We start from the raw sequence: 68,491 nt of genomic DNA on the forward strand, positions 1-68,491 counted from the left end.
TGTCATTTTGGAGTCACTTTTATTGTAAACAAGAGAGGAATATGCTTCTAAGCACTTCTACATTCATGTGGATTCTACCATCATTTCTGATAATCCTGAATGAATCTTTGAATAATAAGTGATAAAGTTACAGAAGCACAAATATTATACCACCAGGACATGCTAAACTCTCACCATTACAACTTTACCTTAAATGATAAAGTTGTCTGTGATGAGATACGAACTCGCTGTCTTTCGGTTGCTAGACGTTCGCGTTATATGCCTACCCAGACGCACAAATAGATTGTTTTTTTGCGTAGTTTGTAATTTATTTATTTATTAATTTTATTAGTAAGGTTGCTGCTACCGTCTCTTACGACTGAAAATGTCTTCTGGACATCAGAACAGCGATTACTCACCACGAACTGGAAGAAGCTTTTTCCTTTATCGAGTCTGACGATAAAGACATACTGATTTCCCAGGAACGGCCCAAATCCCCATTAATTTGCGTGAAGAAAAGATGGAGAAAAAGGGGGCACAGGTCGGGCTGCCTTCTGATAATCCGTAGACGAGCGAGTAAACTCCCACTGTCATCCATTCTACTGGTTAACATGCAATCATTGTAAAATAAAATTGATGACCTATTATATGATTATCCTACCAATGGGACATTAAAAACTGTAATATCTTATGTTTCACCGAGTCGTGGCTGAACGACAACACGGATAATATAGAATTTGGCGGGATTATCCATGCACCGACAGAACAGAGAAGAAGCTATGTCTGGTAAGACGAGTGGTGGGAGTGTGTGTCTTTTTGTCAATAACAGCTGGTGCGCGATGTCTAATATTAAAGAAGTCTCGAGGTACTGCTCGCCTGAGGTAGAGTACCTCATGATAAGCTGTAGACTACACTATGTACCAAGAGACTTCTCATCTATTTAATTCGTAGCTGTCTATTTACCACCACAGACCGATGCTGGCACTAAGACGCCACTCAACCAACTCTATAAGGTCATAAGCATACAAGAAAATGCTCATCCAGAAGCGGTGCTCCTAGTGTCTGGGGACTTTAATGCAGGGAAACATAAATCAGTTTGACCAAATTTTTCCCAGCATGTCACATGTGCAACCAGAGGAAAAAAGCTCTAGACCACCTTTACTCCACACACAGAGATGCATACAAAGCTCTCCCATGCCTTCCATTTCACAAATCTGACCATAATTCTATCCTCCTGATTCCTGCTTACAAACAAAAACTACAGCAGGTTGTACCAGTGACTCGCTTAATACGGAAGTGGTCAGATGACATGGATGCTACGCTGCAGCACTGTTTTTCTAGCACAGACTGGAATATGTTCCAGGATTCATCCAATGGCATTGAGGAGTATACCACCTCAGTCATCGGCTTCATCAATAAGTGCGTCGACGACGTCGTCCCCACAGTGACCGTACCTACATATCCCAACCAGAAACCATGGATTACAGGCAACATCAGCATCGAGCTAAAGCCTAGAGCTGCCTCTTTCAAGGAGCGGGACACTAATCCGGACGATTATAATACAGTGGGGGGAAAAAGTATTTGATCCCCTGCTGATTTTGTACGTTTGCCCACTGATAAAGAAAGGATCAGTCTATAATTTTAATGGTAGGTTTATTTGAACAGTGAGAGACAGGTGGTAAGGGTAGGCAACAAAACGTCTGTCACGCTGATCCTCAACACTGGGGCCCCTCAGGGGTGTGTACTTAGTCCCCTCCTGTACTCCCTGTTCACCCAAAAACTGCGTGGCCAAACACGACTCCAAATCCATTATTAAGTTTGCCGATGACACAAAGTGGTTGGCCTGATCACCGACAACGATGAGACAGCCAATAGGGAGGAGGTCAGAGTACTGGCAGTGTGGTGCCAAGACAACAACCTCTCCCTCAATGTGAGCAAGACAAAGGGCTGATCATGGACTAATAATAATAGGCAGTGTCAGAGGAAAGCCCATAAAATTGCCCGAGACTCCAGTCACTCAAGTCATCGACTGTTTTCTCTGCTACAGGAGGGCAAGTGGAACCAGAGCGCCAAGTCTAGGACCAAAAGGCTCCTTAACAGCTTCTACCCCCAAGCCATAAGAACAATTAATCAAATGGCCACCGTGCTATTTACATTGACACCCCCTCCTCCATTTGTTTTGTACACTGCTGCTACTCGCTGTTTAAAATCTATGCATAGTCACTTCAGCCCTACCTACATGTACAAATTACTTCAACTAACCTGTACCCCTGGTACCGGTACCCCCCTTATTGTTATTTTATTGTGTAGCTTTTAATTATGTTTATTTGGTAAATATCTTCTTAACTCTTCTTGAACTGCACTGTTGGTTAAGGACTTGTAAGTAAGCATTTCACGGTAAGGTCTACGCTTGTTGTATTCGGTGCATGTGACAAATAAAGTTTGATTTGATTTGAAATATCATACCACATCTCCAAAAATGCAAACCTCGGCAGTTACTGTAATGCTGAGAGGCTAGCATGTCTTGGGGATATGATATTTGTGCGTCTTTAACTTTCTCACTAATCATTATTCACGATTCATTCAGGATTGCTGTAATCCTGTCAGATCCGGTCTGTTTGTTTGCCATGGTGCTGAAAGGTCTTCTTCTCTTGCCTCCACTGCGGACGCATTTTAAAGGTTTCCCAGCCGTTTTACACAGGTTGTGTGATATCATCAGTGAGTCTTCAAGTTAAGACACAACAACACCGTGTGACATTATCAGGACTATCTAAGGACATATTTATTAGGCCTATAGGTAAATATGTTAGATTAAAATAGATTTCAGCTGTTAGAGGTCACATTTATTTAATTAAAATGTATTTAATCCTTCCAATAACAAAATCATGTTGCAATAATAAATACAGTACGCAATGGCCGTCATAAATACAAAAATCAATGCATGAAAACATTGTTACATTTTCTACAGCCTAAAAATACCTAGCACATAATTCATTATTCAGTATAAAATGTGTTTTACTTCGCAGAGTTGTGAATACACATAATAAATAAATAAAACATACATAAAAAATAACCGTGTAAATAAATAGTTGAAAAAATAGACGTATAAATAAATAATCTGTAGACACACACATGAGACTCATTGGTTAGTCAATTGGTATCGTGACTAGTCTTAACATGTGTGACAGCACCACGTTCCTTATGTCTTCCCAGCCGCTTGCGCTGTATTCCTGCATGAACGAAACACACGTCATATTTTAGAATAGACACATGTTGTGTAAACACATATGAATATATCCCTATTTGGTCAATGCACTCTCTTGGTAAGACAAATTGACCTACCTCGCGTTTCAAGTAATTCTTCAGGAATTTGAAGTGAAGGCTCATATCTTTGTTCACTCTTTTGACAGATGTTGATAGTCCAGGTTTTATAGTCTTTACCTGTTGGAACAAAATATAAAGTAATCATGTTATATTATGATTCGTTTAAATCACATTATATGGCAATCTAAAATGATAGGATAATGTTTGCCTTTTGCATTAATGTTCAGAGAAAATCACAAATCACATAGACTTACGCATTGGTCCAGCTCCGATGTCTGGCGATGCAGACCAATCATAAACTCGTCAACTCCTTTCTGGTCCCAGGCGGTGGAATCATATTTACCACTGCTGTACAATTTCTCTATAGCGTTCAGAGTTTGCGAAATGAAGACAATCCGGCAGTTATCCTAGAAGAGTGATTTGTATTAGTACATGCCTTATGAATATCAGAAAAGTATAGCAAATTGCGTATTCGTTAAAAACTAATTATATGGCCTACACACTTAGAAAAAACGTTGAACCAAAATCTTTTTTTTAAAATAGTGTAGGCTATGCATATGTCTTACCGTGAAATTATCGACTTGTCTGTATTGCTCGTTCGGGAAAGTGATCTGAGATTTCCGAGAGACCACATGACCCTGAGATGCCAAAAATAGAAACAAATGATTGCAATATTATTATTGTATACATATAAGAGTAACTGAATCAAATGAAACACAGCAGCACATTAAATGTTGAACAGATGACAACTGCTCAATGACCAGGAACAAGTAAATAAACATTACAGTATCCTACCATTTTCTGAAGCATCGTTATGGTGTTGTTGCTGAGCACTTGGAACATGCTCGGAGACCGAGGCAGTGTCCTCATCCACGTGCATCCGATGGTTTTATTCCAGGTGCAAATCGTCAGGATCAAGCACATCCATAAGCTTATTGAACCCATATTATCGTAGGTCTACTGTAGTTCTCTGTCTGTTCACTATCAACCGAGGTGCAAAATTAGGCACACTTCAGAAAGACAGCCTATACTTTGTAGAATTCCGAAAAAGAAGACGTATTCCTCAAAGGATAAAGAGATAAAGTGTTCTTCCTGATCGATCCACTTCTCGAAATCCAGAGTTCTGTCATGCTCCAATCTGTGTCGATATTTTATACAAAGATGTTGAAAGGTGTTCCGAAAGTGAAAGGTGGAAGTCCCGGTAGACAGGCGCTTTCATACCTGACAGTATATCTTTCGGCCTGGAGCCAACGCACGGAAAGGACAGGTGCATCTCTCGAAGACTTGTTAAAACCTTAACTAATTTCTTATTTTATTCTGAAATATTGGATTACCAACCAGGAACATGTTTGAGATGAAAAACATTTACTTGTGAATCCACTTTAGTCAGACGACAGCTTAAATTGATATGCATTTATTTGCAAACATTTCGTTGTCCTTTCACTTCGGAAACAATAGCGTTTCAATCTCGTCTTCGCAATCGCAACACCTTTTTCATTTACACCCGGAAACTATGGTATCCAACTACGTTGAAACCATTTCTGGACCTCAACTTCCTATTTAAAGATACATTTCAACGTTGTATGGGTTGAATGAATTACACACTCAACAAGACTGTATTTCGTTTTAGAAACGGGTTTAAGTGGTCTGATTTATTTTGGTAGACCCGCTCCTTTATGCTCCCGGTTTTCAGAATAAGACACTCGTTGCCTATGGAGCGCACAGGCAGTATAGACCTTGGCAATAATGCTTACCTTGACATTAATGCTTAAATTGGAGCCTATATTTCGGGTGCTTTTGAATCTGGGCCTACAGGCACTTGTGAGTAAAATATAGGTCTATGACATAGATCATTTGTCAAAGTATTCCATATTGGTGTGTTTTTATTGGACTTTTATTGGACTTCTATCCAGATATGTGAGTTGATGGGACCTCTTCATCTGTTGTCTTTCCACTATAGAGACTGAAGAGTAACAGCATGGTTAGCATTGCTATACTCCATTGAACTAACATTCACAATGTGGAGTTATAATTATGCTGCATGGTATCCAGTAAATGTGTACTTGATAGAATTAATAACTATCCGAATCAACAATGTTTTACAGTGATATGATGATGTCTTAAAGGGCGGGAAAGTATGGCTGGAATTCAGAGTATTGTAAAGGAGTTTATTGTTTTTCATTGAAGATGATGTTGATATGTAATTGTTAGTAGGAATAACATCTCATTTAGGAAAACATTTAAACGAAAAAGTCGTAGTATTTCAAGGTTGCATCACACCACAGAATTTTACAAAATTGCTATCACAATTTCAACCAATGTAAGGCGTGTTTGTATCTTCATTTAAATATTATAGCCTACATGGAAATTCATTGCAACACGGAAAAATAACATGTTTTAGGTGAAAAGAATACATTATACTCCATAGGTATAGGCTAGGCCCACTCCACCCCTCTCAACAAAATGCAACCTATGAGATGCTTTACCTCACGTGAAAGAAAGTCGTCCAGCTGTTTGAAGTAGTTCTTAACCATATCACCAATCAGAAGGTTTTGACGCAGACGCATGTCTCTGACCTGAAATTGTAAACAACAAACAACATTAATATCAATATCCACGTGATTACATGAATACAAATAGTATAAATAATCACAATTGTTTACCAAGTTACAGTTAACAAATTAAACATAACCAAGAACGTACACATTCCGAATAGGTCATATTTTGTCGAGCAAGAAGGTCTTGGAGATCCCTGAGTTTGATGGAATTCCATTTCACAAGTGTTAGGTTTTGTTGGAAGAGCTCGCTGGCTAGTTGAAACGCAAGTCTCAGTGTCCAAAGCTTTCCCCCTCCTGTAATCACAATAACACCCCGTTTAACCATGCGATTGAACTAGACAAACACAGAAATTGTATCCACTCATGATCTCCTGAGCATCACCTCTAATGAAAGCGTTGGACGTTGGACCCTTAACCTTTCCGCCTCTGGGATACAGCCTCTTGGTCTCCTCTCCTATACCACACACAAAATACACCATATCTCAATAAAACGACTGAATATATGAATATATTTATTCTAATTTTCAACTAGAATAAATAACTTGTGATATCACAGTACGCATGCTACAGCCTAGATTCAGAGCCATATTTCTAAATATGTCTCTGCCTATATGATCAATTTGTAACAGGTTAAAGAAATTGACCTACCATGGAAAGATCATTGAGGGTCTGGCGAGTTTGAGAAAGATAATACATTTGCTCCTTTTGGTCACTGCATTTAGCATAGACAACCGGGTAAAGAACAATTACACACAGAAGATGTACCACAAAGGACACGTTAAGAGTTCCCATGTGTCCGGTGAGTTGATAAATCCCTGAACACTACTTCTAAACGATGGTCCTACGTGCCCCACCTGTATAGTCTCCCTCATTGATATGCCATGGATGAGGTAATATGTAAAACAAGGAAAGTTCAAGTGGGGAAAGCGAAAGAGCGTTAAACTCATTCCTTCACCTTGCATAGCTGTTGACGACATTTTGCGTTCTTGTCTTCTGTGTGCAGATACACAATGCCCTTCACGCAGTGTATTTTCAATACAGTAGCCTATCTATTTTTGTAGTTCAATGTTATATTTATTGAGTAGGCTTGATAGCCTACAGTACAAGAGTTTAAAGGCATACTTTTTATATCCTCTCCCAAGGGATGGAACGTGTAACTAATTGCATAGCTACTCTGTTACAGAAAGAAGAACACGATGATAATAGTTGGACTCCACACAGCTGCTCCACTGCAGTTATCTTAATGTACTACATGTAGCATCCATGGCATTTCATTATTTGTTGTAAAACAAAGTTACATTGGAATATAAAAGGTAATTCAAACCATTTGTTGTGGACCTGATTTATTATTAAGAGCTAGATACAATGTCATGAAGGTGTTTTATTACAGTTTCTATAGGCCAAATAAAATAACGTGAACAATGACTGCTCAGTGCTCACTGTCAGCGAGCTGCTATACAGATTAAAGTCCTTTGTTATTTTGTATAACTGCACGTGGGACAGGGTCATGACTAGAAGGGACCCAGCTCTTGCCAAAATAACGTCCGTTTTGACTTTTCGTAGCAGATTAACCGAAATTACGCAGCAGGTTAGGATAATTAACGTAGCAGTTTAGGATAATTAGGTTACGTTTAGGAAAAGAGTTAGGGATAGGTAAAATGCCCCCCAAAACGTTGTACATTCATTTGACAATTAGGAACCCTTATAGCCGTGACTGTGGGTCAGCCTCTGTCTCGGCAGATGATGACGTCTGTAATTACACACCATAAATCCCTTTCACTTTCGAAAACCAACGTTTTTACACATTACTGCATTTCGTCATCTATCCCATCTACCACAGCAGGTCATTGCTGCGTGCTAGGCAGCTCCTTTATTATTAACTTATTAATAAGCAGCTTAGTAGCAGCCAATGTGTTCAATGTAGGACAACATTCCATGAGACTTTTGAAAAAAGCATGCAAGGCTTGACGTTAACATCAATCCACATGTCCATCAGACAAGGAGGTGACTGAAAATGTTGTGTTGTTACACAAAAATAAAATGCATTATTATTCCCATACCATTATTAGAGAGAAACAGACAAATTATGCTACCCTCCGCCTATTGGCTACTTAGCTTATTCAAGACAGTCTCAAAATACAACACCGCCCAAGGCATACAAACAAGCTCCCCTCACGACGCCAGGACAGCGGGTCAATCACCCACCTTCCGGAGACACCTGAAACCCCACCTCTTTAAGGAATACCTGGGATAGGATAAAGTAATCCTTCTAACCCCCCCCCCAAAAAAAAAGATCTAGATGTATATGTACTAAGATATAGATGTACTATTGTAAAGTGGTTGTTCCACTGGATATCATAAGGTGAATGCACCAATTTGTAAGTCGCTCTGGATAAGAGCGTCTGCTAAATGACGCATAAATGTAAATGTAATGTACAAATATCTCTGTGCCTGACTGGATTTTCAAAGATGGCTAGAAATGCAAACATTTTGTGCTCCTGTAGGAAGCAACCAATCCGCCTTTGTTGACCAGACATTGTCTATAACTGGGATAATAACTCAATAACTAAAAAATAATATGAACACAATGTACAGAGGTGGCTACTTGCATCTCTCACGTTGATATCAAAGCAAGAGCATTTACCCCAGTTCAAAGTGAACGGCTCAGATCTATGTATGGCAATAGCTATTTGCATATAGGTCTACTGCAGCTCTGATTGGTTATGGCGCACTGGTCTGCGTAGTGTATGGTCCTGAGTCGTGCCTGTCTTTACAATAGATTCCTACTCCAATGCGCTCTGCCTACAAGAACATCTCTTGCACAGTTGGTTTTGCATACTAAGTCTTGCATAGTTAGTTGTGTTTCGGTATGTTACATTGAAGTGGATAATACTCAGTTGATTCGAGAATTCCCACAGTAGAGTGAAACGCTGATAGCGGTAACTAAAATGGAAAATTCTAGAAAGTTTAGGACGTTCAATCTGGTGCTTCTCTGCTCAGGCTGATATTTCTTCTGCTCGGCAGCCCGAGGGGAGCTGTGCTCAGCTTTGAGGAACATAGCTTGTACCATCCAAGCCTTTCAGATCTATATGTGTGTAGTGGGTAGGGGTTGTTTCTGGACAGGACCGCCATTTCCACCTGCCGTCTTTTCCCTAATGGAATTCAGCCCACTGCTGTGCCTTGTCTGACTTACAAATCTATTGATGGAATCTACTGTACTGTACTATTCCCTATATTCTGCATCTCCTCACTGCTAAAACATTGGTTTGTAGTCAAGTGCTTCACAATCGTTGTCACAGGGGTTAAAAGATGGGTGTGTGACTCATTTATTACAATGTCCTTCATCTGTGTAATAGAAACCATTCAAACAACTTGTTATTCATGAGTGTGATAAAAAAAACATCATCCCTTTCTTCTCCAACAACATTATTTATATATATACAGTCTTCACCTCGTGGATTTGGGTCGACGGGATGAAAGGTGGGTCCTCCAGAGGTGCCTATACTTTATATTATTAATAACTATGCAATAAACAATATTTTACAGTGATATGATGCCACAGTCATATGATTTACTGTCTAAAAGTGTATTCTAACGGCGTTTATTGTTTTTAATTGAAGATGATGTTTGTATGGAATTATGCGGAGGAGTAAGATTACATTTAGGATAACATTTCATTGAGAAATTCGTCTATATTCAACGGTTGATTCACACCACACAATTTTACAAAATTGCTAGCACAATTCTAACAAATATAAGCTCTCTGTGTGTGTGTGTGTGTGTGTGTGTGTGTGTGTGTGTGTGTGTGTGTGTGTGTGTGTGTGTGTGTGTGTGTGTGTGTGTGTGTGTGTGTGTGTGTGTGTGTGTGTGTGTGTGTGTGTGTGTGTGTGTGTGTTAATTCAAATATTATACACACTCTTAGAAAGGGGTTCTATATAGAACCTTCAGGGGTGCCATATATGAAACAATCAATAGAACCCTTTTTGGTTCTATCTTGAACCTTTTTTCCTAAGAGTGCGTGGTAATTTTATGGAACATGGAGGAATAACATAAACACATAGGAGTGTCATAATTAATATACCTAACAAAATGACTTATAAAACATGTTTTAATAAACTTTTATGCAAATGTACTTACAATATGCTACCTATTTATTTCTTTTGAAAAAATCTCAGGATGCTCCCTATTTCATCTCTCAAGACCTCCCGTGCGCACGAACTGGAATTCTGAAAGAAAAAACGAGAAACTAATATTATTTTAAAGAAAACATAGTATAAGTAGGCCTACATCATATTTATAGGCACCCCTCTCAATAGACTACATTTAAAACCCCAAAAAGTAAACCTAGGGGATATTTACCTTACCTGAAAGAAAGTCGTCCAGCTGTTTGAAGTAGTTCTTCACCTTGTCTCCCATTGGAGGGTCAAGAAGCAGACTCATGTTTTTGACCTGAAAAAAATTGTAAACATAACAAACAACTTGAATATAAATTCTCTTGTGAATAATATTAATAACATGAATTACACGGATACTATGGTTAATAAAGTAATAGCCTACTGTGTAATGCAATGAACAAATACAACAGCATTACCAAGAACGTACACATTCCGAATAGGTCATATTTTGTCGAGCAAGAAGGTCTTGGAGATCCCTGAGTTTGATGGAATTCCATTTCACAAGTGTTAGGTTTTGTTGGAAGAGCTCGCTGGCTAGTTGAAACATGAAGCTCAGTGTGCAAAGCTTTTTTACCATCTGTAATGAAAATCACACCCCGTAAAACCAATTCATTTGAAGACTAACACTTAAGTTATTATAGCCACGCATGATCTTCATATTGGCTGTTAAGCATCACCTATAATGAACGCGTTGATTGTATATCCATTATCCATGCCGCCTCTTGGATACAGCTGGGTCTCCCCCCGACCACACACAAAAAGTCATAACCCACTTCTATAATTTCTCTAATTAAAATAGGATTTTAAACTAAACCCAAACCTTTACCATACTTCTAACCTTATGCCTTACCCTATCCTTAAATTAAGACCGAAAAATGCATTTTTGTTTTCATGATTTTTTACGATATAGCCAATTTTGACTTTGTGGCTGTGGTAACTAGTAGAACCCCCCATAAACTCTTCCACGTTCGAAAACGAAACTTTGTACATGCCACTGCATTTCGTCATCTATTCAATAGGTAGAAAGTTACACGTCACCTTTTTACATGCTGACAAAACCGGCTCTGCTCGTGCATCCGCGTGCGCATGTTGATTTTGTCCATCCCCACCAGATGCATGTTAAAATACCAAAATCTATTTATAGCCAACTATATTGAACAAAATATAAATATTCAGCTCATTTAGTCTCAGAAAATGCTAATTAGCATCAAAGTAGACATGATGCAAAACTACAAATCCCTGCAACCTCTTGCATGTCATCTCTAGGTGACATCTTTGCTAACAGGTATTGTGTCAATTTAAGAACAAGACAGTTCACAGAATTGTGCATTTAAAGACATTTTGTCAGTTCATTCATTACTATATTTTAGCTAACATTAGATAGTTAATCCAGAGATTCTTACCTTTGCCTCTATACAGCCGTCTCATCCAGATCATGATGGCATTTGTAATTCTTTATGATAGCGACATTAGCAGCTAATTACCTTTGGCTTTTTTTTTGTGTGTGTGTGTGTGTGTGTGGGGGGGGGTTAAATACAGGCGAATATATTGATAAAAGTCACCTTGTGATAGAGATTTATATGCTTATCAAAACATGACGCCACGGTAAGCCTACACGAAATACACCCCTTATTTTAACCTATACAGGATAGGTGTCCCTAGACCAGGAAGATATTTGCTAACATGCGCCAATGTGACTAGAATGACTAGTAATCAACAGGAAACTTTCCAGGACATAGACATTTTATATGGGCAGAATGCTTAAATTCTTGTTTATCTAACTACAGCGTCCAATTTACAGTAGCTATTACAGTGAAAAAATACCATGCTACTGTTTGAGTAGAGTGCAAAACAACAAAACACTTTTCACGCCAACTGGTTTGATACATTCACCTCTGAAGGTAAATAATGTACTTACATTCAGTAATCTTGCTCTGATTTGTCATCCTGAATTGTCCCAGAGATAAAATGTAGCATCATTTTGTTTGCTAATATACATTTTTATATTCAGATGTAGCAACTGGGTTCTACAGTTTGGACCCCTGCTGTCTCTGTATATATGAGTGCAAGAATCAAGTACAAGAGAAACATTGAAAATTATTTGTCTGTGTGCTATAATTCAGTCAATATCTGATGGATAAAATAAATACAAATAGTTTGGAGTATCTTCATCCATTGTAAAGCTTTTACATGTATTAGAATCGTTTTTTCAACCTTCAAACAATTTGGATGACCGGCCTGAGACGGCGCACACCTTTTAAAACCCGCACCGCCAGGGGATAAGCCCACCGAGTGGCACCATCAATTCACACATGACACGCTGAAATAGCTGCTCTATATACCTTCAGGGTGGAGAATTGACGACCCTGCTCGAATAGACCCTGTATGAACATTAAAATGTCCACAAGAGAGCTCTGATAAGAACGAATTCCTTTCTTTTGGCACCAAAGCTCAAAGCCCGCCACTGAAATCCATACAACCCTCTCGTGGAGCGTGCAGTTGCGGACTGTACAGTAGCAATAACGTTCAGCGGTAAACCCCTTGCCATCAAATTGGACCTTCCAGGGGCCAAGCCCAGAGATTCCAAATCTCTGGCTGCAGTTGCCAGACCTGCCCCGTGCGCCCAGGGGCGAAAATCTGATATCAACTTTGGAGGGGACAATTACATTACATTTTCTCAAGAGCAATTCCTGAGGGGGACACCAAAAGTAGTGCTGTAACACAGCCTACGTTGTAATATGTTAAATGTATATTGAGGAACCATAATTACTACTACTGAATAATTGATAGATACAATAGTTAACTGAAGGGTTGTCCCAACTTGTTAAAATGTTTAAATCATTATAATACTACTACTAATAATAGTTATAGCAGTGTTCATTATCAATCCAGTATGTATGCAGGTATTTGTATTTGCAACCAGCAATACCAAGAAAAGCCAGTAGGTGGCAATGGTACTGTACACTGTTTATGGGTGCAGTTTTCATCAATACAATGAACATGGTGTGATCTCATCTAAAAGACTCTCCATTGAGAACCATCACAAAGTTGGTCTCCGTATTGAATTGACCTTTTTATTGAACTTTTTCTGATACATTTATATAGTCATGAAATATGTGCCACTGGCCTGAGTCTACTACAATAGCTTTACAAGAACAAAAAGCTCAAAATAAGTACAGTTCTAAAAGCGAAAAGAACTACTTCAATGAATAACCCAAATAAATCATCCAAAATATCCTTCAAAAATACTTATTTATTGTTCAGTCAGTGTCTCAACTCTTCAAACAGCAGGCATGGACAAGTATGTCACACTAAGTATGCAGTTTTAAATAAAATAACATCAAATAAATAATTTGTAAGTGTACTGTCATGTACTACAAACTGAAAACTACTAAACAAAAGAACAAATATCATACTATACACCGAGGGTTCTCAAACAGGGGTCCGTGGACCCCTAGGGGTCCCTGGTGTAATTGCAAGGGGTCCGTATAATAAAAAAGTGTAATGAACGTATTCAGCACAAGGATTCCAGTAACTTTACATAAAATAGAGGGGGTGGAGGTCCCTGAGAACCACTCAAAACCTTGCCTGCCTTGCCTCAAAATATGCAGGGGTTCCAGTACCCCAAAAAGGTTGAGAACCACTGCTATACACACTACTGAACAAAAGAACCGAACATATGCTTGTGGGTTTCAATGGATCCAACAAATTGCTGGCAGATATTTTCCCTCAAGACCATCCAGCCTGCCTTTATGTACATTACAGACAACTACGTCGTTCACTTTCTCTTGGCCCATGCTAGACCGTAGCCAAGTCTTTAACCGGCGGAGTGCACTCAGCCTCACATGAAGACACTGGCACCACAAACAAAATTCTGATCAGCACCTCAACTTGGTAAATCAACCCCTGCACCTCCACTGGAAGCCTCCTGAGGACCTCTGCTGCCTCCACTGCTGCTACAGGGGCATTTGTTGCAAAAGAGAGGCAACTGCACTGAAAGAGAATCTATGTTCAGCTCAGGGCACTGATCTAGAAACTCATCCAACTCCCCCGTGAGAAGCGGTCTTTCTAACTTGTGCAGGACTTTTAGACTGTCCTGGTCAAAACAGACACCAAACTGAACCTCCATACCATCCAACACTTAAAATAATTCTGCCGTATAGTGATCCACTGCTTTGCCAGCAAATCGTATCGAGTGTGTCTCAATGGATTCAACGGAGTCAATCAATGTTGTTGCTTTCTCATACAGTGCAAGGTAGCTTTCGTCATTTCTGCTGTTTACTCCACGCGCTGGATAACTGGGCACTGATTAGATTTAGCTGGTGTGCTGTTACAGTCACAACGTTGCAGTTGGTTTGACAGTTTTGATGTGATGTGAATTTTTCAAGTTCCTAAATCCTGCACTAATGAAGTCAGCATTCGCTCTTTGGCCAAAAGATGGCTGGCTTGAAAACCCTTGGCTACAGTGAAAACACAACACTCCTTTTATTGATGGATTATAATGTAGCCAGGGGAAATCGCGAAACCATCTCTCTTGAAACGTCAACAATCTGTTGGCAAGAGTTTGCGGTTCTATAAATTGTGGGTGTGGCTGATATGGCTTTGTGCCATCACTGAGCTAACTGGACAATGCTGTGCCACTGTCCCCTATACTGGTGCTGCTGGCAACAAGGTTGACACCTGGTCCTGCCGTGGCTGTGACACTGTCATCTGAAGTCTCTCTCCCTGGCTCTTTTCCTTTCACCACCCTCACTGACTCACAGTCTGTCTCCTAGAAAATAAATAAGGTGTTTGTCATACTCCTAACTACCGGTACCCAAAACTGCACAATTAATCACAACAGCAATACCATTGCCTTAAAGAAATCTTAGTTCAGTCACCAGTTTAAGTTCAGAGTGTGGGTATCCATGGCATTTTCCAATTATGTCCCTATTTTACAAGTCTAAAAAATGGAGAACCTTTCATAATGTTGCCAAACAAAGACTCAACAAACTTACCTGAGACTCCCTGTCTCTGCCAGTCTGTCCCTGCATATCTGTCTCCAACTCTGCTGTCTGTGTGCCATCTGTTGCCTGCTCTGCCTAATGACATCATTGTGAAACATTCCCATTAGCATTTCACTTCTTTCTTATGAACATGTTATCAACTTGTCTTAGAGATATTAGGCTACTAGGGTTCTTACTCTGCGTTTTGGGGTACTGAAAATTACTCTGATGTCTGTATTTTCTTCGGCCATTTTTCTACCTGGCTGGCTACACACACACACACACACACACACACACACACACACACACACACACACACACACACACACACACACACACACACACACACACACACACACACACACACACACACACACACACACACACACACACACAGTGTGCAGGTTATTTACAGTAGGAGATGGGCTTCTACCATCTATCATTCTAGATGGGCTTCGATCTAAAAGGTGACATGGATTGCAGTGACAAGGGTTGACTACTGTATGAGTTCACAATTTACACATATGCTGCAACCTTCTGTAATTTTAATATAGTTTGTTTTATATTGGCTGGCTTCCAACAATAGCTGAATTTGCAGAGCTTGCACCAATTCCGTTTCTTTGGCATTTGCTATAATCTTTGCTATCGTCAGTTTACCAAAACAGCGCCTATGGGGGAAGAGTGCCCCCTGCTGGCCTGTTGACATCACTTCAAGCAGATCAGAACACAGCCTAGCACGCAAGCATTTATTTCACAGCACCTTTTAAACATGCTGTAAACTGTGTACAGCCAGTGGGGACCCCATCTGTTTTGAGACCCACATTTTTTGCAAATATCTATCTATATGAGTAAGGCAGCTCCAACATGCAGGTGTTAGTCTAGCTCAGTGCATTCTGTGGTAGTGGGGCGGGCCAGCAGAAAATAGGAGCATTGCACTGTGACTGGCTCAGTATTCTGTCACTCATGGGGGCCCTTGCGCAATCGCCTAGCTTCAGTCCTTTAGTACTAGTAGACATCCAAAATTTCAGCCCTCTGGGTTCCATAGGGTTATATTACAAGGGCCCTTCCAAGAAGGCTCAAGGTCATTGGCCACAGAAATGAGGTCAAATCACGTTATATGTACAGTACCTTTGATTGGACAATTCATGTCAACATCTTACTTTCACAATCTTAGCTAGCAGTCATCATCGTGAATCAAGTCTACTGGCAAATCCTTTTTAATCCTTGTCATATGAAAATAAATAATGAAGAGCAAATGTAGATAAAACGTATTGGTGCTCATTGGCCATTGGACATAAACATTACACAACAAGTTGGAAATCTCAAGTTCAACAATGAGTTGTTTGGAAGGAATCGGTGACAGTGGCTAACCACAAGCATTGCAACTGGGAAGTCAGACTGGGAAAATATGTTTTGAGCGGTCATCCAACTCGGGATTGTAAATCTTTTTCTTTGATGACAGAATTTGCCAACGAAGGACCGCCGCGCACAACAACGTGAGTCCTAAAATGTCTTATATGCTGCTGCATAAATGATGTAATATGCCAGGGCAATATGGTCAGCCGTATCAGCTATGTTTTTTTTAAAAGGCAGTAAATGAGGCTGAATGAATGTCATTTGAAGTCAAAATCAAAAGTAACAGTCAGTATCTGGTGTGGCCACCAGCTGCATTAAGTACTGCAGTGCATCTCCTCCGAATGGACTGCACCAGATTTGCCAGTTCTTGCTGTGAGATGAAGATCGGCACACAGGTGCTTCAAAGTCCCCTTGCGACAATTTAGCTTTTGCAACGAGACCATTAACCTGTTAGGGCTAGGGGGCAGTATTGACACGGCCGGATAAAAAACGTACCCAATTTAATCTGGTTACTACTCCTGCCCAGTAACTAGAATATGCATATAATTATTGACTTTGGATAGAAAACACCCTAAAGTTTCTAAAACTGTTTGAATGGTGTCTGTGAGTATAACAGAACTCAAATGGCAGGCCAAAACCTGAGAAGATTCCATGCAGGAAGTGGCCTGTCTGAGAAGTTGTGTTTCATCTTGGCTCTTTTTATTGAAGACTGAGGATCTTTGCTCTAACGTGACACTTCCTACGGCTCCCATTGGCTCTCAGAGCCCGGGAAAAAGCTGAACGATATCGAGGCAGCCTCTGGCTGAAACACATTATCGCTTTTGGCAAGTGGCCGATCAGAGTACTATGGGCTTAGACGCGTGCCCGAGTCGACCGAATGCTTTATTTTCTTTCGTCTGTTTACCTAAACGCAGATTCCCGGTCGGAATATTATCGCTTTTTTATGAGAAAAATGGCATAAAAATTGATTTTAAACAGCGGTTGACATGCTTCGAAGTACGGTAATGGAATATTTCGAATTTTTTTGTCATGAATTGCGCCATGCTCGTCACCCTTATTTACCCTTTCGGATAGTGTCTTGAACGCACAAACAAAATGCCGCTGTTTGGATATAACTATGGATTATTTTGAACCAAACCAACATTTGTTATTGAAGTAGAAGTCCTGGGAGTGCATTCTGACGAAGACAGCAAAGGTAATAACATTTTTCTTATAGTAAATCTGACTTTGGTGAGTGCTACATTTGCTGGGTGTCTAAATAGCTAGCCCTGTGATGCCGGGCAATCTACTGAGAATATTGCAAAATGTGCTTTCACCGAAAAGCTATTTTAAAATCGGACATATCGAGTGCATAGAGGAGTTCTGTATCTATAATTCTTAAAATAATTGTTATGCTTTTTGTGAACGTTTATAGTGAGTAATTTAGTAAATTCACCGGCAGTGTTCGGTGGGAATGCTAGTCACATGCTAGTCACATGCTAATGTAAAAAGCTGGTTTTTGATATAAATATGAACTTGATTGAACAAAACATGCATGTATTGTATAACATAATGTCCTAGGGTTGTCATCTGATGAAGATCATCAAAGGTTAGTGCTGCATTTAGCTGTGGTTTGGGTTTATGTGACATTATATGCTAGCTTGAAAAATGGGTGTCTGATTATTTCTGGCTGGGTACTCTGCTGACATAATCTAATGTTTTGCTTTCGTTGTAAAGCCTTTTTGAAATCGGACAGTGTGGTTAGATTAACGAGAGTCTTGTCTTTATAATGGTGTAAAATAGTCATATTTTTGAAAAATTGAAGTTTTTGCATTTTTTAGGTTTTTGAATAACGCGCCACGGGATTACACTGGCTGTTACGTAGGTGGGACGATTTGGTGCCACCTACCCTAGAGAGGTTAAAGATATTTAGAAGAGAGTGTAGTTCTGTTCAGTTTGGAGTTCAGTTTATCGCTAACCTTATCACAGGGACTTCGAAGCACTGCAGCTGCATGCTGATCTTGGAATAAACTGACGATAGTAAATATTCCATCTGTGACGACGCCACATAAATGGAATATGTACTAACTAGCTTGCTAGCTAATGTTTGCTTTAGTTTGCTCGCAAGCTCTGCAAATTCATCTATTGTGTGTGAACCCTGCCAACATAAAACAACATCGCTATGGTGCAATTGACTGGGTTAATCTCACGTTAGTTATGTGCATTGAGTGCCTTTCAGACGGTAGACACGAACCCTCTGTTACCTTGCCATCTAAGGAACACTACATTGCATTGCTAGCTTCTCTCATTGACTCAAATTCAAATAGCTGCAAACACTGGTTGATGTTACTGTAATGTTAGCTAGCTAGCAAACATCAGCTAATATAGAAAGCGACCTGTGATTTATTGCAGCGAAAATGAAGACTGGTGACGGTTATAAATGTGTCTTCTTGTATTGAGTGGTAGAAGTTAAGAAATGTCTAACATATCCTTTGTTTGAACTACTTACTGGAGGTCATGCACCAGTGTGGGCTGAATCCGAGGCCGGTTCTCTTACAGTGACTAGTGAAAGTCTACACAACTATGCAAACTTTTCACATTTTACTGCCTTAAATTGCAATCTAAAAAGGGATTCATATTGGAATTTTTAAAAACTAATCTAAGTGAAATAAAAATCATACAAGTTTTCTGAAATCAATAAAAAATAATAAACAATGTATTCTTGTTTGCATATGTCACTCAACTAGGTGTTATACATCTAGGAGCAAATATTTTCATAATAAATCACACATTTTCTTGAATGCTGTCCATCTGTTTGCAAAAGTAGTGGTTCTCATGATTTGAGAGAAACTTTCCCTGTCTCTGTAATGTCAGAGGATATTGTAGAGTGAATTTCAAACAATGATTAAACCTCTGAGCCACCAATGAACTTTACATGTCTGCAATATTTGTTTAGACAGGAAAAATTCAGGTGAGGTTACGAAATAAGAAAGCTTTGTTTTAGAGTGTTTAACACAAAATCCTCAGAGTGGCCAACTGAGTATAAGACTGTATCATCTGCATATAAATGTATGAGAGAGCTTCCTACTACCTGAGCTATGTTGTTGATGTAAATTGAAAAGAGCGTGGGGCCTATGATCGAGCCTTTGCGTACTCCCTTGGTGACAGGCAATGGCTGAGACAGCAGATGTTCTGACTTTATACATGAAGTCTTTGAGAGTGGTAGTTAGCAAACCAGGTCAAAGACCCCTCAGAGACACCAATACCCACAAGAATTGAATGGTCTACCGTATCAAAAGCTTTGGCCAAGTCCATAAAAATAGCAGCACAACATTGCTTAGAATCAAGGGTAATGGTGACATGACTTTGTACCTTTAAGGATGCAGTGACACATCCATAACCTGCGCAGAAACTAGATTGCATACCAAAGAGAATACTAATGACCAGTCAGTACATTTACATTTTAGTCATTTAGCAGATGCTCTTATCCAGAGCAACTTACAGTAGTGAATGCATACATCTCATTTCATACATTTGTTTTCTGTGCTGGCCCCCGTGGGAATCGAACCCACAACCCTGGCGTTGCAAACACCATGCTCTACCAACTGAGCTACAGGGAAGGCCGATTTTCCAGTAGACAAGTTTTTCCAACACTTTTGATAAACAGGGCAAAATAGAAATTGGCCAATAGGAGTTAGGATCAGCTTGATCTCCCCTTTAAATAAAATACTTACCGTGGCTGTTTTTAATTCTGATTTGGTTTGTGGAGGTGCGTTTGTTAACCTGGGCAGTCCCACCCTAGTCAACAGCCAGTGGAATCGCGTGGCGCGAAATACAAATACCTCAAAAATGCTATAACTTCAATTTCTCAAACATATGACTATTTTACACCATTATAAAGGCAAGACTCTCGTTAATCTAACCACATTGTCCGATTTCAAAAAGGCTTTACAGCGAAAGAAAAACATTAGATTATGTTAGGAGAGTACATAGACACAAATAATCACACAGCCATTTTCAAAGCAGGGAAATATGTCACAGAAACCGGAAACACAGCTAAATGCAGCACTAACCTTTGACGATCTTCATCAGATGACACTCCTAGGACATTATGTTATACAATACATGTATGTTTTGTTCAATCAAGTTCATCTTCATATCCAAAAACAGCATTTTACATTGGCACGTGATGTTCAGAAAATGTATTTTCCACCACAAACTTCCGGTGAATTTACAAAAATACTCTTCATAAACGTTGACAAAATACATAATTATTTTAAGAATTGTAGATACAGAACTCCTTTATGCAATCGCTATGTCAGATTTTAAAATAGCTTTTCGGCGAAAGCACATTTTGCAATATTCTGAGTACATAGCTCAGCCATCACGGCTAGCCATTTTGACACCCGCCAAATTCGGGGAACACTAAACTCAGAATTAGTATTAGAAAAATTGTATTACCTTTGCTGATCTTCGTCAGAATGCACTCCCAGGACTGCTACTTCCACAACAAATGTTGTTTTTGTTCCAAATAATCCATAGTTATGTTCAAATACCTCCGTTTTGTTTGTGCGTTCAGGTCACTATTCAAAGGGTAACGCGCGGGTGCATTTCGAGACCAAAAAAATCCAAATGTTCCATTACCGTACTGAGAAGCATGTCAAACGCTGTTAAAAATCAATTATTATGCTATTTTTCTCGTAAAGTAGCGATAATATTTCAACCGGACAATCGTGTATTCATTCAAAGAGGAAAAGAAAAAACACTGTGCTCGCGGGAACGCGCATTTCCAATCTCTTAGTCACCAGGCAGTCCACTGACAAACTGAGCTCCTATTATCTGCCCAGAGACAGGACACGGCTCAATCCACGTTCTGAAGGCTTTAGAGAGCCAATGGAAGCCTTAGGAAGTGCAACATAACTCATAAGTATTTGTAGTTTCTCTAGAGATTCAAAAGTAGAACTGCAGTTCTCAGATAGGCCACTTCCTGCTTGGAATTTTCTCAGGTTTTTGCCTGCCATATGAGTTCTGTTATACTCACAGACATTATTCAAACAGTTTTAGAAACTTCAGAGAGTTTTCTATCCAAATCTACTAATAATATGCATATTCTCGTTTCTGGGCAAGAGTAATAACCAGTTTAAATCGGGTACGTTTTTTCATCCGGCCGTGAAAATACTGCCCCCTATCCCAAACAGGTTTTAAACACATGGGGTTTCTACTGACAATTGAGATGTACAAACAATGGCATAAGGGTACAATGAGCGGAGAAGAGGCAATCCGTAATTTTGATTGAGACATTAATGAGCGAACTAGGTTGGACGTAGTCAATATAACTATTTGTTCAGCACTTTTGAAATGTACAGTGACAGAATTCAGAACATGGGCCGTACTTACACTATTCTTCCTGTACACCAAGTCAGAACCGTAGGATAAATAAATGGGGCATATAAGCAGACAATGAAAGTTATTATAATATTCAATGATTACATTTCTCTAAAACAGGCAATAGGCTACATGTGCACCACCAAGTCAGATCAGAAGGTGAAATTAAGAAGGGGAAAAGGCACCAAATTATTAGGGTGTGGCACATGAGCTACTAACAGCTTACTACACAACATACACTTAGTATTACTTTCTTAGCTACAGTATACATATCTCCCTGGCATATTACATCATTTATGAAGCAGCATACAATACATTTTTGGACGCACCTTGTTGTGCTGTGCTCACTTGAACAGGAAGGTGGCGCTGTGGTCCTTCGTGGGCAAATTTTGTCATCAAAGTCTGGCATTCTCTGGATTTATGGTGGGAACTGGGAACTCTGAACAAAAACAAGGTTGAATCATGATGACATCAGTGATCTTCAGGTCGGAGCTGAAGAAAGAGCCCCAAGTTCCCAACTTGCAATTCGGAGTTGGATGAACATTCAAAACCTATTGGCATACAGTTGGCCCAGCGTCGTCCGGGTTTGGCTGGTATAGGCCGTCATTGTAAATAAGAATTTGTTCTTAACTGACTTTCCTGGTTAAATAAACGTTACATAAAACAAATAATTAAATACTGTAGATATAACGTGATTTGATGTAATTTTAACTGTGGCCAATGACACTCAGCCTTCTTGGATGGGCACTTCTAATGTAACTCTATGGCAGCACCCAAGGGGCTTGAATTTTCAGCCTCTACCTTTAGATTTTGCAGTGATATAGTGTCCCCATGAGTGACAGAACACTGAGCCAATCACAGCAGAACTAGAGAATATTACCTCATCATGGCGCAACGAGAAAACATTGCCAACCCCTGTGCTCCGTAAAATCTGCTGGCTGCCCCACCACCACAGAAAGCACTGAGCTATAGGCTGAAAGGCTGATTAAATTATTCTGTCTGTTCGTAATCAACAGGGGTGATAAATTTGGTACACTTCCGAAAGATCGACTACTTTGTATAATTCCGACAAAAAAAATAAGATTTCCCCCAAAAGATAAAGCTATAGAGTTCTTCCTGATCGATCCCGTACCGAATTATTTTCCTTGCTTAAATCTGTGTCGGTCATTTCTAAAAATATTATTCATGGTGTTCAATAAGTGAAAGGTGGAAGTCCCGGTAGACAGGCGCTTTCATACCGGAGTATATTTTTCGTTCTGGAGACAACGCACGGAAAGGACAGGTGCATCTCTCGAAGAATTGTTGAATTCTTGACTTATTTGTTATTTTATTATTAACTATTGGCTTATCAACCAGGAACATGTTTTACATTAAAAACATTTACATGTGAATCAATTTTAGCCAGATGATAGCCTACGTAAATATGCATTTATTTGCAAACATTGCGTTCTCCTATATCACTATATAGAACAAAATTGTTTGAGTTTGTACATTCACTTCGAAAACAATAGCGTTTAATCTTGTCTTTGCAAACGCAACACATTTTCATTTACACACAGAAACTATCCTATCCAACTGCGTTGGAACCGCTTGCTTAAAGAGTAATTGTGGTTTGTGGACCTCAACTGCCTGTTTAAAGATAAAGTTCAACCTTGTATGGGTTCTATCAACTACACACTCAACATTACATTATTTCGTATTAGAAACATGTTTGGGTGGTCTGAAATATTTTGGTAGACCCCCTTCTATATGCTCCCGGATTTCAGAATAAGACACTGGTAGCCTATGAAATGCACAGGCAGTATAGACCTTGGCAATACTGCTTAAATGGGAGTCTATATTGCGGGTGATTTTGAATCTGGGCCTAAACTGTAGGTATGTGTGCGTAAAATATAGGTCTATCACATAGATCATCTGTCACAGTATTCAATATTATTGTGTTTCTATTGGAATTCTAAAGAAATATTGCATTTATTTATTTATCCAGATAGTGTACGTGAGTTGATGTTACCTCTTCATCTGTTGTCTTTCCACTATAGAGACTGAAGAGTAACAGCATGGTTAGCATTGCTATACTCCATTGAACTAACATTCAGAATGTGGAGTTATAATTATGCTGCATGGTATCTAGTAAATGTGTACTTGATAGAATTAATAACTATCCGAATCAGCAATGTTTTACAGTGATATGATGATGTCTTAAAGTGCAGGAAAAAATGGCTGGAATAGGAATTCAGAAAGTTTATTGTTTTTCATTGAATATTATATTATGTTTTTCATTAAATATCAGGAGGAATAAAAATCACGTTTAAGATAACATTTCAAGGAAAAGATAGTTTAATTTCAAAGTTGCATCACACATGCACAATTTTAACCAGTTAATGTCGTGTTTGTCTCTTTATTGCAATATTATAGCCTACGTGGCAATTATTTGCAACACGGAGAAATAATATAAACATTTACAGCTTACAGTGGCATAATTCATATATTCAACAACAACAAATTGGGGTTCCAGAATATAACTAAAAGTAACGCAACTCTCACACTTGTTTTATTGGCATTTTTGATTCTTGTAAAATAACCTCAGGATGCTCCCCAAAACGTGAAATATGTTTTATGTGAATATAATATACAATACACCATGGGTATAGGCTAGGCCTACTCAACCCCTCTCAAAAGTTTATATTTGAAACACAGTTGACAATAAAATGCAACCTATGAGATGCTTTACCTCACGTGAAAGAAAGTCGTCCAGCTGTTTGAAGTAGTTCTTAACCATATCACCAATCACAAGGTTTTGACGCAGACGCAAGTCTCTGACCTGAAATAGTAAACAAATAACATTAAGTTAAATATCCATGTGATTACATGAAAAACAATAATACTAATAATAATAATACTTGTGTAGTAAGCTAAAGTTAACAAATTAAACGACACCAAGAACGTACACATTCCGAATAGGTCATATTTTGTCGAGCAAGAAGGTCTTGGAGATCCCTGAGTTTGATGGAATTCCATTTCACAAGTGTTAGGTTTTGTTGGAAGAGCTCGCTGGCTAGTTGAAACGCAAGTCTCAGTGTCCAAAGCTTTTCCCCCTCCTGTAATCACAATAACACCCCGTGTGAGCATGAGATTGAACTAGACTAACACAGAAATTGTAGACACTCATGATCTCCTGAGCATCACCTCTAATGAAAGCGTTGGACGTTGGACCCTTAACCTTTCCGCCTCTGGGATACAGCCTCTTGGTCTCCTCTCCTACACCATACACAAAATACACCATATCTCAATAAAACTACTGAATATATGAATGAATCAAACTCCAATAATCAGTTTTCAACTAGATTAAATAACTTGTGATATCACAGTATATATACTACAGCCTAGATTCAGAGCCATATTTCTAAATATGTCTCTGCCTATATGGTCAATTTGTTACAGGTTAAAGAAATTAACCTACCATGGAAAGATAATTGAGGGTCTGGCGAGTTTGAGAAAGATAATACATTTGCTCCTTTTGGTCACTGCATTTAGCATACACAACCCGGTAAAGAACAATTACACACAGAAGATGTACCACAAAGGACACGTTAAGAGTTCCCATGTGTCCGGTGAGTTGATAAATCCCTGAACACTACTTCTAAACGTTGGTCCTACGTGCCCCACCTGTATAGTCTCCCTCATTGATATGCCATGGATGAGGTAATATGTAAAACAAGGAAAGTTCAAGTGGGGAAAGTGAAAGAGCATTGAAAATTCCATTCCTTCACCTTGCATAGCTGTTGACGACATTTTGCGTCCTTGTCTTCTGTATGCAGGTGTGGCCAAGAATGTTGCTCAAAGGATGGGCTATGCAAATACTTATTGAACCAATACATCATCAAAACAGAGAATAATATAATGGCAGGTACACAGCGCTCTTCACGCAATGTATTTTAAATATAGTAGCCTATGTGTTTTTGTAGTTAAATTTGACCTTTATTAAGTCAATCCATATGGTGAGGACTGTATATACAGTGGGGAGAACAAGTATTTGATACACTGCCGATTTTGCAGGTTTTCCTACTTACAAAGCATGTAGAGGTCTGTAATTTTTATCATAGGTACACTTCAACTGTGAGACACGGAATCTAAAACAAAAATCCAGAAAATCACATTGTGTGATTTTTAAGTAAATAATTTGCATTTTATTGCATGACATAAGTATTTGATAGATCAGAAAAGCAGAACTTAATATTTGGTACACAAACCTTTGTTTGCAATTACAGAGATCATACGTTTCCTGTAGTTCTTGACCAGGTTTGCACACACTGCAGCAGGGATTTTGGCCCACTCCTCCATACAGACCTTCTCCAGATCCTTCAGGTTTCGGGGCTGTCGCTGGGCAATACGGACTTTCAGCTCCCTCCAAACATTTTCTATTGGGTTCACTGCACTTTTTTATACATCCTGTAAACTGTGTATGTGACAAATTATGTTTAATTAGATTTTATTTGCTTTGATTTAATCTCCCAATGTATTCAACTTATATTTTAAAGCACACAGTTGAGAATGGCATTCAAGTGATTAATACAGCAATTTAAGAATTCTAAGCATCTATATCTTGTCTTGTCTAGCACTAACTGCTACAGTATATGTCTTAATACATGGATTTTAAGCAACCGTCCTCTCTAAAAATGTTGTCCTCACAACAGGACCTGAGGGGGAAGAATGTCCCCTGCTGGCCTGTTGACATCACTTCAAGCAGATCAGAAAATGTCAACTGTGATTTATATGGGGTGGTCTCAATCAGATTACACACTTACTTAAATATGACAAGCACATTTCTTAGGAGATAGTGAGTATTGTAGATTACAATGCCGTTTTAGACAGTTTTTAATTTTGGAGCCTATAGCCAATAAAATATCCAGTAGGTATGACTCGTATTTATAGTAAGGTTTAGTTTATTGTCATGATGTACATGCTTGGCAGCTAAGCGCTGAATTGCAGTGTACAGTTCATTTAAATAAATAACCAAATAATTACATAAACAAATCAATCATGTGAAATCATGTGATATATTCATAAAAACATATAAAGGTTATGTTCAAAACCATATGGGAAAATGGCTACAAATAGAATTCAGGACAATTGAGCTAACCATCTTAAAAGGTGACGTGTAACGTTCTACCTACTGGGATAGATGACGAAATACATGGGGTATGTAAAAACTGCTGTTTTCGAAAGTGAAAGCGATTTATGGTTTGTATTCACCGATGTCATCATCCCCCGCGACAAAGGTTGTTATTATTTATTTATTTGCATTTTTGCAACCCTAAACCCTTTCCCTAAACTTAACCTACTTCTCCCAACCTGCTTCGTTACCAATTGCTTTGTATCTAGCGGTAAATAAGAAATTAGGTCCACAAGAAATCGTTTGAACTACCTCTTATATTCCAATGTAACTTTGTTTTACAACAAATAATGAAATGCCATGGATGCTACATGTAGTACATTAAGATAACTGCAGTGGAGCAGCTGTGTGGAGTCCAACTATTATCATCGTGTTCTTCTTTCTGTAACAGAGTTGCTATGCAATTAGTTACACGTTCCATCCCTTGGGAGAGGATATAAAAAGTATGCCTTTAAACGCTTATACTGTAGGCTATGATGCCTACTTAATAAAGGTAAAATTGATGTTCAAAAAATACATAGGCTACTATATTTAAAATACAATGCGTGAAGAGCACTGTGTACCTGCCATTATATTATTCTCTGTTTTGATTATGTATTGGTTCAATAAGTATTTGCATAGCCCATGCTTTGAGCAACATTCTTGCGCTTGCAGAAGCCAAGAACGAAACATTTCGTCAACAGCTTTGCAAGGTGAAGAGATGGAATTTTCAATGCTCTTTCAGTTTCCCTGCTTGAAATTTACTTTTTTTACAGCCTTGGGAAATTACATATTACCTCATCCATGGCATTTCAACGAGGGAGACTATATAGGTAGAGCAGGTAGAGCCCAACGTTTAGAAGTCGTGTTCAGGGATTTATCAACTCACCGGACACATGGGAACTCTTAACTTGTCCTTTGTGGTACATCTTCTGTGTGTAATTGTTCTTTACCCGGTTGTCTATGCTAAATGCAGTGACCGAAATGCGCAAATATATTATCTTTCTCAAACTCGCCAGACCCTCAATGATCTTTCCATGGTAGGTTAATTTCTTTAACCTGTAACAAATTGACCATATAGGCAGAGACATATTTAGAAATATGGCTCTGAATCTAGGCTGTAGCATATATACTGTGATATCACAAGTTATTTATTCTAGTTGAAAATTGATTATTGAAGTTTGATTCATTCATATATTCAGTAGTTTTATTAAGATATGGTGTATTTTGTGTGTGGTGTAGGAGAGGAGACCAAGAGGCTGTATCCCAGAGGCGGAAAGGTTAAGGGTCCAACGTCCAACGCTTTCATTACAGGTGATGCTCAGGAGATCATGAGTGGATAACATTTCTGTGTTTGTCTATCTTCAATCGCATGGTTAAACGGGATGTTATTGTGATTACAGGAGGGGGAAAAGCTTTGGACACTGAGACTTGCGTTTCAACTAGCCAGCGAGCTCTTCCAACAAAACCTAACACTTGTGAAATGGAATTCCATCAAACTCAGGGATCTCCAAGACCTTCTTGCTCGACAAAATATGACCTATTCGGAATGTGTACGTTCTTGGTGATGTTTAGCTTGTTTACTGTAGCTTTTGACACAATTATTATCATTATTATTGTTATTATTATTCATGTAATCGCATGGATATTTATACTAATGTTGTTTGTTGTTTACTATTTCAGGTGAGAGACATGAGTGTGCATCTAAACCTTCCAATTAAGAACTACTTCAAAAGGCTGGACGACTTTCTTTTACATGAGGTAAAACATCTCTTAGGTTGCATTTTTTTGTCAGCTGTGTTTCAGATCTAAACTATTGCGCGGGGTGGAGTGGGCCTAGCCTATACCTATGGTGTATTATGTATTATTTTCACCTAAAATATATATTTTTCACTTTTTTTCTTTCAGCGTTTCAGCGCGTGCTCATGGGAGGTCGTGAGAGCTGAAATGGGGAGCATCATTTCACAAGTAATCAAAAATGCCAAGAAACACGTGTGAGAGTAGCATTACTTTTAGTTCAATTCTGCATTAAAATGTAATTTTGTTTAATATATTAAGTATGCCACTGTAACCTTTATATATTTATGTTATTTATCCGTGTTGCAAATAATTGCCTTGTACTCGATAATATTTAAATAAAAAGACAAACACGCTTTATATTGGGTTAAATTGTGTTGGCAATTTTGTAAAAATGTGTGGTGTGATGCAACCAACGACTTTTTCCTTGAAATGTTATCCTAAATAATATCTAAACATATGTTATTCCTCCTGACAATTACATATCATCTTCAATGAAAAACAATATACTCCTTTACAATACTTTCCTGCCCTTTAAGACATCATCATATCACTGTAAAACATTGTTGATTCGTATAGTTATTCATAATATAATAATATTATGAATACTGTGACAGATAATCTTTGTGATAGACCTATATTTTACGCACGCATACCTTCAGTTTAGGCCCAGATTCAAAACCACCCGCAATATAGAGTCCCATTTAAGCAGTGTTGTCAAGGTCTATACTGCCTGTGCACTTCATAGGATACCAGTGTCTTATTCTGAAAACCGGGAGCATATAGAAGGGTGTCTACCAAAATATTTCAGACCACCCAAACCTGTTTCTAAAACGTTATAAAGTCATGTTGAGTGTGTAATTCATACAACCCATACAAGGTTAATCTGTATCTTTAAATAGGAAGTTGTGGTCCACAAACCACAATTATCATCCATATCCGTTAAATCGTTTAGAAATTACGGCACTTTCATACATAGCCTCCCCATTTTAGGGAAACAAAAGTATTACGATAAATTCACTTGGTTATTAAAGTAGTACAAATTATTTGGTCCCATATTCATAGCACATAATGACTACATCAAGCTTGTGACTACAACTTTGTTGGATGAATTTGCTGTTTGTTTTGGTTGTGTTTCAGATTATTTTGTGCCCAATAGATATGAATAGTAAATAATGTATTTAATGTGTGTCATTTTGGAGTCACATTTTTTACATTTAAGGCAGCAGAATGTGAAAACTTTGCATAGCTGTGTACTGTAAGAGCGAGCACCGGGGTCATCGGACCCTCCTTTACGCGTTTCCCCCTTATGGTCGTGATTCAGCCCACACTGAAGATAGTGCTTCTGGAGGACTGGTCATTGATCATTGTGGCTCCCCATTGGCCCAAACTACCATTCTTATTTACAATAAAAGTGGTTCGCATAGATCATTTTCCGCAGCCAGAAATGTGGAATCTGGCGGCTTGGCCCCTGAAAGGTATAAACTGACAACACAATCATGTGAGGCTACAACCCAATCACACATTCAATTCGTGCATATATGTACATAATGCATTTCAGCAAATTTCATGCGTTTGCTGAAACTGATGGCAAGGGTTTATTGTTACAGTACCGTATCAATGGCACGCTCCACGAGAGGATAGATTTACGTGGCGGGCTTTGAGCTTTAATGCCAAAAGAAAATAATTGTTCCTCTGGTGGACATTTTAACGTTCATACCGGTTTTTTTTCGAGCAGGGCCGTTCATTCTCCACCCCGAAGATGTATATGGCAGCTATTTCAGCGTCTCATATGGGAATTGATGGTGCCACTCCAGGAGCTCATCCCCTGGCGCTATGGTTTTTAAAAGGTGTGCGCCGTCTCAGACCGGTCATCGAAATTGTTATACGTTTGTAAAAACTATTCTAATAAAAGTTACAGCTGTACAATGGATAAAGATACTCCAAACTATTAGTTTTTTTATTTCCCATCAGATATTGACTGAATTATAGCACACAGACCCAACAATTCAAATGTTTCTATTGTACTTGATTATTGCACTCATATATACATTTTCTTAGTATATCATTTTTTAAAAATGCTTTGTGATAAAATAAAGACAATAAGTACTTAATTTGAAATATACACTAGGGGTATTTGCATAAATGAATAAATTCATATAAAGATGTGGAACAGGGCTGCAAACCAAAAACTGAAACCACCAAAAAGTCCCCATGTCTGAGAAAGATTTACATGGTTATCAAATCCTCATGCCAGGGTAAGCCTACACGAAACACAGCCCTTATTTGAAGTGTTTCTAAAATCCCCTATGGGAAAAATGAATGGTAGAAAAACGATTGGAACCATTTCCCTGTTTGACCGCTAGGTTTTATGGGTATTATGACACCTCCACTCTGCGGCTCTATCTCCCAGGACAAATTAGCTAGCAACAGCACTCCAGCTAAATGTCCATGGATGTTTCCACCTGTCCCCAAATGAATATATACTGAATGAAAATATAAACATTATGTAAAGTGTTGGTCCCATGTTTCATAAGCTGAAATAAAAGATCCCATAAATGTTCCATACGCACCATAAATTCATTTTCTTCTCAATGTTTGTGCACAATTTGTTTACATCCCTGTTAGTGAGCGTTTCTCCTTTGCCAAGATAATCCATCCACCTGACAGGTGTGGAATATCAAGAAGCGGATTAAACAGCATGATCATTACACAGGTGCACCTTGTGCTGGGGACAATAAAAGGCCACTCCAAAATGTACAGTTTTGTCAAACAACACAATGCTACAGACGTCTCAAGTTGAGGGAGTGTGCAATTGGCATGATGACTGCAGGAATGTACACCAGAGCTGTTGCCAGAGAATTTAATGTCCATTTCTCCACAAATGTCGTTTTAGAGAATTTGACTGTCTCACAACCACAGACCACGTGTAACCATGCCAGCCGAGGACCTCCACAGTGGCCTCCATCATTCTTAAATGGAAGAATTTTGTAACCACCAAGACTCTTCCTAGAGCTGGTCGCCCGGCCAAACTGAGCAATCGGGGGAGAAGGGTCTTGGTCAGGGAGGTGACCAAGAACTCGATGGTCACTCTGACAGGACCCTAGAGTTCCTCTGTGGAAATGGGAGAACCTTCCAGAGGACAACCAACTCTGCAGCACTCCACCAATCAGCCCATTATTGTAGAGTGGCCAGACGGAAGACACTCCTCAGCAAAAGGCTCATGACAGCCCGCTTGGAGTTTGCCAAAAGGCACCTACAGACTCTCAGACCATGAGAAACAAGACTCAGGTCTGATGAAACCAATATTGAACTCTTTGGCCTGAATGCCAAGTGTCACGTCTGGAGGAAACCTGGCACCATCCCTACGGTGAAGCATTGTGGTGGTAGCATCATGCTGTGGGGATATTTTTCTGTGCCAGGGACTGGGAGAAGAGTCAAGATCGAGGGATAGCTGAACAGCGCAGAGAGATCCTTGATGAAAACCTGCTCCAGAGCGCTTAGAGCCTCAAACTATGGTGAGATTTCACCTTCCCACAGGACAACAACCCTAAGCACACAGCCAAGACAATACAGGAGTGGCTTCGGGACAAGTCTCTGAATGTCCTTGAGTGGCCCAGCCAGAGCCCTGATTTGAACCTGATCGAACATCTCTAGAGAAACCTGAAAATATCTGTGCAGCGACGATCCCCATCCAACTTGACAGAGCTTGAGAGGTTCTGCAGAGAAGAATGGGAGAAACAAGCTTGTCACATTATACCCAAGAAGACTCGAGGCTGTAATTGCTTCTAAAGGTGCATCAACAAAGTACTCAGTAAAGGGTGTGAATACTTATGTAAATGTGCTATCTTTTTTTTTTTTATACATTTCAAAACATTTCTAAAAACTTGTTTTTGCTTTGTCGTTATGGTTTATAGTGTGTAGATTGATGAGGGGAAAAAAACAAACAATTGAATCCATTTTAGAATAAGGCTGTAATGTAACAAAATGTGGGAAAAGTCAAGGGATCTGAATACTTTCCGAATACAATGTAAGTTGTGATTTCACTGTATATATGCTACAGCCTGTATTCAGAGCCATATTTCTAATATGTCTCTGCCTATATTGTCCATTTTTAAAAGGTTAACCTGTTTAGGATAGGGGGCAGTATCTTCACGGCCGGATAAACAACGTACCCGATTTAATCTGGTTATTACTCCTGCCCAGAAGCTAGAATATGCATATAATTATTTGATTTGGATAGAAAACACCCTAAAGTTTCTAAAACTGTTTGAATGGTGTCTGTGAGTATAACAGAACTCATATGGCAGGCCAAAACCTGAGAAGATTCTATATGGGAAGTGCCCTGTCTGACCATTTCTTGGCCATCTGTAGCCTCTTTATCAAAAAATACAGGATCTCTGCTGTAACGTGACATTTTCTAAGGCTCCCATAGGCTCTCAGAAGGCGCCAGAACGTGGAATGATAACTCTGCAGTCCCTGGGCGAAAAACAGTAGAGGTTTTGGAAAGTGGTCGTTCTGAGAACAATGACACTGGCGCACATGTGAAGACTCCATTTTCTATTTTCAGTGTTTGAACGGATACAACGTCTCCCGGTTGGAATATTATCGCTATTTTACGAGAAAAATCACATAAAAATAGATTTTAAACAGCGTTTGACATGCTTCGAAGTACGGTAATGGAATATTGAAAAAAATGTCACGATATGCGCCGGCGCTTCACCCTTCGGATAGTGTCTTGAACGCAAGAACAAAACGCAGCTATTTGGATATAACTATGGATTATTTGGAACCAAAACAACATTGGGTGTTGAAGTAGATGTCCTGGGAGTGCATTCTGACGAAGAACAGCGAAGGTAATCCAATGTTTCTTATAGTAAATCTGAGTTTGGTGAGTGTCAAAATAGCTAGCCATGATGGCGGGGCTATCTACTCAGAATATTGCAAAATGTGCTTTCACCGAAAAGCTATTTTAAAATCAGACACACTGCGATTGCATAAAGGAGTTCTGTATCTATAATTCTTATAATAATTGTTATGTTTTTTGTTAACATTTATCGTGAGTAATTTAGTAAATTCACCGGAAGCCCCATATACTACCTACCACAGCGACCTGTATGCTCTCGCTGGCTGGCCCTCGCTTCATATTCGTCTTTGCTAGGTAAAGCCCCACCTTATCTCAGCTCACTGGTCACCATAGCAGCACCCACCCGTAGCACATGCTCCAGCAGGTATATTTCACTGGTCACCCCCAAAGCCAATTCCTGCTTTGGCCGCCTTTCCTTCCAGTTCTCTACTGCCAATGACTGGAACGAACTGCAAAAAACACTGAAGCTGGAGACTCATATCTCCCTCGCTAACTTTAAACACCAGCTGTCAGAGCAGCTCACAGATCACAGCACCTGTACATAGCCCATCTGTAAATAGCCCATCCAACTACCTCATCCCCATACTGTTATTTATTTGATTTATTTTGCTCCTTTGCACCCCAGTATCTCTACTTGCAAACTAATCTTCTGCACATCTATCACTCCAGTGTTTAATTGCTATATTGTAATTGTTTCGTCACTATGGTCTATTTATTGCCTTACCTCCCTTATCCTACCTCATTTGTACAAAGTGTATATATACTTTTTCTATTGTATTATTGACTGTATGTTTGTTTATTCCATGTGTAACTCTGTGTTGTTGTTTGTGTCGCACTGCTTTGCTTTATCTTGGCCAGTTCGCAGTTGTAAATGAGAACTTGTTCTCAACTAGCCTACCTGGTTAAATAAAGGTGAAATAAAAAAGCAAGCTAGGATAATTAGGTTAAGTTTAGGAAAAGGTTTAGGGTTAGCTAAAATGCAAAACATTTTAGAATAGTTTGACAATTAGGAACCCTTCTAGCCATGAAAGTGAGACAGCCTCTGTCGCGGGGGGTGATGACATCGTGAATAAAAATCATAAATCCATTTCACTTTCGAAATTAACTGTTTTTATGTATGACTGAATTTCGTCATCTATAGGTAGAACAAAACGTCACCTTTTAACATGGTTAGCTCAATTGTCGTGATTTCTCATATGGTTTTGAACAATTTATTTATTTTTATGAATATATCACGATTTCACACTATGGATTTGTTTATGTAATTATTTGTTTATTTATTTAAATGAACTGAACAATGTAATTCAGCGCTCAGCTGCCAATGTTGTACACCATGACAATAAACTAAACCTTACTTTATTGGCTTTAGGCCCAAAAATAAAAACTGTCTAACGCTGCATTATAATCTACAATACTCGCTATTCTCTAAGAATTTCGCCTGTCACGTTTCAGTAAGAGTGTAATCTGATTGAGACAACCCCATGAACAAAGAAATGTTCTGTTCTACTTGAAGTGATGTCGACAGGCCACGTAGGGGGGCAATCTTCCCCCTCAGGTGCTGTTGTGAGTACAACAGTTAGAGAGGATGGAAGCCTAAAATTCATGTATGTGGACATACGCTATAGCAGTTAGAGCTAGACAAGAGAAGATATGGATGCTTAGAATTCCTACATTTCTGTGTTAATCACTTGAATGCCATTCTCAACTACGTGCTTTAAAATACAAGTTGAATACATTGGGAGATTATATCAAAACAAATTGTATTTGTCACACACAGTTCGAACAGCATGTATAAATGTTGCAGTGAAATTCTTGCTTGCTAGGCTAGCTCACTCAACATTATTATTACATGCCTATTGCCTGTATAAGCAATATGTAATGATGAATTCATCTGTTGGCTACGTCATCTCCTCGTTCACCTGGTTAAAAGTACAATACTGTATGCTTTTGGTCAAATGTGGCAGATACACACCTGGTTTCAGTTCTATTTGCTTTCAGGGCAGTACACGTAACCCAATACAATGTGATTGTGCAGGCTATTCTGGGACCTCTTCTCCCATCCACTTGTCTGTGGACCCATTGTAATGAAGGATTTAGCCTTTTGCCCTGACATTGGCAGGATGTTTACATAATGAAGTGCATCCTCCATATTGACTTTTAAAATGGAACCTGTTCTGATAAGTGTGACTCATGTCACAATGTCCTACATCTGTCTATTATGAAGCATTCCAATAACTTTTTATTCATGAGTGTGATTAATAAAGCTTATCCTATCTCCTTCAATTATTAAAAAAAATATATACACAGTCCTCACCATATGGATTTGGACGTCTTGGGTCGATAAATGAGACCCCCAGAGGTGCCTGTCCTCCATTGCAGATGCAATCTCCTCCTCCTCCTCCAGTCTGGTGTTGCTCCTTAGCTAGTCCAAGTATGTGTTCTCTGACCTTCCCCTTCTGCTGACACCGTGCTGTGGTTGCCAGATGATTAGTTCACTAAAGCTGTTGTTTTTAGTTAGTCTATGGAATACATTTCATTTCCCAGTATTTCATGTACCCTAACCGTCCACCAGAAGGAAGCACTATTTAACGTTTTAGTGTGAATCCCACTAAAGTGTAAAGCTCTAAATCAAAACATCACTTTGGACCTTGGTTAAATAAGAAGTAGTGACACAACACAAACATAATGGAAAGTAGTAAAATATTTATTTCAAGAAAATAACATAATACTATTGTGTTACATTTTTTACATATTTATTTATTTATTTATTTATTTATTCGTTTCCTCCTTACAGTAATCAACATGCAAAATAGATAGGCTACAGAATACAGAATGAAATAAAGATAGAAAATGAAAAAACATGTTCTTATAAGTTAAAACGAACAATGGTGACCCTGGCCCGTGACCCCACTCTCAGGAGTTGGGATATGCAAGAAACACATTTCCATTACACATTTGTAGAAGAAACACCCACAGGTGACAAATATAAGCACCCCCCAAATTATTATTATTATTATGCCTTTCCCTAACCTTAACCCAAACATTAACCCCAGTCAAATTATACCTACATTTAAACTTAACCCTCGTTCCTAAACCTAAACTCAATTAATTTTACCGCTATGAATAAATTAAGTTTTTCTTCTGCCGGTCTAATAGCCACTACCTATTTTTATACATTGGGACGAACTTCAGCATAGTTTTTAATGACCCCTGAAAAGCGAATGACTTTGACCTCTTTGGTTTTTGCCTTCAAGTCCTGCCACAGGTATTCTGGAGACAACACCTTGCTGGGCTTGTTGTCGAGCAGGTACCTGTTGAGGTGGCTCTCCTCCTGCCAGGCAGCCTCGATGGAATTCCCCGCATCCTCCTCAAACCGTTTCCGACATACCTTTGTTAGTGTGTACACATCCTCCACGAACCCTCCGAACATAGCCCCGCCATAGTAGTAGTCTCCCTCATCCATCCGGATGTAGGCAGTCGAGGCTGGACGCCGTTCGTACGGGAAGCTGTCACGCGTCTCCTCATAATAGCCTGGGTGTATAACAGCAACCAGCCTTCCAAGAGACTCGGACCCCCAGCGAGCGTGGAACTTGCTGTCCACGTCCAGACAGAAGATGTAGTCGGCCTCCCGTCTGATCTGACGTTCGATGGTGGTCTGGATGATCTCCATCCTCCGGGCTGATATCTCCTGCCAGCGGTTTGAACCCGGGACCTGGATCACACTCAAATGTCTCCCCTGAGCCAGGTTCACTGAAGGAACATCGTGGGGACGATCAGTGAAAACGTAGTAGTGCACGTTGAAGCCGACCATGAAGTGCTTCTCTGCTGTCTCCAGAAAATCTTGGAGAAACCTGACGTATCTGTCAGTATTTAAAGGCATACATATCATAAGGATTAATAAGTGCCTTGCTTAAGGACACAACAGCAGTAGGTCGCAACTGAGATTTTGATGTCAGCACACCTCTAACTGATGGGGTGGCAGGTAGCCTAGAGGTTAAGATTGTTGGGCCAGTAACCGAAAGGTCACTGGTTCAAATCCCTGAACCAAGCCAAGGTGGAAACATCTGCTGTTCTGTCCTTGAGCAGAGGGGTTGGGTTAAATGTGTAAGACATTTCGGTTGAATGCATTCAGTTGTGCAATTGACTAGGTATCCCCTTAACTGCATCATCATTCTCATAGGATAATATACCACTTTCTGACCAGTATACAGTCTAGATAATACATAAATTAGAACAATTATTTACGTGTTCCAAGGCATGAATGATGACAGCGTCATTACATTTTATTACCTGCCATGTTACATCAGGTACTTATGTCCTTATAGTTGCATTGTTGAAAAAGTATATATAGTTCAAATTCCCTTTTGTATATTTGTCAAAAGTTGTACTCACTTTCCAACGGCAAACACAGTGGTTGCTATGGTGAGGTTCATGGGCTTGTAGATGTTGTCGATTAGCACAGGGTCAAAGGTGCCTTCCCAGACAATGGGTGCCAACCATGGGGTCACTGACACCACATCAGTACGTCTACAGAAACAGAACAAGGTCCTGCCTGACTGTGTAGTACTGACCAGAGCCATGTTATGATCTCAATACTTCACTATGGTACTGGCCATTAAAGAACCTTAAAACAAGGTGTGGTGTATTAGGCTACACCTCCCCACACTGATGTATCAGACACTTACACTACGTCAGCTAATATGACTTTAACATTAGAATAAAATGGCTACTTACCCATCCAAGATACTGGGCTGCTTGTACAATAGCCTGGGAGAACAAAATGTACTTGTTTAAATGTGTTTATTGTAATGAAGAGATGGGCTGAGGTTGGTGGTATTAGATAGACCCAGTTGCGAACTGTGATTCAGGGCAAAGCCCCACCTGTTCTGAGCCCCACATTTTTAGCAACAAAAAAAAACTTTGTGGGGTTTGCCTGTTTTGCATGTTATTTTGGCATTAATACGTGTAACACATATCAGTTTGCAAACAGTGTAAAAAAAGAAATAATTCATTGAGTTAATAAAGTCTCCATACAAACATGGTCTCTTTTTTGTTTTCTTGAATAAGGCAGTTCCAAAATGCAGGTGTTTCAGCCTAGCTCAGTGCTTTCTGTGGTGGTGGGACAGCGGAAAATACGGAGCGTAGAGGTTTGGAATGTTCACTAGTTGCGCCGTGATTGGCAGAGGAAATTAATTAATTACATGCTATGCTTTTTAAATTAGACATACTATGCTGTTTTTTACTTAGAGAATTGTCCATTGATTGATGCTAGTGTTTTTTTTTTACTAATTGAAACTTGTCTTGTGCGACCGCAGTATGTAACCTCCTGTGTTTATAATCCGCAGGAATTTAGCTATATGGGAAGTACAGGGAGGAACAGAGGATGGTGGTGATATTCGCAATCTTGATCTACACAGACAAGTTAAATTACTTTTTGCATCTCTGTTCCCAGGGCCTGTTTCTGCACATCTGCTAACTGTCACAAAGATGAAAGGATGCACTTTCTATAAAAGGAGAGAGACAGTTCTGTTTGTTGAGCATTTTCAACCATGAACCATTTGCTTGGTTGTTAATTGCTTCATTTTTTGCAAATCTTCTAATAAAAAGTTATTTTGAAGAACACAGTTTCTCTCCTTTTGCTTAGAATTACCATGACATCTGTCACTCATGGAGACACTACGTCACTGCAAAATCTAAGGGTAGAGCTCGAAAATTCAAGCCCCTTTGGTGCTGCCATAGAGTTACATTAGAAGTGCCCATCCAAGAAGGCTCGAGGTCTTTGGCCACAAATAAAATGACGTCAAATCACTTTATATCTATAGTAGCTTTGATAATTTAAAAACCTTAGCTAGCAGTCATCATCATTAATCAAGTCGACAATCTGTCCAATCCTTTTTAATCCTTGTCATATGAAGAGAATTAAGGAAGATAAATTATAGATAAAACGTATCGGTGCTCATTGGCCATGAACATTAGACAACAAGTTGTAATTCGCAAATTCAACAATTAGTGGTTTAGAAGTAATCAGTGGCTAACTGCAAGTATTGCAAAGCAATCACTAGCCTGCTATACAGTGGAGTGGGGGTGTGGTCCTAATTCTCGGTTTAAGAGTTTATTTTCCTAGTTTAAAATCATTAACATTCAACATTGGCCATACTATTAATCCAGCATGATGTCTGCTGCGCTCAAAACAATGGTTAACTCAGAACTGGGAAATCTGACTTCAGTGAGTTCAAGACAACTAGGAACTCAGGAAAAAGTAGCTCATACGGGGAAAATACGTTTTCAACGGTCATTCAACTCGGATAGTAAATCGGATTAGTCGGGCCTCTTTCTGGAGCTAAGACCTGAAGATCACTGACGTCCTCATGATTCAACCTTGTTTTTTCCGAGTTCCCAGTTGTCTTGAAGGCAACATAAATCCAGAGAATGCCAGACTTTGATGACAAGGTTTGATGACAAAATTTGAAGCCTGTACACGTGGAGGAGTACACCAGATCAGTCACTGGCTTCCGTCTTCTCCTTCAACGGATTGGAGCATTAAGGTCAGGAATTGGACCGCAAGGGAGAACTCTTGGAAGGCAGCATGGTCTCCCATTTTGATTGGAGACGTGTTCAGGATGTTATTTTAGTTCATTCTGGACTAGCTGGCGTGGCTCACCATATCTCGCTTTCAGGGACTGGAAAGCGGCAGTGTATGGTGTTGCAGAGTGCATAAAGGATTTGGCCAGCTTGTATGCACTGGGAAACCGCAAGTGATCCATCAGTACTTGGTATTTGTAGCGTTCTGACAGATGGCTGTGAATACCCAGTAGGCTCTCCAATGCCATTTCCAAAAGGACAAAATCACTCTCCTTTCCACTCTCAAAGTATGGCAGTTTTGGTCTGGGAATTCCATAGGCCGAGGCTACTAGCAGTTTCATGATGTTGGCTTCCTCTTCTGGTTGCGTGAAGGATAAACCCGGGACTGCTGATGAGCTCACTGTGGCCTCACTGTGCCTGTCCCCTACTGTCCCAGACCCTCCATTTGTGGCAGCCTGAATTGAGTGAAAGCTCTCCCACCTGATGGTTGATGACTGGCCTGGCCCAGGCCCTGGATGAGAGGAACGATTTGCCGTTGTTGGTAATTGGCGGAAAGACGAAGGAGTGGTGCTTTGTCTAGATGAAGGAGGAATGCTAACTTGTGTCACTGGCATAGAGGGCGTTGGCGGGGTGGCCTGTTCCCCGTGCTACCATGGCCACTTCCAAAGGGGTATCCACCGGTCAAACTCTCACTCTGTCTAGAGGGCCTCGACAATTTCCCACTACTTACTGCCTCGGGAAGCTAGTTGACCTATGCTGTGGGAGTTACCTCTTCCATGGGTTCTTCCTGTAGACCACGTTCCCGTTCCAAATCCCTTTCCAATCCTTGGCTCGGACAGGATGGTTGATGGCTGAAACGGACAGTTGATCCATCGCCGCTTTGAGCCCAGGTGGGCTTGCCCTTTGGTGGAGGATACTCCACCACATAATCCTTAAGATAACCAGGTTCTTGTCTGCTCGTTTGTTGCTTGGTTCTCCTGGTGCTGCTGGTGGTTGAGGATGAAGCCTTCTTTGGTGCTTTAGGATTAGCTCCTGGATCTTTTATTTGTTCCAAAGACTTTTCCACTTATCTTTAACCTCAGCTGCTCTTTCCTCCTCTCTCCTTCCAGGAGACAATTATTCCTTCTCCTCCATTTCCTTTTCACCCGTCTTTGGTTCAGTCATCATCTGGCTCAAAGGACGATTGAAATATTATTGGAATCTGTGTAGGTAGCTGGACAGGTAGGGTGACTGACAATAGTGAAGGTGAACAGGTGGTCACGGGTCAGGTGACAGAGGAATGGATGAGACTGAGGCAGGAATTCCTTTAACTACAAAGTGGTATATTTACTGGGTAGTTTATCTGTGCTGCATAACAAAGGAAACAGAAGAACATGTATACAATCAAATTCAAAACAGAAAGTCAAATCATAACAATCATTCTCATTATTAACAGAATGAGGTAATTCAGCAATAAGGTTCCATAGGAATTCAATATGAAGCAGAATGGAGTCATTTAGGATCATAACCATGAGAATGCAAATAAATCGATCAGTTATCATTTATTCAATCTATAATCTCCATCAATTTGATATGAGAATTGATCAATTCAGCAAATAATAACTACGTTTCATCTTTCATCCTCCCAGGTTTGTCTTCATATGTACATGTAATTTCATTACATTTTAACCATATACAAATGGAATAATTGGCCTGTGATGATCTGTAGGGCCGTGATCATTGTCCATCGGCATAACACAATAGGTTTGAAGTGTTCGCTCCAAGCCGCGCTCCCCGGTAATAACTATAAACAATAACTGATGGCCCGCTCTCCCGATTGCAATAGATGGTTCAGATGAAAGGTAACAGATTCAGTGGATTTACGTTGATTCGTGGACGCACAGAATGTCTGGATTAGACGGAGTTGAGGAAGAGAAAGCAGCGCGGTTGCATGGTGGCGATTTCCTCCTATTAATGAGTTGAGATCTGTCAGACATTTCCACCTGACCTAATTAAAGCGCCCCTGCACAAATGGCCATGAATTAAAGGACGATTCCACCAACTCCATGGGCCTTTCTACAGAACATATATACTGAACAAAAATATACTATATATAAATAATTGTCACTTGGAAGATTTCATGGCAGAGGTGAGGAAGGTGTTCGATTCTCCGGTATCCAGAAGAGAGGTGGCACGAAAACTACTTGAATTATGTCAAGACTCCCGTAGTGTGGCAGACTACGCAGTAGATTTTCGCACGTTGGCCGCCAAGAGTGCCTGAATCCGGAGTCCCTATTCGATACCTTCCTTCACGGACTATCAGAGGTAATAAAAGACGAGCTAGCAGCTCGGGAGTTACCGCTGGACCTCGATTCCCTCATCGCCCTTACTATTGGATTGATGGGCATCTACGGGAACGCAGGAGTGAGAAGTGGTCTGGTCTTGGTCACACTTGGTAATCCACTGAAGTCCCCGAAGGCTGTATTTCCGAGAAGACCCGAAGCCACCCGAGTTCCCTCGAGAGTCAACGGCGAAGGAACCTATGCAACTGGGCAGAGCTAGATTATCGCCTAGGGAACGTTCACGTAGGCTAAGCTCCAACAGTTGTCTGTATTGTGGTGCTGCAGGGCATTTCATAGCTACCTGCCCAGTAAAGAGACCTGAATCATTAGTAGGTACAAGTACACTGGTGAGCCAGACTGGGAACCCTCTAATTCCCATCACCCGTACTCCTTTTTTCTTATCCTGCTGTGGGGAGACCAGCCTAAGTCTCTTCAGGTGCTCATTGACTTTGGTGCAGATGAGAGTTTCATGGAAGCTACCCTGGTATCGGAACTAGGTATCACCACTCAACTCCTCTCCGTTCCCATGGATGCCAGGGCACTGGACGGCTGCTCCATTGGAAGAGTCACGCACAGCACAGTTCCCATTCATCTGCAGGTATCTGGTAATCACAGTGAGTCATTACAGCTTCTCCTCATTGTCTCCCCACATCCCTGTTGTTTTGGGATTGTCTTGGCTCCAGAAGCACAACCCCAATATTGACTGGACCACGGGTTCAATCCTGGGTTGGAGCCCGTTCTGCCATTCACACTGCCTGAAGGCGGCGCAGCCTTCCCCGGAACGTCTGCCTCCAGGGTTAAGAACGGCCTCGGATTTCTCTGCCGTTCCCGCAGAGTACAATAACCTCCAGGAGGTTTTCAGCAAGGCTCATGCTACCTCCCTTCCTCCACATCATCCTTACGATTAGCAATTGACCTCCAGTCGGGCACCACACCACCTCGAGGCCGGCTATATTCCCTGTCTGGCCCTGAGACCAAGACAATGGAGGAGTACATTGAGGACTCTTTGGCTGTTGGGACCATTCGTCCTTCTGCCTCTCCTGCTGGCACAGGGTTCTTCTTTGTGGGGAAGAAGGACAAGAGCCTGCATCCATGTATTGATTACTGGGGCCTCAATGACATCACGATCAAGAATCGGTACCCGCTACCACTCCTCTCCTCGGCTTTCGAACCTCTCCAGGGGCTACCATCTTTTTCAAACCGGACCTTCGGAATGCCTACCACCTTGTTCAGAGACGCAAAGGAGACGAGTGGAAGACAGCTTTCAACACTGGCAGTGGTCATGCCGTTTGGACTCACCAACACTCCCGCTGTCTTCCAGGCCCTGGTCAACGATGGGCTCTGGGACATGTTGAATCATTTTGTATTTGTCTACCTTGATGACATCCTGGTTCTCTCTCGTTCTTCCCAAGAACACATTCTCCATGTTCGACAAGTCCTTCAGCACCTCCTGGAGAATCACTTGTTTGTAAAAGCTAAGAAGTGCAAGTTCCACCACTCCACTATCTCCTTTCTGGGATACGTCATTGCTGAAGGGAATGTCCAGATGGATCCAGAAAAGGTGAGAGCGGTGGTGAATTGGCAGCAAACCACGTCCAGGGTGCAGCTACAACGGTTTCTGGGGTTTGCTAATTTCTACCGCCGTTTCATTCGGGGCTACAGCACTCTGGCGGCTCCCCTCTCTGCACTCATCTCCCCCAAGGTACCGTTCACATGGTCCCCAGCAGCAGACAGGGCTTTTATGGATCTGAAGCTCTGATTCACTACTGCCCCCATCCTCATCCATCCGGACCCGACCCGTTAGTTTGTGGTTGAGGTTGACGCTTCCAACGTGGGAGTAGGGGCCGTCCTCTCCCAGCGATCCATCCAGGACCAAAAGCTTCATCCCTGTGCCTTCATGTCCCATCGTCTCAACTCTGCGGAAAGGAACTATGACTTTGGGAACTGTGAACTCCTGGTGGTTAAGATGGCTCTGGAGGAGTGGAGGCACTGGCTGGAAGAGGCGGAACATCCATTTTTGGTGTGGACTGACCACAATTATTTTAGAATACCTCCGCACTGCTAAATGCCTTAACTCATGGCAAGCCCATTGGGCCCTGTTATTCACCAGGTTCAATTTTATAGGCCTAAGATCTGTGTATCCACTATTTTCATTGGCCTATGCTATTGGTTGCATTTAAGTTAATGTTTAATTCGCTTTGTTAGTCTCAGTGTGTAAACGACAAAGTAGCTTATCATTTTGATCATTTGGGTGATATAAAAATGTATAATTTTAATGTCTCCAGTTATGGAAAATAATGTAGAATTCCAGGAAATTATTTTAGAAAAGGCCCTCTTGGACCCACACACCCCTCATCTTATGAAACTCTGAATGCCCTGGCAGCCAAATCTGTCAGGGAAACTACTATGATAGAATATTCTGATATTTCTGCCTGACTGTGGCGCTCTTTACCCGAATTGTTAGGATTTTCTTGTGATCACAACAAAACAAATTATTTTGCTCAAATAGAGAGATAACACAATTTAATTTTCTTTGAAAAGATGGGCCTGGCTGAGAATATAACATTCAGTTTTCTGCCTGAGTGTGGTGCTGTTTACCACAATTTGATGGATTTTCTTGTGACAGAAATCCTAACATCCTAATTTTAAAATGACCATACTACCTTTAAATGTACCAAGTACCATGACTTGTTGGGGGAATTTCTCAGTTTATCTCAACTAACCTGCTGCCCTTCTGGTCCTCATCAATTGTAATTTGTCTGTTGGAAACAGCAAAACCTTAAAATAACGTTCCCCTTAATACAATCCAAGCCTCAAACCAAACCCTGTTAGTAAGAATCAGACAATACTGTGATTTTCATTTCACATTATAGCAACATTAGGCTGTAATAGATTAACAGAACTTGATCTTACCTGTTGAGTCTTTCAGAGAAGAAGCTGAAGTAGACATACCTTTGGGGAAGCAGGAGAGAATCAGTTCAAGTCTGTCATGAAAACATTTGTCTTTTTACACTAACAAAATGTGTCGCCGGCACTGCCGTACTTAGACATCAGATTTTCAACTTTTATTTAAAACGTAATTTATACCCTTATGCAAGTACATCACGCAAGACGAAATTAGCTTCGCAAAATGGCAACACTGCATAGTTCCGTAGAGTTACACATTAACGGGCCGCATACATTTGCGTATCTTATTGTATTGCGTAGGGTGTAAATTAGACTTTATACTATCCTTACATTACCTTGGAGGTGGTGTGGCCAAAGCCACATTCATGCTGCGTATGTTTGTTCAGCTATTAACATACTGATAATCTCATAGTATGTAGTAGTACTGTATATACTAGTGGGCAAGATATTTAAAGTATACAGGAACTTTTCAATTAAACCATATTGCACACAATGTTGCACACGTGAAAAATGCAACGATTCACAATTGTGCAAACATGTTTAAAGGGTCATTTTGTTGTTGTTGCTAAAACAACAAAAATGCTGTACTGATATTGACTGCATGTAGCTTCAGAGAGCCATTGTCTTTATTCAATACCACTCAGAGAGGGGTATGTGGTGTAGAAGTTTCCCAAGATACCTAGTTATTATATTGAATAGTTTGATTAAATCTTGAAGTTCAATGACTGTTTAGTTAGTGCTTCCCTCAACCCTGCAACAGAACCGGTTGGTTAAATCATTGTGTAACCTTAGTTTTCCTTTTTGACCAGGCTGAAAAGAAAGCCTCAGTCATTCAGTTTGCATTGACTATTGTGGAGGAGGGAAAACATTGTGGCGTTCATACATGTGTGGGAATTCCCCTATTTTTCCACTTAACCCAAACTAAGAACCTGATTGTACCTGTTCTTGTTTAAACATGAATGGCTGGAGTAGTACGGCATTATGCTTTTTGGCAGTAGTTAGCACTGTTTGGGACTCACAGTGGCAAAATATTGAACGGTGACTGACATTTAACTGTGTGTTGGCCATGTATATCCTCTGGGTAAGAGGGAGGTTTGCCATGTGGCTGTGGTTTAAGTTTGTAAATTACTAAGTTTGAGATGTATTTTTTTAATGGAATCTTGAGAATTTAAATGTCTGTTTAGTGTTTCCCTCGAACTAGGTCACATTTAGACACCTTTCTAATTATTAAATGTATTACTTAGACAGGGTCTAAGGGGATTCCATAGCGACAGCATGCGAGATAAGTCATGACCTAATGACTGTACCTGCTAAATACTGGATTTAATAGTTTCTTGTTCATTGTTCGGCGATGCAAACAAAAAACCCACATGATTTCACATGTGGAAAATGACACGATTTCACATGTAATATGTCCACATGATTTACACATGTGAAATTTTATGTGATATCATGTTAAACTATGTGGTTTTGGAACACCGCATATGGTATTTCACGTGATCACATAGCATTTCACATGTGGATTCAAATGTTCACAAAAAGTCGATAGAATGTCCCCTGAACATCACGAAATAGCCGCAGTGTTTTCCACTTACATATTTCACATACATGAATACCTTGTGTATGTTTATTTATACATTCATTATTATTCAACTTGTCCCCATCTGGAATTTGAACTCACAACCTCTTAGTTCACGGCATTCCGATCTTCCTGCTATGCCACCATGTCTGTGTCAATTACTGATTTAATCTAGATCTCAGATGTGGAATTGCATTTTCACATGTCAAAAACGTTCAAATATTGTCACGTGTAGTTTCATTGTATCACATGTTGCATCCCCATGTCACATTTATGTGTAGTTATATGTTATCACATGTTGCTTTTACATGTTGTCAAAAGTTATCACATTAACTTGAACACATGTCAAAATAATTTGGTTTTTCCCACAAAGATCCAATCGGAACCGTCTACAGATTTATGGATGTATCTTCGGACGTGGGACATCTACTGCTAGCAGGTACAGTCATTGGACTGTCTTACATTTGTCTTACATATCTATCTTACATTTACACTTATCTTGCATGCTGTCGCTATTGAATCCCCTTAGAACCCGTCTTATTTATTTTGGTAGGGGGGTAGATCATTTAAAATTGCAGATAGATTGTAGCTTCCATCAATATAATTGTCTGCATCATTTCCATTCCTCCATATATGTTTTTGTATATATATGTATATCTTCTCTAGGGTCGGCGGGACGAAATCGTCCCACCTACGTAACAGCCAGTGGAATCCTGTGGCGCGTTATTCAAATACCTTAGAAATGCTATTACTTCAATTTCTCAAACATATGACTATTTTACACCATTTTAAAGACAAGACTCTCGTTAATCTAACCACACTGTCCGATTTCAAAAAGGCTTTACAACGAAAGCAAAACATTAGATTATGTCAGCAGAGTACCCAGCCAGAAATAATCAGACACCCATTTTTCAAGCTAGCATATAATGTCACAAAAACCCAGAAGACAGCTAAATGCAGCACTAACCTTTGATGATCTTCATCAGATGACACACCTAGGACATTATGTTATACAATACATGCATGTGTTGTTCAATCAAGTTCATATTTATATCAAAAACCAGCTTTTTACATTAGCATGTGACGTTCAGAACTAGCATACCCCCGCAAACTTCCGGTGAATTTACTAAAAATGTACTAAATTACTCACGATAAACGTTCACAAAAAGCATAACAATTATTTTAAGAATTATAGATACAGAACTCCTCTATGCACTCGATATGTCCGATTTTAAAATAGCTTTTCGGTGAAAGCACATTTTGCAATATTCTCAGTAGATAGCCCGGCATCACAGGGCTAGCTATTTAGACACCCAGCAAGTTTAGCACTCACCAAAGTCAGATTTACTATAAGAAAAATGTTATTACCTTTGGTGTTCTTCGTCAGAATGCACTCCCAGGACTTCTACTTCAATAACAAATGTTGGTTTGGTTCAAAATAATACATAGTTATGTTCAAATATCCTCTGTTTTGTTCGTTCGTTCAAGACACTATCCGAATGGTAAAGAAGGGTGACGAGCACGGCGCATTTCGTGACCAAAAATTTCTAAATATTCCATTACCGTACTTCAAAGCATGTCAACCGCTGTTTAAAATCAATTTTTATGCCATTTTTCTCGTAAAAAAGCGATAATATTCCGACCGGGAATCTGCGTTTAGGTAAAAAGACGAAAGATAATAAAGCACGGGGTCGACGCGGCACGCGCCTAAGCCCATTGTCCTCTGATCGGCCACTTGCCAAACGCGCAAGAATGTGTTTTCAGCCTGGGGCTGCCTCGATATCATTCTGCTTTTTCCGGCCTTCTGAGAGCCTATGGGAGCCGTAGGAAGTGTCACGTTACAGCAAAGATCCTCAGTCTTCAATAAACAGAGACAAGAAGAACAAGATCTTGTCAGAGAGGGCACTTCCTGTAAGGAATCTTCTTAGGTTTTTGCCTGCCATATGAGTTCTGTTATACTCACAGACACCATTCAAACAGTTTTAGAAACTTTAGGGTGTTTTCTATCCAAAGCCAATAATTATATGCATATTCTAGTTACTGGGCAGGAGTAGTAACCAGATTAAATCGGATACGTTTTTTATCCGGCCGTGTCAATACTGCCCCCCTACCCCCAACAGGTTAAATATATATACTGCTCAAAAAATAAAGGGAACACTTAAACAACACATCCTAGATCCGAATGAAAGAAATAATCTTATTAAATACTTTTTCTTTACATAGTTGAATGTGCTGATAACAAAATCACACCAAAATAATCAATGGAAATCCAATTTATCAACCCATGGAGGTCTGGATTTGGAGTCACACTCAAAATTAAAGTGGAAAACCACACTACAGGCTGATCCAACTTTGATGTAATGTCCTTAAAACAAGTCAAAATGAGGCTCATTAGTGTGTGTGGCCTCCACGTGCCTGTATGACCTCCCTACAACGTCTGGGCATGCTCCTGATGAGGTGGTGGATGGTCTCCTGAGGATCTCCTCCCAGACCTGGACTAAAGCATCCGCCAACTCCTGGACAGTCTGTGGTGCAACGTGGCGTTGGTGGATGGAGCGAGACATGATGTCCCAGATGTGCTCAATTGGATTCAGGTCTGGGGAACGGGCGGGCCAGTCCATAGCATCAATGCAGGAACTGCTGACACACTCCAGCCACATGAGGTCTAGCATTGTCTTGCATTAGGAGGAACCCAGGGCCAACCGCACCAGCATATGGTCTCACAAGGGGTCTGAGGATCTCATCTCGGTACCAAATGGCAGTCAGGCTACCTCTGGCGAGCACATGGAGGGCTGTGCGGCCCCCCAAAGAAATGCCACCCCACACCATGACTGACCCACCGCCAAACCGGGTCATGCTGGAGGATGTTGCAGGCAGCATAACGTTCTCCACGGCGTCTCCAGACTCTGTCACATCTGTCACGTGCTCAGTGTGAACCTGCTTTCATCTGTGAAGAGCACAGGGCGCCAGTGGCGAATTTGCCAAACTTGGTGTTCTCTGGCAAATGCAAAACATCCTGCACGGTGTTGGGCTGTAAGCACAACCCCCACCTGTGGACGTTGGGCCCTCATACCACCCTCATGGAGTCTGTTTCTGACCGTTTGAGCAGACACATGCACATTTGTGGCCTGCTGGAGGTCATTTTGCAGGGCTCTGGCAGTGCTTCTCCTGCTCCTCCTTGCACAAAGGCGGAGGTAGCGGTCCTGCTGCTGGGTTGTTGCCCTCCTACGGCCTCCTCCACGTCTCCTGATGTACTGGCCTGTCTCCTGGTAGCGCCTCCATGCTCTGGACACTACGCTGACAGACACAGCAAACCTTCTTGCCACAGCTCGCATTGATGTGCCATCCTGGATGAGCTGCACTACCTGAGCCACTTGTGTGGGTTGTAGACTCCGTCTCATGCTACCACCAGAGTGAAAGCACCGCCAGCATTCAAAAGTGACCAAAACATCAGCCAGGAAGCATTGGAACTGAGAAGTGGTCTGTGGTCCCCACCTGCAGAACCACTCCTTTATTGGGGGTGTCTTGCTAATTGCCTATAATTTCCACCTGTTGTCTATTCCATTTGCACAACAGCATGTGAAATTGATTGTCAATCAGTGTTGCTTCCTAAGTGGACAGTTTGATTTCACAGAAGTGTGATTGACTTGGAGTTACATTGTGTTGTTTAAGTGTTCCCTTTATTTTTTGAGCAGTGTGTGTGTGTATATATATATATATATCTATCAGTACCAGTCAAAAGTTTGGACACACCTAGTCATTCAAGTGTTTTTCTTTATTTGTACTATTTCTACATTGTAGAATAATAGTGAAGACATCAAAACTCTGAAATAACACATTTGGAATGTAGTAACCAAAGAAGTGTTAAACAAATCAAAACATATTTTAGACTATTCAAGTATTCACCCTTTGTCTTGATGACAGCTTTGCACACTCTTTCCATTTTCTCAACCAGCTTCATGAGGTAGTCACCTGGAATGCTTTTCCAACAGTCTTGAAATAGTTCCCACATATACTGAGCACTTGTTGGCTGCTTTTCCTTCACTCTGCGGTCCAACTCGTCACAAACCATCTCAATTGGGTTGAGGTCATGTAATTGTGGAGGCCAGGTCATCAAATGCAGCACTCCCTCACTCTGCTTTTTGGTCAAATAGCCCTTACACAGCCTGGAGGTGTGTTTTGGGTTATTGTCCTTTTGAAAAACAAATCTTAGTCCCACTAAGTGCAAACCAGATGGATTGGCGAATCACTGCATAATGCTGTGGTAGCCATGCTGGTTAAGTGTGACTTGAATTCTAAATAAATGACAGATTGTGTCACCATCAAATCACCCACACACCATCACACCTCCTCCTCCATGCTTCACGGTGGGAACCACACAATGCGGAAATCATACGTTCACCTACTCTTCATCTCACAAAGACACGGCGGTTGGAACCAAAAATCTCAAATTTGGACTCATCAGACCAAATGACAGAATTCCACCAAGTCTAGTGTGCATTCCTCATGTTTCTTGGCCCAAGCAGGTCTCTTCTTATTATTGGTATCCTTTAGTAGTGGTTTCTTTGCAGCAATTCAACCATGAAGGCCTGATTCACGCAGTCTCCTCTGAACTGTTGATGTTGAGATGTGTCTGTTACTTGAACTCTGTGAAACATTTATTTGGGCTGTAATCTGAGGTGCAGTTAACTCTAATGAACATATCCTCTGCAGCAGAGGTAACTCTGGGTCTTCCTTTCCTGTGTCTGTCCTCATGAGAGTCAGTTTCATCATAGCCAAGAGAGTGTGCAAAGCCGTCATTAAGGCAAATGGTGGCTACTTTGAAGAATATCAAATATATTTTGATTTGTGCAACACTTTTTTGGTTACTACATGATTCCATGTGTTATTTCATAGTTTTGATGTCTTCACTATTATTCTACAATGTAGAAAATACTAAAAATAAAGAAAACCCCTGGAATGAGTAGGTGAGTCCACACTTTTGACTGTACTCTATGTAAACAACTTAATCTCTGCTTATTTTAATAGGTGTAAGGTCATAATCGAAGTAAGCATATGCCTATTAAAACACCTGGTTTTCTGAGCAATCTTTCAAATTATTAGGACATGTAAACAGCTTAATCAGCGTACCAGCGTTGTACTGTATTTATCTGCACATGTGCCACCACTGGTTGCACAAACCTCCCTCTTATGCGAGAGTGAAGTGAGTTTGGAAAAACTTAAAGTATGCATCTTTAGAATAGTCTTCCAATCAAATAGTCTTCCAAAACAAAATTACATGGTCACTGTGGTAGCATTGATTTTGATTGGCGATTTTCTGCATTTATCAAAAGGCCCATCAGTAGCATGATTTCAGATGTGTCCATCTGAGCAGGATTATTAGGAATATCGTTCTTCTTGCAAAGCATGTAAACGTTTTAATCGATCTATTATATTAATCGGACTATCCACAATAATCGTATTATTGTGTACATGTAACCGTGTTCAATGAGAAGTGAAAAATGATTCCTTCGTTGTTCATTTTCTCAATCTAAAGGCACAGCCTGCAGTAGATTAGAGCCAATGCCTTAAATAGTTATTACTCAAACCATGTGAAAGTCACAAACTGACACGTTTTCATTTTCGTCAAGAACAACTTTATGTTGAAGGAGTGCCTTTGATTTGATGGCCTGCACATGTGCAGTTCGGCAGAAGACGACTGATGACGTGTTACTGAGCATGAACTTAGATAGCCAACATCGCTATGACATCGCCTACAAGCGTGATTGGGGATTTCTGTTGAGAAGCCGTTTCTGCCCACCTTACTGTCTTTAGTATTGTTGTTTCTGACTCATTAACATATTTTGAGGTGTGCCTTGTAAGAGGCTAAATTAAATGTGTATAGGGGATAGAATGGAGTTCCAGCAAGTCTCAAACCTTTAATGGTTGAGTATTTACCATGTCCTTTGGTCTGTTTTGCCCTGTAGTCACTGCCAGTTTAGAAGCCTTTGTTAAGACCAACATTTTGTATTTTGTATGACTTTCCCTTCTAGAGGCTTAACAAAAGCTTCCAATCTGGAATTCAATGATATTCAGAAATATATAAACACATTTCCTAGCGGTCAACTTGCTTGCACCAATCTTATGCAATTACATTAAAATACAAACCCCATCTCCCCTCAAAGTAATTCATTCATTACAATTACCATAAGAAGATTACAGTAACCAACTGTACTGTTGTTTTACAATAACTTACAGGCAGCCAGTTGTGTGTAACTGTAAAAACAATGACAAAAAGATTACAGTAACATTATTGGAAACTGTAAAATACAGTATGGAAACATACTGTACCATTTTATACAGTAACTTACAGGCAACTGGCTGCCTGTAAGTTACCATAAAAAAACAACAGGAAATGGTTTACAGTGTACAGTCTCTTATTATTATGGATCCTTTTTCACACTTTAGTCCAAATTTTCCTTGGGTCAAGGTGTTTTCGTTTACAATCCTCCCTGAACAGTTCCTCATTGTGGGCCAGCAAGGTACAATACTGTATCTGTCTTTGTTAGGGGTGAAGGTATTGGCTAGTCTAAGCGGTGTTAGTGTTCCTGCCAGTCATACAGCTATAAATATACTGTTCCCAAAAAAGCTAAGGTAACTGAGCTAAATGATACCGCCCCTGTAGCACTCACTTCCGTCATCATTAAGTGCTTTAAGAGACTAGTCAAGGACCATATCACCTCCACCCTACCTGACACCCTAGACCCACTCCAATTTGCTTACCGCCCAATAGGTCCACAGACAATGCAATCGCAATCCCACTGCACACTGCCCTAACCCATCTGGACAAGAGGAATACCTATGTGAAAATGCTGTTCATCGACTACAGCTCAGCATTTAACACCATAGTGCCCTCCAAACTCGTCATCAAGCTCGAGACTCTGGGTCTCAACCCTGCCCTGTGCAACTGCGTCCTGGACTTCCTGACGGGCCGCCTCCAGGTGGTGAGGGTAGGTAACAACATCTCCACCCCGCTGATCCTCAATACTGGGGTCCCACAAGGGTGCGTTCTCAGCCCTCTCCCTGTACTCCCCTGTTCACCCACGACTGCATGGCCATGCACACCTCCAACTCAATCATCAAGTTTGCAGACGACACTACAGTGGTAGGCTTGATTACCAACAACGACGAGGACGGCCTACAGGGGAGGAGGTGAGGGCCCCTCGGAGTGTGGTGTCAGGAAAATAACCTCACACTCAACGTCATCAAAACAAAGGAGATGATCGTGGACTTCAGGAAACAGCAGAGGGAGCATCCCCCCATCCACATCGACGGACAGCAGTGGAGAGGGTAGAAAGTTTTAAGTTCCTCAGCGTACACATCACGGACAAACTGAAATGGTCCAACCACACAGACAGCGTGGTGAAGGCGCAGCAGCGCCTCTTCAACATCAGGAGGCTGAAGAAATTCGGCTTGTCACCAAAATAATTCAAACTTTTACAGATGCACAATCGAGAGCATCCTGTCGGGCTGTATCACCGCCTGGTACGGCAACTGCTCCGCCCATAACCGTAAGGCTCTCCAGAGGGTAGTGAGGTCTGCACAACGCATCACCGGGGGCAAACTACCTGCCCTCCAGGACACCTACATCACCCGATGTCACAGGAAGGCCAAAAAGATCATCAAGGACAACAACCACCCGAGCCACTGCCTGTTCACCCGCTATCATTCAGAAGGCGAGGTCAGTACAGGTGCATCAAAGCAGGGACTGAGAGACTGAAAAACAGCTTCTATCTCAAGGCCATCAGACTGTTAAACAGCCATCACTAACATTGAGTGGCTGCTGCCAACATACTGACTCAACTCCAGCCACTTTAGTAATGGAAAAATGTATGTAATAAATGTATCACTAGCCACTTTAAACAATGCCACTTTTATATGTTTACATACCCTACATTACTCATCTCATATGTATATTCTGTACTCTATACCATCTACTGCATCTAGCCATCTTGATGTAATGTATCACTAGCCGCTTTAAACAATGCCACTTTTATATGTTTACATATCCTACATTACTCATCTCATATGTATATAGTTTACTATACCATCCACTGCATCTTGCCTATAACGTTCTATACCATCACTCATTCATATATTTTTTATGTACATATTCTTATTAATTCCTTTACACTTGTGTGTGTGTATAAGGTAATTGTTGTGAAATTGTTAGGTTAGATTACTCGATTTGGATATTACTGCATTGTCGGAACTAGAAGCACAAGCATTTCGCTACACTCGCATTAACATCTGCTAACCATGTGAATGTGACAAATACAATTTGATTTGATACTTACCTCACTTTGTTGATGTGCAGTGTATCACTGAGTGCCTTACTACCTCACCCACTGAACTTGCAGCTTAACAACTGTAAGAGCAGAAGCGTTTCCAATGCATTAACTAATTAGCATAATTCATTTGAATTGTATTGGTTTCTTCAATGTACTGAACTAAAATATAAAAGCAACATGCAACAATTTCAAAGATTTTACTGAGTTACAGTTCATATAACAGTTACAAGCATTTTGCTCCACCCGCAATAACATCTGCTAAATATGTGAACAATAACATTTGATTTGATTATAATGAAATCAGTCATTTGAAATAAATTCTTTAAGTACTAATCTTTGGATTTCACATGACTGGACAGGGGTGTAGTATGGGGCCAATTTCACGCCATATGTATTGAATTTAAAAATAAAATCAACTGTAACCATGAAAAATCAAGTTTAAAATGTTGACATATGAGATTATATTTATCAGCTCACTAGCAAATTAAGTAGACTTGCAGGATCTCTCCAAACTGTGTAACCTAGTCAATGCTGAAATGGAAGAAAGATGTGCCCCATCAATTGTTGATGGCGAAATGGGGCGTCCAAAACCGATTGTCAGAACAGCACCTTCGACAGCTGATTGAAATGGATCCGCCTGTACCTTGCATTGCCAAACTGCTCGGCATCTCAACACAAACTGTCCAACGCAGAATGCTGGAATACAGTATCGCGGTGAGGGGAACATACAGCCAAATGACAGACAAGGAGCTGGACAATCTGGTAGCCACATGCAAGACAAGTTCACCACAATTGGTATGGTGAGAGGATATCTGAAAGCACTGGGTCACCGAGTCCAGTGGATACAATTGTGGGACTCAATACATCATGTCGATGCTGCACAAATGCAGGAAAGAATGACAAGACTTGGAGGTGTTGTCAGATGAACATACTCAGAACATACCTGATAAGATAATTTTCTAATAAAGGTAAATGAATCAATAAACGATGATGAATTATTAGTCATACAGCATGGTTAATGAATAATCAGTGTAATGATCAATGTAGTGATCGATTGGTCTGATTAGTTCCAGAAAGTCCAGGAACCACTGGAGAGGGAAAGAAATGTGTGTGTATGCAATTAGTATAGAGAGCTACAGAAACAGATGGTAAAGGGAGTAAAACTTCAAAGAGTTCCTAACCTTGAGGGAAAGGAACAGGCTGAGCTAGAATGTGATAAACAGCGTGAGAAGTCAATGGGGGTTGCAGGTCAACAACAGTTTGTGTGTAAATGCATGTGCGTAAGTAGCAAGAACTATAAAATGACTGTTTGTTATCCTGACCTCAGAACGTTCTCATGAATAAAGCTACAGAAACCTTTTGCAGAAAGCTGAGTCCTTGCCTAATTATTTTAACCTGTTACGGCTAGGGGGCAGTATTGACACGGCTGGATAAAAAACGTACCCGATTTAATCTGGTTACTACTCCTGCCCAGTAACTAGAATATGCATATAATTATTGGCTTTGGATAGAAAACACCCTAAAGTTTCTAAAACTGTTTGAATGGTGTCTGTGAGTATAACAGAACTCATATGGCAGGCCAAAACGTGAGAAGATTGCCATGCAGGAAGTGGCACTATCTGACAATTTCTTGCCCTTCTTGATTATCTCTATCCATTACAGAGGATCTCTGCTGTTACGTGACACTTCCTACGGCTCCCATGGGCTCTCAGAAGGCGGCTAAAGCTGAATCGTGGCTTTGCAGGCTCTGGCTGAAAAAAAGTACGCGTTTGGGTAGTGGCTGGTTTACACAGTACTGTGAGACTCTCTCGGGCTTCGTGTCGCGACAGAATGCTTTGTTTTCTTTTGTCTGTTTACCCAAACGCAGATTCCCGGTGAATATTATCGCTTTTTTTACGAGAAAAAATGGCATAAAAATTGATTTTAAACAGCCGGTTGACATGCTTCGAAGTACGGTAATGGAATATTTAGAATTTTTTTTGTCACGAAATTTGCCATGCTCGGACCCTTAACCCTTTCCCGGATAGTGTCTTGAAGCACGAACAAAGCACGCTGAAGTAGCAGTCCTGGGAGTGCATTCTGACGAAGAACATCAAAGGTAATCAAACTTTTGTAATAGTAAATCGGAGTTTGGTACTACTTGGGTGTCTAAATAGCTAGCCGTGATGGCTGGGCTATGTACTCAGAATATTGCAAAATGTGCTTTCACCGAAAGCTATTTTAAAATCGGACACCTCGATTGCACAAAGGAGTTCTGTATCTATAATTCTTAAAATAATTGTTTTTGTGAACGTTTATCGTGATTAATTTAGTAAATTCACCGGAAGCCCCATATACTACCTACCACAGCGACCTGTATGCTCAGCTGGCTGGCCCTCGGCTCATATTCGCCTTTGCTAGGTAAAGCCCCACCTTATCTCAGCTCACTGGTCACCATAGCAGCACCCACCCGTAGCACATGCTCCAGCAGGTATATTTCACTGGTCACCCCAAAGTCAATTCCTTGCGTACGCCTTCTTCCAGTTCTCTACTGCCAATGACTGGAACGAACTGCAAAAAACACTGGAAGCTGAGACTCATATCTCTCCTCGCTAACTTTAAACACCAGCTGTCAGAGCAGCTCACAGATCACAGCACCTGTACATAGCCCATCTGTAACAGCTCCATCCAACTACCTCATCCCCATACTGTTTATTTGATTTATTTTGCCTTGCACCCCAGTATTCTACTTGCAAACTAATCTTCTGCACATCTATCACTCCAGTGTTTAATTGCTATATTGTAATTGTTTCGTCACTATGGTCTATTTATTGCCTTACCTCCCTTATCCTACCTCATTTGTCACAAAGTGTATATATACTTTTTCTATTGTATTATTGGACTGTATGTTTGTTTATTCCATGTGTAACTCTGTGTTGTTTTTGTGTCGCACTCTTTTGCTTTATCTTGGCCAGTTCCGCAGTTGTAAATGAGAACTTGTTCTCAACTAGCCTACCTGGTTCCAAAGTTGAAATAAAAAAATCCAAGGATCATTAGGTTAAGTTTAGGAAAAGGTTTAGGGTTAGCTAAAAATGCAAAACATTTTAGAATAGTTTGACAATTAGGAACCACTGTTTTCATGATGGTAGACAGCCTCTGTGTCGGGGGGTGATGACATCGTCGAATAAAATCATAAATCCATTTCACTTTCGAAATTAACTGTTTTTATGTATGACTGAATTTCGTCATCATAGGTAGAACAAAACGTCACCTTTAACATGGTTAGCTCCAATTGTCTTGGATTTCTCTTATGGTTTTGAACAATTTATTTATTTCTCATGAATATATCACGATTTCACACTATGGATTTGTTGTATAATTATTTGTTTATTTATTTAAATGAACTGAACAAATGTAATTCGAAAGGCGCTCAGCTGCCAATGTTGTACACCATGACAATAAACTAAACCTTACTTTATTGGCTTTAGGCCCAAAAATAAAAACTGTCTAACAGCTGCATTATAATCTGCCAATACTCGCTATTCTCTAAGAATTTTCGCCTGTCACGTTTCAGTAAGAGTGTAATCTGATTGAGACAACCCCCATGAACAAAGAAATGTTCTGTTCTACTTGAAGTGATGTCGATAGGCCACGTGGGGGGCAATCTTCCCCCTCAGGTGCTTCCTTGTGAGTACAACAACAGTTAGAGAGGATGGAAGCCTAAAATTCATGTATGTGACATACGCTATAGCAGTTAGAGCTAGACAAGAGAAGACTATGGATGTTTTAGGAATTCCTACATTTCTGTGTTAATCACTTGAGATGCCATTCTCTACTCACGTGCTTTAAAATACAGTTGAATACATTGGGAGATTATATCAAAACAAATTGTATTTGTCACACACAGTTCGAACAGCATGTATAAATGTTGCAGTGAAATTCTTGCTTGCTAGGCTAGCTCACTCAACATTATTATTACATGCCTATTGCCTGTATAAATATGTAATGATGAATTCATCTGTTGGCTACGTCATCTCCTCGTTCACCTGGTTAAAAAGTACAATACTGTATGCTTTTGGTCAAATGTGGCAGATACACACCTGGTTTCGAAATTCTATTTGCTTTCAGGGCAGTACACGTAACCCAATACTGGAAAATGTGATTGTGCAGGCTATTCTGGGACCTCTTCTCCCATCCACTTGTCTGTGACCCATTGTAATGAAGGATTTAGCCTTTTGCCCCTGACATTGGCAGGATGTTTACATAATGAAGTGCATCCTCCATATTGACTTTTAAAATGGAACCTGTTCTGATAAGTGTGACTCATGTCACAATGTCCTACATCTGTCTATTATGAAGCATTCCAATAACTTTTTATTCATGAGTGTGATTAATAAAGCTTATCCTATCTCCTTCAATTATCCTAAAAAAAATATATACACAGTCCTCACCATATGGATTTGGACGTCTTGGGTCGATAAATCGAGACCCCCAGAGGTGCCTGTCCTCCATTGCAGATGCAATCTCCTCCCTCCTCCTCAGTCTGGTGTTGCTCCTTGGCTAGTCCAAGTATGTGTTCTCTGACCTTCCCCTTCTGCTGACACCGTGCTGTGTTGCCAGATGATTAGTTCACTAAAGCTGTTGTTTTTAGTTAGTCTATGGAATACATTTCATTTCCCAGTATTTCATGTACCCTAACCGTCCACCAGAAGGAGAAGCACTATTTAACGTTTTGTGTGAATCCCACTAAAGTGTAAAGCTCTAAATCAAAACATCACTTTGGACCTTGGTTAAATAAGGAAGTAGTGACACAACACAAACATAATGGAAAGTAGTAAAATATTTATTTCAAGAAAATAACATAATACTATTGTGTTACATTTTTTTACATATTTACTTTATTTATTTATTTATTTATTCGTTTCCTCCTTACAGTAATCAACATGCACAAATAGATAGGCTACAGAATACAGAATGAAATAAAGATAGAAAATGAAAAAACATAATTCTTATAAGTTAAAACGAACAATGGTGACCCTGGCCCGTGACCCCACTCTCAGGAGTTGGGATATGCAAGAAACACATTTCCATTACACATTTTGTAGAAGAAACACCCACAGGTGACAAATATAAGCACCCCCCAAATTATTATTATTATTATGCCTTTCCCTAACCTTAACCCAAACATTAACCCCAGTCAAATTATACCTACATTTAAACTTAACCCTCGTTCCTAAAACCTAAACTCAATTAATTTTACCGCTATGAATAAATTAAGTTTTTCTTCTGTCCGGTCTAATAGCCACTACCTATTTTTATACATTGGGACGAACTTCAGCATAGTTTTAATGACCCTGAAAAAGCGAAATGACTTTTGACCTCTTTGGTTTTTGCCTTCAAGTCCTGCCACAGGTATTCTGGAGACAACACCTTGCTGGGCTTGTTGTCGAACAGGTACCTGTTGAGGTGGCTCTCCTCCTGCCAGGGCAGCCTCGATACCGCATCCTCCTCAAACCGTTTCCGACATACCTTTGTTAGTGTGTACACATCCTCCACGAACCCTCCGAACATAGCCCCGCCATAGTAGTAGTCTCCCTCATCCATCCGGATGTAGGCAGTCGAGGCTGGACGCCCCGTTCGTGCGGGAAGCTGTCACGCGTCTCCTCATAATAGCCTGGGTGTATAACAGCAACCAAGCCTTCCAAGAGACTCGGACCCCCAGCGGCGTGGAACTTGCTGTCCACGTCCAGACAGAAGATGTAGTCGGCCTCCCGTCTGATCTGACGTTCGATGGTGGTCTGGATGATCTCCATCCTCCGGGCTGATATCTCCTGCCAGCGGTTTGAACCCGGGGACCTGGATCACACTCAAATGTCTCCCCTGAGCCAGGTTCACTGAAGGAACATCGTGGGGACGATCAGTGAAAACGTAGTAGTGCACGTTGCAAGCCGACCATGAAGTGCTTCTCTGCTGTCTCCAGAAAATCTTGGAGAAACCTGACGTATCTGTCAGTATTTAAAGGCATACAAGTATCATAAGGGATTAATAAGTGCCTTGCTTAAGGACACAACAGCAGTAGTCGCAACTGAGATTTTGATGTCAGCACACCTCTAACTGATGGGGTGGCAGGTAGCCTAGAGGTTAAGATTGTTGGGCCAGTAACCGAAAGGTCACTGGTTCAAATCCTGAACCAAGCCAAGGTGGAAACATCTGCTGTTCTGTCCTTGAGCAGAGGGGGTTGGGTTAAATGTGTAAGACATTTCGGTTGAATGCATTCAGTTGTGCAATTGACTAGGTATCCCTTAACTGCATCATCATTCTCATAGGATAATATACCACTTTCTGACCAGTATACAGTCTAGATAATACATAAATTAGAACAATTATTTACGTGTTCCAAGGCATGAATGATGACAGGCGTCATTACATTTTATTACCTGCCATGTTACATCAGGTACTTATGTCCTTATAGTTGCATTGTTGAAAAAAGTATATATAAGTTCAAATTCCCTTTTGTATATTTGTCAAAAGTTGTACTCACTTTCCAACGGCAAACACAGTGGTTGCTATGGTGAGGTTCATGGGCTTGTAGATGTTGTCGATTAGCACAGGGTCAAAGGTGCCCCTTCCCAGACAATGGGTGCCAACCATGGGGTCACTGACACCACATCAGTACGTCTACAGAAACAGAACGAAGGTCCTGCCTGACTGTGTAGTACTGACCAGAGCCATGTTATGATCTCAATACTTCACTATGGTACTGGCCATTAAAGAACCTTAAAACAAGGTGTGGTGTATTAGGCTACACCTCCCCACACTGATGTATCAGACACTTACACTACGTCAGCTAATATGACTTTAACATTAGAATAAAATGGCTACTTACCCATCCAAGATACTGGGCTGCTTGTACAATAGCCTGGGAGAACAAAATGTACTTGTTTAAATGTGTTTATTGTAATGAAGAGATGGGCTGAGGTTGGTGGTATTAGATAAGACCCAGTTGCGAACTGTGATTCAGGGCCAAAGCCCCCACCTGTTCTGAGCCCCACATTTTTAGCAACAAAAAAAACTTTGTGGGGTTTGCCTGTTTTGCATGTTATTTTGGCATTAATACGTGTAACACATATCAGTTTGCAAACAGTGTAAAAAAAGAAATAATTCATTGAGTTAATAAAGTCTCCATACAAACATGGTCTCTTTTTGTTTTCTTGAATAAGGCAGTTCCAAAATGCTGGTGTTTCAGCCTAGCTCAGTGCTTTTCTGTGGTGGTGGGACAGCGGAAAATACGGAGCGTAGAGGTTTGGAATGTTCACTAGTTGCGCCGTGATTGGCAGAGGAAATTAATTAATTACATGCTATGCTTTTTAAATTAGATACTATGCTGTTTTTACTTAGAGAATTGTCCATTGATTGATGCTAGTGTTTTTTTACTAATTGAAACTTGTCTTGTCGCGACCGCAGTATGTAACCTCCTGTGTTTATAATCCGCAGGAATTTAGCTATATGGGAAGTACAGGGAGGAACAGAGGATGGTGGTGATATTCAATCTTGATCTACACAGACAAGTTAAATTACTTTTTGCATCTCTGTTCCCAGGGCCTGTTTCTGCACATCTGCTAACTGTCACAAAGATGAAAGGATGCACTTTCTATAAAAGGAGAGAGACAGTTCTGTTTGTTGAGCATTTTCAACCATGAACCATTTGCTTGGTTGTTAATTGCTTCATTTTTTGCAAATCTTCTAATAAAAAGTTATTTTGAAGAACACAGTTTCTCTCCTTTTGCTTAGAATTACCATGACATCTGTCACTCATGGAGACACTACGTCACTGCAAAATCTAAGGGTAGAGCTCGAAAATTCAAGCCCCTTTGGTGCTGCCATAGAGTTACATTAGGTGCCCATCCAAGAAGGCTCGAGGTCTTTGGCCACAAATAAAATGACGTCAAATCACTTTATATCTATAGTAGCTTTGATAATTTAAAAACCTTAGCTAGCAGTCATCATCATTAATCAAGTCGACAATCTGTCCAATCCTTTTAATCCTTGTCATATGAAGAGAATTAAGGAAGATAAATTATAGATAAAACGTATCGGTGCTCATTGGCCATGAACATTAGACAACAAGTTGTAATTCGCAAATTCAACAATTAGTGGTTTAGAAGTAATCAGTGGCTAACTGCAAGTATTGCAAAGCAATCACTAGCCTGCTATACAGTGGAGTGGGGTTGGTCCTAATTCTCGGTTTAAGAGTTTATTTTCCTAGTTTAAAATCATTAACATTCAACATTGGCCATACTATTAATCCAGCATGATGTCTGCTGCGCTCAAAACAATGGTTAACTCAGAACTGGGAAATCTGACTTCAGTGAGTTCAAGACAACTAGGAACTCAGGAAAAAGTAGCTCATACGGGGAAAATACGTTTTCAACGGTCATTCAACTCGGATAGTAAATCGGATTAGTCGGGCCTCTTTCTGGAGCTAAGACCTGAAGATCACTGACGTCCTCATGATTCAACCTTGTTTTTCCGAGTTCCCAGTTGTCTTGAAGGCAACATAAATCCAGAGAATGCCAGACTTTGATGACAAGGTTTGATGACAAAATTTGAAGCCTGTACACGTGGAGGAGTACACCAGATCAGTCACTGGCTTCCGTCTTCTCCTTCAACGGATTGGAGCATTAAGGTCAGGAATTGGACCGCAAGGGAGAACTCTTGGAAGGCAGCATGGTCTCCCATTTTGATTGGAGACGTGTTCAGGATGTTATTTTAGTTCATTCTGGACTAGCTGGCGTGGCTCACCATATCTCGCTTTCAGGGACTGGAAAGCGGCAGTGTATGGTGTTGCAGAGTGCGATAAAGGATTTGGCCAGCTTGTATGCACTGGGAAACCGCAAGTGATCCATCAGTACTTGGTATTTGTAGCGTTCTGACAGATGGCTGTGAATACCCAGTAGGCTCTCCAATGCCATTTCCAAAAGGACAAAATCACTCTCCTTTCCACTCTCAAAGTATGGCAGTTTTGGTCTGGGAATTCCATAGGCCGAGGCTACTAGCAGTTTCATGATGTTGGCTTCCCTCTTCTGGTTGCGTGAAGGATAAACCCGGGACTGCTGATGAGCTCACTGTGGCCTCACTGTGCCTGTCCCCTACTGTCCCAGACCCTCTCATTTGTGGCAGCCTGAATTGAGTGAAAGCTCTCCCACCTGATGGTTGATGACTGGCCTGGCCCAGGCCCTGGATGAGAGGAACGATTTGCCGTTGTTGGTAATTGGCGGAAAGACGAAGGAGTGGTGCTTTGTCTAGATGAAGGAGGAATGCTAACTTGTGTCACTGGCATAGAGGGCGTTGGCGGGGTGGCCTGTTCCCCGTGCTACCATGGCCACTTCCAAAGGGGTATCCACCGGTCAAACTCTCCACTCTGTCTAGAGGGCCTCGACAATTTCCCACTGCTTACTGCCTCGGGAAGCTAGTTGACCTATGCTGTGGGAGTTACCTCTTCCATGGGTTCTTCCTGTAGACCACGTTCCCGTTCAAATCCCTTTCCAATCCTTGGCTCGGACAGGATGGTTGATGGCTGAAACGGACAGTTGATCCATCGCCGCTTTGAGCCCAGGTGGGCTTGCCCTTTGGTGGAGGATACTCCACCACATAATCCTTAAGATAACCAGGTTCTTGTCTGCTCGTTTGTTGCTTGGTTCTCCTGGTGCTGCTGGTGGTTGAGGATGAAGCCTTCTTTGGTGCTTTAGGATTAGCTCCTGGATCTTTTATTTGTTCCAAAGACTTTTCCACTTATCTTTAACCTCAGCTGCTCTTTCCTCCTCTCTCCTTCCAGGAGACAATTATTCCTTCTCCTCCATTTCCTTTTCACCCGTCTTTGGTTCAGTCATCATCTGGCTCAAAGGACGATTGAAATATTATTGGAATCTGTGTAGGTAGCTGGACAGGTAGGGTGACTGGACAATAGTGAAGGTGAACAGGTGGTCACGGGTCAGGTGACAGAGGAATGGATGAGACTGAGGCAGGAATTCCTTTAACTACAAAGTGGTATATTTACTGGGTAGTTTATCTGTGCTGCATAACAAAGGAAACAGAAGAACATGTATACAATCAAATTCAAAACAGAAAGTCAAATCATAACAATCATTCTCATTATTAACAGAATGAGGTAATTCAGCAATAAGGTTCCATAGGAATTCAATATGAAGCAGAATGGAGTCATTTAGGATCATAACCATGAGAATGCAAATAAATCGATCAGTTATCATTTATTCAATCTATAATCTCCATCAATTTGATATGAGAATTGATCAATTCAGCAAATAATAACTACGTTTCATCTTTCATCCTCCCAGGTTTGTCTTCATATGTACATGTAATTTCATTACATTTTAACCATATACAAAATGGAATAATTGGCCTGTGATGATCTGTAGGGCCGTGATCATTGTCCATCGGCATAACACAATAGGTTTGAAGTGTTCGCTCCAAGCCGCGCTCCCCGGTAATAACTATAAACAATAACTGATGGCCCGCTCTCCCGATTGCAATAGATGGTTCAGATGAAAGGTAACAGATTCAGTGGATTTACGTTGATTCGTGGACGCACAGAATGTCTGGATTAGACGGAGTTGAGGAAGAGAAAGCAGCGCGGTTGCATGGTGGCGATTTCCTCCTATTAATGAGTTGAGATCTGTCAGACATTTCCACCTGACCTAATTAAAGCGCCCCCTGCACAAATGGCCATGAATTAAAGGACGATTCCACCAACTCCATGGGCCTTTCTACAGAACATATATACTGAACAAAAATATACTATATATAAATAATTGTCACTTGGAAGATTTCATGGCAGAGGTGAGGAAGGTGTTCGATTCTCCGGTATCCAGAAGAGAGGTGGCACGAAAACTACTTGAATTATGTCAAGACTCCCGTAGTGTGGCAGACTACGCAGTAGATTTTCCACGTTGGCGCCAAGAGTGCCTGAATCCGGAGTCCTTATTCGATACCTTCCTTCACGGACTATCAGAGGTAATAAAGACGAGCTAGCAGCTCGGGAGTTACCGCTGGACCTCGATTCCCTCATCGCCCTTACTATTGGATTGATGGGCATCTACGGGAACGCAGGAGTGAGAAGTGGTCTGGTCTTGGTCACACTTGGTAATCCACTGAAGTCCCCGAAGGCTGTATTTCCGAGAAGACCCGAAGCCACCCGAGTTCCCTCGAGAGTCAACGGCGAAGGAACCTATGCAACTGGGCAGAGCTAGATTATCGCCTAGGGAACGTTCACGTAGGCTAAGCTCCAACAGTTGTCTGTATTGTGGTGCTGCAGGGCATTTCATAGCTACCTGCCCAGTAAAGAGACCTGAATCATTAGTAGGTACAAGTACACTGGTGAGCCAGACTGGGAACCCTCTAATTCCCCATCACCCGTACTCCTTTTTTCTTATCCTGCTGTGGGAGACCAGCCTAAGTCTCTTCAGGTGCTCATTGACTTTGGTGCAGATGAGAGTTTCATGGAAGCTACCCTGGTATCGGAACTAGGTATCACCACTCAACTCCTCTCCGTTCCCATGGATGCCAGGGCACTGGACGGCTGCTCCATTGGAAGAGTCACACACAGCACAGTTCCCATTCATCTGCAGGTATCTGGTAATCACAGTGAGTCATTACAGCTTCTCCTCATTGTCTCCCCACATCCCCTGTTGTTTTGGGATTGTCTTGGCTCCAGAAGCACAACCCCAATATTGACTGGACCACGGGTTCAATCCTGGGTTGGAGCCCGTTCTGCCATTCACACTGCCTGAAGGCGGCGCAGCCTTCCCCGGAACGTCTGCCTCCAGGGTTAAGAACGGCCTCGGATTTCTCTGCCGTTCCCGCAGAGTACAATAACCTCCAGGAGGTTTTCAGCAAGGCTCATGCTACCTCCCTTCCTCCACATCACTCCTTACGATTAGCAATTGACCTCCAGTCGGGCACCACACCACCTCGAGGCCGGCTATATTCCCTGTCTGGCCCTGAGACCAAGACAATGGAGGAGTACATTGAGGACTCTTTGGCTGTTGGGACCATTCGTCCTTCTGCCTCTCCTGCTGGCACAGGGTTCTTCTTTGTGGGGAAGAAGGACAAGAGCCTGCATCCATGTATTGATTACTGGGGCCTCAATGACATCACGATCAAGAATCGGTACCGCTACCACTCCTCTCCTCGGCTTTCCGAACCTCTCCAGGGGCTACCATCTTTTTTCAAACCGGACCTTCGGAATGCCTACCACCTTGTTCAGAGACGCAAAGGAGACGAGTGGAAGACAGCTTTCAACACTGGCAGTGGTCATGCCGTTTGGACTCACCAACACTCCCGCTGTCTTCCAGGCCCTGGTCAACGATGGGCTCTGGGACATGTTGAATCATTTTGTATTTGTCTACCTTGATGACATCCTGGTTCTCTCTCGTTCTTCCCAAGAACACATTCTCCATGTTCGACAAGTCCTTCAGCACCTCCTGGAGAATCACTTGTTTGTAAAAGCTAAGAAGTGCAAGTTCCACCACTCCACTATCTCCTTTCTGGGATACGTCATTGCTGAAGGGAATGTCCAGATGGATCCAGAAAAGGTGAGAGCGGTGGTGAATTGGCAGCAAACCACGTCCAGGGTGCAGCTACAACGGTTTCTGGGGTTTGCTAATTTCTACCGCCGTTTCATTCGGGGCTACAGCACTCTGGCGGCTCCCCTCTCTGCACTCATCTCCCCCAAGGTACCGTTCACATGGTCCCCAGCAGCAGACAGGGCTTTTATGGATCTGAAGCTCTGATTCACTACTGCCCCCCATCCTCATCCATCCGGACCCGACCCGTTAGTTTGTGGTTGAGGTTGACGCTTCCAACGTGGGAGTAGGGGGCCGTCCTCTCCCAGCGATCCATCCAGGACCAAAAGCTTCATCCCTGTGCCTTCATGTCCCATCGTCTCAACTCTGCGGAAAGGAACTATGACTTTGGGAACTGTGAACTCCTGGTGGTTAAGATGGCTCTGGAGGAGTGGAGGCACTGGCTGGAAGAGGCGGAACATCCATTTTTGGTGTGGACTGACCACAATTATTTTAGAATACCTCCGCACTGCTAAATGCCTTAACTCATGGCAAGCCCATTGGGCCCTGTTATTCACCAGGTTCAATTTTATAGGCCTAAGATCTGTGTATCCACTATTTTCATTGGCCTATGCTATTGGTTGCATTTAAGTTA

At 40.9% G+C, this 68,491-nt stretch overlaps 3 protein-coding genes, 1 non-coding gene and 1 pseudogene across 4 annotated transcripts; 1 reads left to right on the plus strand and 4 right to left on the minus strand.

The window, feature by feature from the left end:
* Positions 1-3,125: 3,125 nt before the first annotated feature.
* LOC123741841 (interferon alpha-3-like) lies at positions 3,126-4,248 on the minus strand. Its single transcript, XM_045716052.1, has 5 exons — positions 4,099-4,248; positions 3,870-3,941; positions 3,558-3,710; positions 3,322-3,420; positions 3,126-3,209 (listed from the first exon to the last, which is right to left on the minus strand). Exons 1-5 carry the CDS (start codon positions 4,246-4,248, stop codon positions 3,126-3,128), a joined length of 558 nt encoding a protein of 185 aa, XP_045572008.1.
* Positions 4,249-19,903: 15,655 nt separating this feature from the next.
* trnaa-ugc (transfer RNA alanine (anticodon UGC)) lies at positions 19,904-19,980 on the minus strand. The gene has a single exon. It is a non-coding gene; the product is annotated as a tRNA-Ala (tRNA).
* Positions 19,981-27,783: 7,803 nt separating this feature from the next.
* Positions 27,784-28,891, plus strand: LOC106600961 (interferon epsilon). The gene is made up of 5 exons (XM_014192768.2): positions 27,784-27,933; positions 28,136-28,207; positions 28,297-28,446; positions 28,577-28,654; positions 28,802-28,891. Exons 1-5 carry the CDS (start codon positions 27,790-27,792, stop codon positions 28,889-28,891), a joined length of 534 nt encoding a protein of 177 aa, XP_014048243.1. The 5' UTR covers positions 27,784-27,789.
* A 7,349-nt stretch (positions 28,892-36,240) lies between these two features.
* Positions 36,241-45,413, minus strand: gbgt1 (Globoside alpha-1,3-N-acetylgalactosaminyltransferase 1; the record flags this gene model as incomplete). Its single annotated transcript, NM_001139786.1, is given in 5 exon segments — positions 36,241-37,417; positions 37,950-38,084; positions 38,292-38,324; positions 45,184-45,219; positions 45,374-45,413. Coding segments are annotated over 5 exon segments (935 nt in total), but the record flags the coding sequence as incomplete, so codon positions are not given.
* Positions 45,414-60,600: 15,187 nt separating this feature from the next.
* Positions 60,601-68,491, minus strand: part of LOC123741842 (globoside alpha-1,3-N-acetylgalactosaminyltransferase 1-like) — an 8,981-nt pseudogene continuing 1,090 nt past the window's right edge.

The sequence above is a fragment of the Salmo salar genome, chromosome ssa03 (assembly GCF_905237065.1).
Source record: "Salmo salar chromosome ssa03, Ssal_v3.1, whole genome shotgun sequence".
In the NCBI taxonomy this organism is placed as follows: Eukaryota; Metazoa; Chordata; class Actinopteri; order Salmoniformes; family Salmonidae; genus Salmo; species Salmo salar.

Coding starts and splice junctions, on each gene's coding strand:
- LOC123741841 (XM_045716052.1), bottom strand. CDS start 4,248: ATGGGTTCAATAAGCTTATGGATGTGCTTGATCCTGACGATTTGCACC. Junction 3,942..4,098: donor TAACGATGCTTCAGAAAATG/GTAGGATACTGT, acceptor TTGGCATCTCAG/GGTCATGTGGTCTCTCGGAA. Junction 3,711..3,869: donor GACAAGTCGATAATTTCACG/GTAAGACATATG, acceptor TCACTCTTCTAG/GATAACTGCCGGATTGTCTT.
- LOC106600961 (XM_014192768.2), top strand. CDS start 27,790: ATGGGAACTCTTAACTTGTCCTTTGTGGTACATCTTCTGTGTGTAATT. Junction 28,208..28,296: donor GTCCAACGCTTTCATTACAG/GTGATGCTCAGG, acceptor TTGTGATTACAG/GAGGGGGAAAAGCTTTGGAC. Junction 28,447..28,576: donor ATATGACCTATTCGGAATGT/GTACGTTCTTGG, acceptor TTACTATTTCAG/GTGAGAGACATGAGTGTGCA.